The following is a 72089-nucleotide window of genomic DNA, read 5'->3' on the forward strand; positions in this document are numbered from 1 at the left end:
CACTTTCCAGCTCTTTTTTATTTGGCAATGTAGACATACCCTTAGAATCCTTCCACTGTCTGTGGAAATGGACAAGTACACACAGAAGCCAATTCAAACTGGGAAAGTTGACTTGTCTTCTTTTGGGGATGCTTGTGTCCCTCCATTGGGTATAGCAGGAGCCGAGGCGATTTGATGACTAAATCCCCTTGTAAATCTAGCCATTTACAAAAGAAAAAAAAAAACAAACTGAGATTCCTGTGGGATTTTTAAAATTCTTTTTTTTTTTTCCACAAATATTTGAAGGGCCATCACATATTTATGAAGACGTTAAAAAGCTGATGACATTTCAAGCACTTTAGAACAGGTTAGCTTATCTGAAATTTTAACCAGAAACACGTTATTGATTTTCATTATTATCTGCCTCTAAGTGTTTCTAAAAAGAAACTTTTTGTATGATGTTGATGACCGAACACATATTGTGAGTAGTCAAAATGAACAGGTTTTCAACAGTCTATAAGCAGAAATGTCTTTATGAAAACAGCTTCAATAGTACTTATGAACACAGCTGACCAAAAAGAGGACTTTCTGCCTAGTGAGAAAACTGGATGTGTCCAAATCTCTTCACACTTCCAAATAGAGGAAGAAGCATGAAAACTGTGCTTTAGGGAAGTTACAGTTCAGGCAACCATCTAGGCTATCAGGTCAGATCGTACCCACATGCTGTGTGACAGCCACAGATATCTGTGATGCATCTCATAGAGAAGACAAATTGTAGTATGTCATGAGCCTTGAATGGCAACTGGAAAGCCCTGCCCTTTGAAAACAATGGGGCTCTTGGACTTAAAAAAAATAATCCATTTAGCATTTCAGAGGACATGGATTAACATTAATACCAAATTGTATTATTTTTTTTTTAATTTGGGTTCTGTCATGCAACTTACCAAGCATCCTGGGTCCTCCCAACTTGAGGCAATAAATGTTATGTGTTGATGGAAACATTTCAGAAAAAAAAATTAAACCATTTTCCTGTGGTAAATTTTGATTTTTATGAGAACCACATTTTCCATTTTTAAGATAGAATTTCCAAGCAACTCTCAACTATGGCTAAGAAACATATCCATAATCATCAGGAATCGTTGGTTAGCAAATGGAAAGAAATCTCAGGTTCAAAACAAACAATGTCAGTTTGTAACCTTTTGTGGCTTCATCATAGGTATCATGATAACTAGCCTTTTTCCCCCTAACACCCAACGGCATGAATTCATTCACTGTCTCAAAATCTTCCGAACAAAATGAAAATGTGAGCCCTGAATGCTCAACCACCAGCAAGCAAATAAAAACAACACAAAACACATTCTTTATATGTTTCTCAGTTTTGACTGGTTGGGGTCCTGACTCATGAGTGTCGAAAGTCTGGGTTTGCCAAAACTGCTTTTGTTTGTCACTAATAATCACCCATCCCAAGGAACATGTGGTTTACTGTCTCATGCCAGGCCTCTGATGCTAGGGGCTGAGGTTCCTTGGTGAGACAGCCTCTCCCAGCTCCAAGACATGTTCTTCCGCATTATCGGAATACTTTATTTTTTTTTAAGCATCAATTGTGAAATAAATAGGTCTTTCCCTTGATAGACATTATGATTTTTATTTTTTTTTTAAGATGAACTTTGTTAGCCACAGAAGTTTTGCAATGTTTCGAGACCACTGATAACTGAGCAGGATGGAAAAGAACACAAGCACATCCACTCTGCTGTTTGTTTGGTTTTAATTACTTTCTCTGCTATGGCTAGAGACTTCTGGAATTGTCCTCTTGGTGGAAATAAAGTTAAGCAGTTGGGCTTTTCTATCAAAATACTTAGCTGAGTCATAAGGGTTGGGGAAAATGTAATGCAGGATGATCTGACAGTTGTATTGAGTTGTTTGGTAACCAACGGTACATTCTTCAGGAGTGCCCAGATAAGTTGCATTTTCTAACATGATTTCATTCCCTACCCCCTCCCTGCTAGAATAGTCCCAAGACTAGTCACTTGGTTTTCTATATTGCCTCTTCCAAGCAGATTCAGGCTGTCTATAATACGACCTACCCCAGAGAAGGCAATGCAGAGTCCTTCTATGGCAGCCATTCCAGGAAGAAGCTCCCACAAGAAAAAAACTCCAGTCCGTTTTCTGCTTGACAATATCTCTGCACTAACAAGCAAGTCCACTTCAAGCACTGACCACAACTGATGTCCATTCCCTCCTCCCAATTTCTTCCAGGAATATGGTCATCTTGGAACTGGCCCCTGAAATAGTCCTACAAGTAGGTCATATAGACAGAAATTTAGTGCAAGTATCTTATGGGACTGAGCAGTTGAGCCAAAGGGCTACATGCCCAGAGCAGGATTCATCTCTACTATCATCAAACAACTACTGTAAAATCATTTTTACAGTGAGTAGTCATTCACTGGAACAACCTCCAGGGATGTGGTAGAGTTCCCATCACTGGAGGTTCTCAAGATGCAGCTGGACAGGGTGCTACCTCATTGAGGCTCCCTTTCCCACAAAAGGTTGGACCAGATGTTCTTTCAAGGTCCCTTCCAACCTGGCTATTCCATGATTCATATCAACACATTAGCTAGTAATCCAGACTCCTTTATGGTTAAAAGAAATAGAGCCTGGTCCAATTGACCTGTTTTCAAATGTCTACATGAAAATGAGATGAATCATACCCTAGAAGGAGACTTTTCTGTTTGTTTTTGTTTTCACTGACTACTACAGGGAACTTATTGCAACTGATTCCAACATATGCTGCAGTCCTCCAGCAAAGTGAATCACCCCGTATGTGCCTACATTTCTCACGAACATTTCAGCTCTGATAGGACTTTGCTTTTAAAGTAGGAGTCTTTTATTACATTGTGGAAGGTTTTGAGGTCAGGGTCTCAGCTATACCACGATCTCTTCTGCAGTTCCAAACTGGAGAGGGAAGGGCTCCAAAACCCTACTAAATTCTCTAGGGAAGCCAGATCCAGTCTGCTCAAGCGATGCCTAAAGGACCTGGACTCAGAGAGATCTTTTCAGAAGATGAGATGCCCCTTGCTTTTCATATACTTCCTTCTTGGTAGAAACATTGTTCCCAAAAAGGATATGTCTAGTACTAGGCCTGTCTCATCCGAGGGGGTTGAAACTCCCATGGTCTTTCACTCCGAAAGGTGGTTCTCACTGCTAGACTCTATAGCAAAATTTGACTTTACAGTGTTAACCAAGCCTCATCTACTTGCTGTAAAATATCCTGTGGATATCATGGAATGAGCAATAGAAGTAAGAAGAGCCATCTGACTGTAACCGCATAAACTGGCATCTTCCCTAAAGACAGGGAATGTCTTGGCCTCTCCTCTAGGCCTGCTTATGCAATTTTACACTTTCCGTTTAAGCTGCTTTGAAGAAAATGCATAAACAGTTGTAATAGGCCTGCCAAAAGGCAGTCTCTGGCCCACTTCTGAAAATAAGACTTAGATGCTTTGGAAAATGTCTTTCCCTGTCCCTCTTAGCAAAAAGATCTTGGCCTAATGATTCACCTGGCTGGAACTTTACTGTTGTCAGCCATACCAAAATGAACAAAGAGGAGGCGTTATAAGAAAATAAAAATATCCAGCAGCAGAACAGGTGTTTCAGCCTCTCAGCACTTCAGAAGTTCACTGCAGGAGCTTTCAGAGGGGATGCCTGTCTGAACAAAACTCATAGCGATACTCAGCCTGTCCATCAGTGGTCTCAAGCTGCCTTCATATGAGAGGGCAAATGAATTGACAGAAGCAGTCAGTCGTGTGCTGGGATATGTCTGCTTTCCTCTAATGGGCTGATCATGCCATCTTCAGCATGAAGCAGTGTGGGCTACTGCATTGTCAAATGCTGACATTTATACACAGGCTAAGGCCATTGTCCTGCATGTTTCTAGAAAGTAAAAGTGAAGTCCTGTAAAATTAGCCTCTAGTAGAAGAAACAGATTCTGTCTACATAAACACCCTGCTTTTAAATTCTGCAAGTAATTTTCGAGTCCCATAAAATAAATCTAATGACATCTCTGTACATTTATTTCTGACTCTGAACCTCAAAAAAGCCAATAACCCAGTAAGGAGTCCTAGCTATTTATTTTCCTCTGGATTCTTACCCATTAGTGTACCAAAGTAGCTATTTTCCAAACAGGCATTCATTTTGACAAATGCATTTTACTGACCCCTTTTACAGAGGCCAGACATTGGAGGATATGTAGAAATTTCTGTAGAAAATTACATTGCTGTTAAGTAGTAAGGACACTGGATGTCTCTGTCTCAGCCACCCGTAAGTCATCTTCATTTGTCAGACGTACTGGCTTTTAAAAAAAACTCAAGATAAGAATAGGCACCGAATAACAAGCCTTGTCAGCTTCATTCTGATATGTGCTTAGCAACAACCAATAACAAAGGTATCATCTTCCTGTAGATAACACCACCAGTCTTAAAAGATTTTCCAATAACTAAGAATGATTCATAGTTTAAATAATTGCTAATTGGAAATCAGTACCAAAATTTTCAGCATCTTATTTTGGCTTTGAAATACATAGGCTGTGACCATGTGTGATGACTATACAAAGAATGATTCATAGTTTAAATAATTGCTAATTGGAAATCAGTACCAAAATTTTCAGCATCTTATTTTGGCTTTGAAATACATAGGCTGTGACCATGTGTGATGACTATACAAATGCAGCTCTCCAAGTAACCCAAAAGCTCTGTGAAACTGTGAACTTGAGAACTATGTTTATCTTCCTTCTCTCTCTGTCTAAAAAATCCTGCCAAAAACTGGAACTGGTGACACTGCATACATTCTCTAAAGAGCTAAACACTGTAGACTGCCAAACTTCCAGCTGTAGAGTCTTATCCCTAGAGTTAGGTATGCAGAATTACGTTTATACCATGCACATATCTTAAGCTGGGCTTAAACCTGGGTATTTGCACATTCATAGCAACTCAGGTGTTCAACTAAACATGAGCTTATGCTCACAGCCAATTTGAAGAAGAAGCAGACAGGCATAAGGGAGACAATGCCAAATTTGATGACACAAATAAGCATGTTCATCTTTTGAAAATCTGTTGCCACTATTGGGCTTTACTAGGCCTGTAGTTTTAACTTAAAACTCTATCTGGACTTTTATTTCTAGTTCCTCAAACAGTGACATTTTCTTCTCTAGTTGTACACTGGCTGGAGGTGCGCATGTGCAAGCTAAAAGATCCATACCTTTCTCTGAAGATTCATTATCGAGCACCTTACAGTAAAGGTGTCCGTTTTGGTGGGTTTGTTTTTTTTTTTTCATTACAACTCTGACATGTTATATTGCCTATTTTTTGCTGTTGCTCAGATTTCCCCGGCTCCAACACCTCTTTGTTGTTCCAGTAATCTCCGCCTTTTCACTGACCCGTATCGCCGCAATTTGGCAATTGAGCCATATTGGGTGCACCACTGGTGCTTGTGGGTAACCTCATCCACCTCTTGGCTGACTGCTTTTCTCACTCCCTTGCAACACTAATGAAATGGGAAAATCCCCTTCGCAGAAACGCACTTCTGTCATCTTCACAGCTGGGTAAATGTGCATTTTCCTTTAAATCTAGCACTGAAATAACAACCTTAATCATAACACTTGTAACAATTTCCTACGATCTGGAATTGCTACTCTTAATGCAGCAAGGAGAAAGGTGTTAGGGTTTTAAAACAAAGCAAGGATTTAAAAAGTAAACTCTGTTGTGAGCCAGGTTTTACTGTCACTTCTAGAGCAAAGTGATTAAAAGGAGGTGCAGAAGGATGTAAAGAACTAAAAATGGGTCAATATTTAGAGGATATATGGTCCTGGAATATTGCTCATGGGGTGTTGCTGATGCTGAGCCTCTCTGATATTGTTTCAGTACAAAATATTTTCTTCAAGGTCAAGTGGAATGCTTCTAATACAGGGTGGGAGGCAGGTGGAAGATGTGGAGGATCACTTAAGACTACTGAAAATAAATATGCATCTATCTCACAGAGTTCATGTGTAAGGATTAGACAGGAAAGGTTTGCTTCTTAAGATGTCAAAAAGCCCACTTTACCTTAGACTTCTAAGGTTGTATGTTCACCCTTAATGTAATACATACATTTGAAACTTACTACCTACTAAGAGATTATAACTCAAAAGAAAAAAATCAGAGTATAGACAATCTTTCTATAGCATTTTAAAGTCTTAATTGTATGTCAATCTTCTCCTTAAAAGACAGTTGGAATTGTCAGTGATTAGTGCGAAGATTAAAGCTGAAGCAGAAGAACTGGTATAAAACCATGTACAAGCTAGAGACATACAGAAAAATGGAGTAATATAAAACAACAATAAAAACTGGACCGGATGTACTCACTCATCACTAGACATGTTACATGATTAATCACTTGTCCTCATTGTAACAACGAAGCCAGGAAATCCACAAAACCTCAGTATGTATGTAATAGTGCATTTCTAGCTAACAAATTACAGCTATCAAGCTACAGAAAGAAGCATGCACTACATTTACTATAATTTAACATACTGGCCTTCCCTGAAAACCTGGCAAAGTTTGCTACCATGCAAGCCCATAGCATCAAAACTATATATTTCAGTGAGGGTAAAAATTCTAGTGTTTAGCATTTACGTGAGATTCAGCCAGAAAGACCAAGACGGCTCAGGGCAACTTGTATAAAGTAGTTCATCGTGAAGGTGCTTTTGATGGTCCAGCTAGGCCAACGCATCCATCACTAACCATAAAAACAGAGCAAATGTTATAAACAGGTTGTGGTGGCGTTACCTGGAGCCAAAGCACAAGCCTGGCTGCATTTCATGTCAAACCACTGACCAGCCCTGCTGCCGTTTGGAAAGTATGGCTGACATCCGATTGTGGGCCGCCCCGTGAGGTTCACCAAACCACCAGCAGTAGAGTGGTTATGCTGCTTTCTTCAAAACATTTTTGTGGTTTTGTTGAGAACACAGTATTTGTCAGGTGAGTAGCACAGCCAGGATGGGTTTATCTTCTTGTTGCCATTAGCCGTGCTTCAGTGCCGTTCCAAAGGCCCCCCTTCTGCTCAGCCGTGTATACAGTGTATGAAGAACCATTCTCTGGATGGGCTGCAGGCATCAGAACAAATTTTAAGGCTAACAAGGAGCATTTTTCCATCTGAATTCTCATGCACTAAGCAGGAAATAGCACCCAGTTATTTGTGTAACTCTACTTACAGTATTTTTTTATTTCTTTCAAACATACATAACACTTCTACGTTTTAAGCTACAATTCTGTGGCAATCCATGACCAATACTTTCTCAACAGGAGAGGACTGCAGTCCTGAAACTATTACCTTCAGGTCTTCTCAAGAGGCGGTTAATTAGCTGTTGAATTAGCTACGTGCACCTCAGTTAATCCATGACCAGCTCCTAACGTGCCTGTTAACATCCATCTGCCGCACACCACCCTCTGCCCCTGACCCATTTCCCTAGAGCCTCATCAATCAAATTCACCTTTGCAGGAGACGACTCCTTCACACGGAGAAGAAAGGGAGACCATTCCCACCAGCTCCCCGCGCAAAGGGCAGGAAGTGTCAGTCAGCTTCACAAAATGAGAAACGAAGAAGCGCAAGACAGGAAACTTACCCAAAAGACCTTCCAGGAGCCCACGTCAGAGCTGCGTAGGGAATTCCCTTATTCCAGCCAAGTACAGTGCTATAGACACCATGCACCTTCTCAGTCTTTACTGCTCTGGCTTTTATGCCAACCTAACACCCTTAGGAAAATGATACAAAGAGGGATAACATCATATGGAATTTCAGATCACTGCATTTCTCGTGTTATCTTTGGGAGGTCCTAGGCTTTCTAGCCACCTAGCCATGGGTTTGCTACCGCCTTGAAGGTAAGTCGTCATCTTGGACAGTGAGAGAGACATTTCATCCTTACAACTCACCACAGAAAGGTTTCCAAAACAGAGTCAGGCACTTGCCTTACCATGTGATCAGCTTCCAAATTATGAGGGCTTTTCCACATGCAACCAGTTTGGGACAGTCTCTGAATGATTTCTGGATTTGCCTGAAAAGGCACACAATTTTCAAGCTTTATTAATAAAGGAAAGAATCTGAAATTGTAAAATATTTGTTTGATTATATTTGGGAGCGTAAGAAGAATGCTAACTACTGTGGTATTTGGCACATACAAGGAGTGTTCCTCATTTTGAAAGTCCAAAACTCTTCAGAAGAGCCCAGGATCGTTGTTCCACTTTACAGACGGGGACATAAAAGATCCCTTGAAGGGCACAGTTTGCCTCAGGTCAAAACAAGGTATCAGCAGAGGTAGGTACCAAACCCACATTCACAGACAAACTGAAAATAAAGCCCTTCAAGCCTCCTGTATCTTGTCTGTCTCTCCTCTGACACAGTAAGCCAGACTGATTTTTATCAAACATGTGATTAAGCCTTGTTTGGTGGCAGTTCACTGTGCACATTTCAACAGGAAGGGAGAGCCTAGAGCAGCGGAGGGCTGGCTGTTTGCCCTCTCCTGGCTGCTACGCTCCTGTCCAGACTGACTCTTTCCAAAGGAGACTTCACCTTCTTTCAGAGTATCAGACCATCTTCAGGGTTGGAGAAGCTTCTGGAGTATAGGACGTGAGGTTGGGAGACCCTTTAGAAGAAGCAGAGGGCAGCATTGAAACCAAGTCAGAAAAGCAAAATGCAGAGAAATTGCAGGTCCCAGAGTACCAGGTGGGGCCAGTGCAATCTACAACCCCTGCCGAAAGGCACGTTGGACTCGGAAAATGGACTGGAGAAAGAGTCCCACCCAGCAAGGACACCACAACCAAGAAGAAAATCTTTGCAACCTTTACTCTTCTCAACATCCCAAGGCTGTAGAATCTGCAAATATAAAAACAGATGTTGAATTCGTGACATGTGTCTTTGAACGTTGGACTCGCAAACAGAAGACAGTTGGTCGGAAATTAATTTATGTTCAAATTAAGTAAGCTGTCAGGGTCAAGACTGTGTTAGGACCATAGTTCATTCTTTCTTTTTCTTCTTGTTAATTAGATACAATTACATGAGCTTTAGCTTTAGTGCATTTCCAGTCTAATTATCGAAAAAAGGTTCACATTTTGAGAAAGAAAATGAAAAATCAACGATGGTAAAACCCAACCTTCTCAGATTCAGATTAATGGCTGTTTCCCTCATTAATCTAAACCACTCATCCAGTGTAATTTGGATGACTGCAGCAAGGATGACTACTTTATGTACTTAAATTTTCTCTTAACAGTTCTGGCAAGCTAATATATGGAAAAAAAAAAAAGTCAAATTTTAAACACATAAACTACAAGCTGGGTATGTATGTCCTGGATTGAGCTGGGATAGAGTTAATTTTCTTCCTAGCAGCTGGTACAGTGCTGTGCTTTGGATTTAGGATGAGAATAATGTTAATAACACACTCATGTTTTAGTTGCTGCTGAGCAGTGCTTGCACTAAATCAAGGACTTCTCAGCTTCTCACGCTCTGCGGACTGAGAAGGCTGGAGATGCACAAGAAGGTGGGAGGGGGCGCAGCCAGGACAGCTGACCCCAGCCGGCCAAAGGGACATTCCATACCGTATGACAGCATGCTCAGTACCTAAACTAGGGGAAAGCTGGCCGGGGGGGCTGCTGCTCAGGGACAGGCTGGGCATCAATCAGTGGGTGGTGAGCACTGCATCATGCATGACTTGCTTTGTGTATTCTTTTTTATGTTATTATTACTACTATTATTTTATTAAACTGTCTATCGCAACCCATGAGTTTTCTCACTTTTACCCTTTCGACTCTCCCCCATCCCACTGTGGGGAGCGAGCAAGCGGCTGGGTGGTGCTCAGTCACCGGCTGGGGTTAAACCACAATATACCATAAACAGTAACATTCCAACACTTTAAGGAGAAGAAGAAAAAAAATCTCACAAAATAATTTTACACAGAAATTACCATTGCTCCTTCTCTGAAACCATGTCTCTAGGAGCCTCTCAAAAGCGCTTTGATCATACTGATGAGGGCCCTCCAGACTCCGTGGGGAATTTCCAACACCCACCTCTTTATTTTCTCAGGCAGTCACAGGAAAAGAGGTTTTGTTGAAGATGCCAGCATGCACTAGGCTCGTCAAGATGGCTCAGGCTTAACCCTTTCATGACTCTGACCACCCTGAAGGTACTGTCTTTACGTTGTAGTTTACAGCATTAAATTAGGACATAAGGCAAGTCCTGAACTTCCTAGGTGAACAGCATGAAAAATGCGTAGCATCTGTTGCTGCAGAAATATTAGCTAAACATCTCAATCCTGCAACAGTTAGCTTGGAACCTCTCTTATGCCCAGTGCTTTTTAACTCCAGTAGATTTAACTGTGAACCCTAACACTTCTCTGATACATACTGCATAACACGCTGTGGAGAGTTCTGTTGAATAGGACAGCCCAGTATTGTAATTTCTCTTGACTAATTCCTCTAAACAACTACATTCTGATGACCTTCTTTCACAGCTTGCTTACCATAGTCATATTCTGGTTTCCTAAAGAAACATTACGCAACTCCTCTAAAAATACGACTTAAGAGCGTGAGACTATGATTATTTGTTGTATCTCCATCCATACTGCATTTGCACTTTTGCAGCAGCATGAATAATATGTCTGATTTTGTGCTGTTAATCAATCCAGCTGCAACATCTGCTCAGAGCACAATATTATGGGGCAATAATTAGGAAAGCACGTTCTTCTCGGAAACAGAGACACTGGGAATTGTGTCCAGTGATTGTTATTAAAGGTTACTCTCTATCTAAACTGAGACCTGAGGTAAGTGGGTGAGACAACTGGGATTTTGCCAGCTTTCAAAAGGAATGAGTTTTGCCCTGTCTGTGTCCCGAAGCAGCTGTGATGCAGCACACTGAATGTATACCCGCATGAATAACGTAGCGTGTTAGAGTTACATTATACTTCAGTATCAGCTTAAAAGTTACTTTCCGATCAGCATAAAAACTAAGGGTTTTGCAAGCAATAAGCTGTGTTCCAAACCAAAGCAACCACAGATTACTTTCCTACAGGAGTGAAAAACTCAGCCAAAAGCAAGTTTAGCTCTTCTTCACTGCTTGATGATTTCTGGTAGGCAAGCCTTATTCCATAGCCTCTCAGCTAAGAAGACTCCCCTTGCTGGTTTTTAACCACTTCCACCGGCCAAGAACGAGGCCAGAAGTCACATCAGGACAACACAGTAGGGTCAAGAAAGGAGGAGATGACAGCCATACTCGAAGACGGGACAAGGGTCAGAAAAAAAGTAGAAAGCAGCAACAGCCACAAGGAAAGTGTAGGAGGGGACTTGGAAGTTATACGAGGTGGAGACTGTACAAATTAAGAGACGGGCAGTAAGTGGGCTAGAGAGGCAGATAGCAGAAACACACACACACACATATTATCACACCGTTTCTTCTGTTGAAATTCATCTTATTCCTGGCCGAAGCACTGGAACTTCAGGAAACCAAGTCAAGTGACTTGCACAAGTGTTCTCTTTTGCCCATTCTTAATTAAGAAAAAAAAACAACCAAAAAACCACACACATACACTGAGCTCCTTCACAGCCCTAGACGCAGCAGCAACGTTTGGAGGAATGAAGGCAAGACAGACTATAGGTTTTGACTATGTGGAGGCCCCGATTTCAGTTTGCACAATTCCTGTGGAAAGGTGCTGTGCGGTCATGGCCTACATAGCCAGTACCTTGACCACAGACATGGTCTCATGCTTGTCATGGTTAGTTCCCTTGCCCCAAGCAGTCACACGCTTTGTGGTTTGCCTTAACAGCAGGGGAAGAGACAGCATTTGATTAATATGGTGCTCAATAACCAGTAAGGTTAGTGCTCCGGGTACATTTCTTCGGCCTTGGCATGACTCACTTTCCGTAGCCACCTTCCAACCAGAGGCTCGGAGCAGTAACCAGCATGGAATTCAGTCACACCAGCAGCTCAGCCGAGGGATCAAGAGGAAGGTCCGAGCAGTGGCAGCAGGAGATGGAATAGCACACATGTTGGGCGAAGACTACGGAATAGCTGGAGACTTAACTCTCAATTTAACACACCAAGGTTAAACAAAGTGCATGGATACTGTTCTGTGGTTGAATGAAGCCAGCCAGAACCAGACTGCTGAAAGAAAGAAAAATAAAGTTCAGGCAGGAAGAAAAAAGCTCAGACTAATCTTGCACATGAATACCCTCTTCTTTCTCTTCGCAAAAATCTGGGGTTTTTTTGTTTCCAAACTCGCTACCCGTCTTTTCTCGGCTTTACAACATTTTAAGAATAAGTTAAATGCTTACTCACTTCAGTTAACATATATTTTCTACATGATTGAATGTGAGGCGTTACCCAAACAAACAAAAAATATCTTCAAAATAGATACGGTAATGAAACAAAAAAATTCTCCTTTTGGAAATAATCCCATAAATAATATTGAAACCTCCTTTAAACAACCATTGGAAAAATAAAAGAATCAAGGAGAGTTGCACATACGTACCGGTTTAGAAGTAACTTCAGCAAAAACTTCCTAATTCTTGAAATGAAACCCTGCTGAGATTATTAGATCCACAACATATAAATCAAAAAACATTAAGACAGCTATTGGCAATGGCAGCACTTTTAAATCTTAGAAACTGTATCTGTGCACAACACCTCTGCGCAGCATTACTATTTTGGGGTACTTGACAATATGCTGTTTGGTAGATTTCACAAGATACCAAAACACTCGAGGATTTTGCATAGGCTTATGAAACTTCACATTTCATACAACATTTTCATTAGCAGTGTGTTCTTGCATTTGTCCAGAAGACTCTAAAGCTGGCTTTTACACCGATTCCCCAAATACCGTACAATGTGCCAAAGACCAGCCTCAGTCCACACGGAAATACCAAGCCAACCTCCCTAACCTAGCTTCCAGGCAAGACAAGATTGAGGTAGACTGGTTGTTACATCCTATTTCTGTTGAGATACTAAGAGTAGATTTCTTGCCCAGTCTCTCCTCAAAGAACCCATGTGACGCTTTACTTCATGTAACCGGAACTATGCGTTTACCTTCCAACCCGAAGACAGTAAAACAGTGTTCTCTCACTCCTCTGGCCACCAATTTAATTCTGTAAGAAGTATGCCATCTACTGATGCACTATATACTATACATTTTTCAAGCGCCTTCACGCAACCACTGACCAAGACCAACCTTAGCTGTGTTAGCTGAAAAGAAAAATAATATTCCATGAATTTACAAGAAATGACAGCGCTCTCAAAGACAGTGAAATGTGTTTTATTTTAAGCCACTGCTAAAACAAGGACAAATTTAGTGCAACCTGGAGTTCATAATCTGAAAACTGGATATAGTTAAATTACTAAAATGGCAAAACTCGTCACCATTATACAGTACAAGACCTTCATATTCATTGCGTACAGCTACATAAACATTTATAATTATTCAAACTGCTTTTGGTATATAATTGCTTCACTAACTGGGCTGTGAATTACTGTAACACTGCACGAATAAGCAGCAGTTCCAGCAAATTATAACAAATTTTAGTATTAAATACTATTCAGATATTACAACAGAACAAAGGCCCTCTAAAACTACGACTCCAGCTATACAATAGGAATGTACAAAGATGGTACAAAATAAAGTGACTACAGTGGCTGGGCTCTGTACTTGCTTCTTCAGAGCTCAAGTACAGTAAATGCTTGACAGTAGTGGCTCTTGCTGAAAAGCCAAAATTCTTACACTAAAATAATTCCCGAATCTTGTCTTCTTTTTTGCAAATCAACTGTGTAAAACTAGGGGGGTTTGGGCTGGTGACAGTGTTTTCTGCTTACTGTGTTCCCATCTCCAACAATGTGTGGCTCTTTGTAAAAAAGGTCCCAGACAAAGTTACATTAGAAAAAGTAACGTTTAAAATCTGATACCATTTTTGAGAGACCTAATTAGTCTCGGAATGTGGGTTGCTGGGTTTTTGGTTTTTGTTTGTTTTTTAAAATGCTTACACAATCTTTTAAAACTCAAGAACAAAGATACTAAACAAACTGCATTCAAGTACATCGTCTTAGCTACTTTTTCACATCCTTATTTTGAGACAGCAAATTCTCTTTAATTTCAGCATATGGGTTTAAGATTTGTTTGGTTTTAAGGCTTCATGCATACTTCTGTGTCTGAATGTTTAAACTTGTTTCAAATACAGCCACTTTTAATTGTTAATTTATAAAGAGACTATTTTCAAAGTGCTTTTTCTAAAGGATCTTACAACACATCCGAACGCTTCCATTTTTCAGAACACCGAAAGTATTTTTGAACTGTTTGAGAAGGGTGTCTTCTGGAACAATAACACCATTGTGTATATTTTCCAACTAAAAAATTAAATTACCAACTCAGGTTTCCCATACAGAAAAAAAATGCAAGATGAAACAAACTCCACCTTATTATATTTGTTTATAAAGCAGAGTTGTCTGGTTTAAATGGACCAAAATGTGGCTTTTTATGGTTTTACAGTTTTCATTTACACTTCTGTAGTTGTGGTCAGGAGGTTTGAATAAACTCAGTAATAGCGTAATGTAAGACTCGCATTAGCAAAGAACAGCTTTCTCACTAATATGGCAGACAGCACCAATTAGATACAGTCAGCGTAAGGTTTCCCAAAGATTATTATAATTATTAAATTATAATAATTTGCCATCTTAGTTTAATGCTTTCCCAATTTTGATACCCAAGGATAAAAGTCAAGTCATCCAGAACAAATTTAAAATAATCGGTTTAGAAAATTGGTTTTTTGTTTAAGTAAAAACAAAGTATTTTATAAGATATTTTTCTCACGTAAATTTGGAAACTATGCTACTTTCCTCAGAGGCTAATAAATCAATTTCTTCCTTAATATAACCCCAGCCAATAGTTAAATAATGCATTTGGTCAGTCTGAAAACAAGACTCCATTTATAAAAATAATTTTTAGTGCAACTATTCTCTACCTAACTTCTTGAATAGTTGTAAGCTTTGGGAATCGCACAATCTTCTGCCTGTCTCCAGAAAAGTAGTTAAAAAGAAAAACCACTTCACCAACTTTATAAAATCCACCATACTGGATAAATCATTTAAAACCTGGCTGTTCCTGTGTTGTTGTTTTCAAATGTATAAAGCTGTACATTTACAATGCCTTCAATATCTTTCTCAATTTGGTTTTGGACATGTACAGAGACACTGTACAAGCACTACTGTATCCTCATGTCCTGAATTTCCGCTTGGTAAGAACGTAAGAGTCCAAAACCCAGAGTAAAATTTATTCCTGAGGCACAGGTTTTAGTATTTTATTTTCTTGATATTTCAATTTTATGGGTAAATTTGTACAAGTACATTATGCTGCGTTAAGGGAAGATGTTACAGCCACAGAATGGTTTCAAATATTTGCCTGAAACAACGTCAAAAATCAGCCTAAAAAAAAAACAAAACAAAACAAAAAACACCACAGAAGAAAGGAGTATGGGAGAAAAAAAAAAAATCCAGACAACTTTTGTACAACTCTTCAAAAGTATTTGTTACTAGCCCCATTGTCCAAATACTGGCATTAAGATAACTTTCCCCCCACTTTGGGCTCTGGAGAAAAATGATTCCTGATGCTTGGCATTGTATTACCTATAACATGACAAAAGACCATGTAATGGTTTTTGGGTTTTTTGTCACATGGCATACATAGATCTTTCATTCAGTGAAATGATACAGAGAGTGAAGCAATAAAATTCTGTTATGCTCATAGTTTAAGTTAGTGGTAAAAGTTTACATTGTAAGTTCATATTGGTGAGATCTCATACACATATAGATACATATACATACATATCTATGTGTGCATGCACATGTGTAAACACACGTGTGCGTATATGCAAATGTTGAAAAATCTTTAACTCTGTGAGAAAGGTGAACTTTGGGAGATCCAAGGCAGAAATCCAGATGACAAATGAGGACTAAAAGAAACGAGGCTTCTGTGAAAAGACCAGTGGAATGCTTTCCTAAAACATAAAGACATTGCACGGAGCGTGCTCTTCAGTTTACCAGTGTAATTTAGTAGGTAGGGAAAATCAGAATTGTACATATTCCAGTAAAATTAACGAATAACTTTAGAGTCTTTATCTCTCCTTGTTTGGGATCAGAAACTTCCAAACCATACTAACATATATTTTTCTATGAAAAGGCTATTTGTTCATCCAACATAAGTAAGACTCCATGATTCTCTTGCAAGTGATATGAGTTCTGAGGTGGCCACCTTGTCATTACCAGCACATGCCTTTTTTCTCTGAAAGGATGTATAAATGAACAAAACCCAAAAAGCATTTTCAAACCACCAAATTTCCCTTCAGGCAGAAAGGCAAGTCAGCAGCAACGGTGAGAAACCCGATTAGACTGCTTAAAACACTTGATTAAAAGTGCCTTTAGAAAAAATTCAGTGAAGGTAGTTAAGAAGAAGGAAAAATCAATTTGCAAGAAATTTCTCCTTTATGTTTTAATTATCTGTCTTTGCTAAATGCTTAAGTGCTAACCAAGTAACAAAATTCTCTTTATTACCAAAAAGCAAATTCATATATGGAGGCTAAGAAATAAAGACTTAGACCAGTCAAAAAGACGGCCAAGATCCTCAGAGGAAGAAGTTTCTATCTGCTACTTCTTAACACATCTATGTGAGAGACTAATATACAAATTCTTCAACACAGAATTGATGTCATGGAAGTAACTGCATAAAAAAGCTTCAGTAAGAAATTTAGCAATTTAAACCAGATTGGCAAGCTTCAGGAAACCTTGCTGAAGAAGTATGTATGAAATTATGCTCAGCTACCCAGCCTGCCCTTCTACCAGGAGTTACCAGCTCTACAGTAGTCAACAAAAGGGAACACGTATTTTGCACCTCAACAGTTTCAGAGCAGACTCTCATATCTTCACATAAAGTTAAACTTGATAAAGGCGGCTATGAAGCCAGACTGAATTAAGGGGCTGCTTGGGTGGGTCACAATTTTCTTCTTGCAATGGTGCCCTTGGGCAGCTAACACCTGGCCAATGTCAGTAATTTTTCCCACTGTCTGCAGCAAGGTTTTCCAGAACAGATTTTTGCAGAACATCAGTGCTCCTAGTCCCACTGTGAAAATATCATACGTACAAGTGGGAAAAAGAGCTATCCTGGCACAGCGGGGATCCTGAATATCATGCCTGAGACTGTCTCCTCTGAACTACTATCATAGACAAGGGATTTTTTTTCATAAATATTTCATGGTCTGAACACAGCAGTAAATACAAGTTATGCACGGGTGGACAATACCGATTATGGACTGAATAAACATACCATATGCACAGTATCACAAAGCACAGCACAGCTATTTTGACTTTCACCTCGAAGTGTTTTAAATGCTGACAATTACTTGAGCATTCATTAGTTGAATTTTACATATCTGTGTTCTTCCTATCTCCTTTCAAAAGAGGAATGAAGTGAAGAGTGTTGTATCTTTGGATTTTTCAGACATTTTCCAGAAGCCAGCCAGCCAAAGACTTATTTAGAGCTTGCTCTCCATCAGACGCCTTCTCTATCATTTCACAATATTTCAGCACTGCTTGCAAGAGATCTCCAACTTTCCAATCTCTTTCTCGCAGTCTTCTGGAAAGCTAAAGGGGAGACAGGGGAACACAAAAAAATGTTTTGACCGGCGTATCCTGATTAACAGTTACAGAAGTTATTCTTGAAATGTTAGCTCATAAGAAATCGGTTGTAATGAGTTAATCGTTATTCCCACATCTATAAAAACAAAAACTTCCGCAAGAATCAGGCACTTTTCTTTAGGGCAGTTTTCACAAAATTTTCTTCTGGAGGGAGCGACATTTTCAAATGATGTGGTACCACAGGTATGAGGGCTGTGGTTCATCAAGACTGCAGAAAACAGGAAATTCTGAACACAAGATTAAGGCATTCGCCACCCCTCCCATGCCAATAATGCACATATAAAAAGAGAAAACTCAGTCTTAATAAAAGGATGTGGATTTTCCTTTCACAACATATAGTGTGGTTTGGGTGGCACAGATGCTACCGTCAACGAAAACAGTGTCTTCAGAGTTGGGAAATTTAACATCTGAGGGAAGAGGAAAAGGTGAGGGTTAAGTTAAACTACCACTTGGAAGCGGAGATCAGTGTGGCTGAAAACATTTTTTTTCACTCAGGAGTCTAAGCAAAAGTCTCCCTTTGCTTATGTGTCAAGTTCAGCTATATACGGAAGAAAGCCTGCCAAAAGACAAGGATGAATTTGCTAGTTTGCCCAGGAGTAAAAAAATCTTTTAGTTAAAAAACCAGAACAAAAACAAAAACAAACAAACAAGAAGAACCCAACACGCCAAAAACTAAAACCAAACCACAACACTCGCACAAACAAACTTTATTCTCTGTAGCTTTCTGGACAACTGTCAATGCTGCATTTAATAAAGACAATTTAGACACTTACCCTACTTATTCTTTGGAACTGGAAAATTTTATTGCCTTTTATAGTTCTTACCATGATATTCTATAAATTAAATTTTTTTAAAAGTCATAAACAGTGTTCACTGAAATAGCTTCCACAGCTACAAAACTAAAAATTCATGTTTCTTCTGCAAGACCTATCAGATTGAAATACAAAATTCTATTAAAAAAAAAAAGTAAGACAATTTCTCTCTGCTGCTTCACCTAGATGATGTTCCAACGGCAAGGCAGGTGACGGAACTGACAGAAACAGCATGGGCATAAAAATATCTACAGAACAAGTAACTTCTTGAGAAAACAATTAACGTGAACAAGTGAAAAAGATCCCCTCTAATCTTGAGTAAGATATATACTGAACACTGAAACTTTTTTCAGTGAAAAAAAGAAAAAATACATAATTTCTACATAAAAGGAGACCAAAATCTGTAGTTAGTTCTGTCAATTATTTGTGTATTTTAAAATAGAGCAGGGGAAGCAGGAGTTTTATAATCTACAACAGGCAATTTTGTAAATGGTGTTTGTTGCTTTATAAAAGAATGGTCATTTTTCTTACGCCTGAGGAAAGCCTGGCTAATATCCAAAGACCTACTTAAACTTTACACTGTATTTGCTTCTCTCCAAAGGAAAAGATACCACCATGGTAAGATGACAGATTTGTCAGCTGGCTTTGCTAATCTTTCTAATTTAATTTAAAGTTCAAAGTTCAGTCCCACTATTTCTTTAGCTGACTGATCTGTTTCTTACTGTCAGACAAGTAAAATACTGGACTTTACTCAAAATAGACACCAGGAACCCTAGAACAGCTAGGTACATTCTGATTAAAAATTGAACTTTTTTTTTTCTTAATCCAGGCACTTGCATATCTACATTGTCAGGCTTCTCAAAGAAGTTAAGAACTATCTATTCTAATTTACTGGCTTCTTGTTCTAGCTCCTAAGAAATGTATTTTGTTTCATACATAGGTATTCAACTCCTTTCTGCCTTGCTGAGCCAAACGTGTATCCTTAAGTGAGAGTTCATACCCAGCTGCAGCAAGTAATACCTTGCCTGATATATGCTAGGAGTATTTTTCTCTTTTATACAGCCGTACCACATCAGTGGCTCATAACCTTGCTGTGATTAGCCAACACAAGCCCTTCCTCCCTTCCAGAACCCACCAACTGCTTATAGTGAAAATGACTGTTTTCAGTGTGACCTAAAGCCCATGTTCATTCCCAGCATAACTGAGATAACTTTCCAAAGTCCCTATGAGATGAACAAAACTGGCGAGAGATCGGTATATAGAGGTCAGTTTAGTTTTCTGCTGGGCTGTAGTGCCCTCTGGAGGTGCTTGTCTAACTTTACTAGTGACAGACGTGAGAATGACTATTGCTAATTTAAAACCCACAGTTTGGTTCAGAGACCAGCAGGATCAGGCTGGGACTAATAGCAAGACTTCTTATTTTGTACTACTAAATATCTTATTTTTATTAATACAATCCTGAAAGAAGTTTATTTTCAAAATGACCTTAGTACACTTATAAGCATTCTTTCAGAAAGTCTTCATTCTCTGAATTTATAATCTTGAAAATTTTTGAAATATATTTTAACTTCAGAAACTAATCAAGCGTTACCTATCTTTCCTATACAAGATTATTCAGGCAGACACTGCGCTTTGAAAATTCTGTACCTTCTTTTGAACTCTAAGAAATTTTGAGAGATGCCGAGTCAGACTGGGGTTTGGCAATTCAGTTTAGATACAAACAGTACAAAACAGACACAGGCACAAGTCTGTAGAGTGACAGCGTTATACATTCCAATTGGGAAATGGGATGGAATAAAAACCAGGTAATCCTTCCCTGCCTCCAGGGTGGGAAACTGGATTTCAATTCATTTTAACATAACTGCATCTGGAGAACTAGAAATTAATCTATGAATCTAAGTGAATCAATTAACTATTTAACATTTTCAGGACCGCATGACTACTGCCTGCCTGAGGGTCTTATGCTTTATCTTTAGGTGTCAACTCAGTATCAATTTATGACTGAAGTGTCAAGTAGAAAAACATTACAATTTTTAGGAGGGCATACATAATAGACACTGCTATTGTCCAGAGTGCTCTTCTCAGCATGTTCTTTTATTAGATTAGCTAGAGTAGTGTTCAGATACACAGCCAGCTAATAATATCTTTCCTGTGCGTCTTCAGGCATTGACTCAAATAGTAGCATCACAACTTTAGAATCTACTCAGTCGGAACTGGCAGAAAAATGAGACTTGAGGAAAAACTAAAAGAAGAGGCACCTGCCATCTATTTTTTGTCTTACATGTTACATTGCAGTGTAAGATACAGGACTTTATCTCACATGCACACACAATGGAGACTGCTAACACTTGTGTGTCCTACCACTATTCTGCCTGAGTATTTGCAACCTTGCAATCCACATATGACAAGCATGAAATAGACAGATTTTCAAAAGATAGCAAAAATGACTCACAAGGTCAGAATGACTGTAGTCACTAAACTCAACTCACATCAAAAGAACTTCAGAGAATGCTGGAGCAGGCATGTGAGAACAGAAAAAGTGAAGTACTTTCTTCTTCATGTTAAGAGACTTATAAACCATAACAGGGAAGGAACGTATGAATACAAGGATTAAACCCAACAGTTTCAAATAAAAACAGAAATGGAGAAAAGTCTTCTCAAACTGCCTTCTAGTTTATGAAAGCATGAAGTCCACTTTAAGTGTCTGAACTAATGTACAGGAAAACATATTTCTGAAATAAGTCTAAATCAAACATGCCAACCTCCAGAAAAGTAGCAGAGAGGATATATTTCAACTTGCCCAAAAGACATTTCCCAATTTTCTGGTTTGTTTTAAGAATGCAAGACTTCCAACTCTTGAGATTGAATACAGGTACTACACAGTTACACAGGCAAAAGGAAAACAAAACTAGCATTTTTATTCTGGGCTTGAAAGCGAGAGGCCACTCTTAGGAAAATTCAGCCCAGGTACGATCAGGACTGACCTCTCTAGGTACCTTTCACGCTCTAAGCACCACAGGTGCACATATGCATCTAAGTTTGGGAGTCAATTTAGTCATACTGACTTCTACTTCCTGGTCACTCCCCTTTTCTCTCAAAATCATGATCTGAGCTTTGGAAAGCACCAAGTTGAAGACTCAATACTAAATTCTGGAACCGAGAGCAAGCTTTTCCTTCCTTAATATACTAATATGCATGTTAAGTTGTTTTTAACAGATCTTAATTATTAAAAACATACTAATAGCATCATGTTAATGCTTTTTCATATGTTATCAGGTCACAAAATAAAAATTTTTGGTAATTTATTGTTCCTATCAACCTCATCATTAGAGACAATGCCTATATATCTGTTAAATCAGCCTTTCAGTAGCCAGGTGATGTTAAAATAATTCCTTGGTAGAAGATTAAAAAAAATAGGTCAAATGTAATGAATGACAGATTATCATGTGCAGTTTGGTGTGTAGCTCACAGGAAAAATATTTTTGTATAAAATCATAGATACAAGTTTCTCTTACATGTTTGTGATGGAAATACTCTGGTCGGTACACATACCAAAATTTTGACCCTTCCCTAAGAGACATTAATTAGAATCACAGAATCATTTAGGTTGGAAAAGACCTTTAAAATCATCAAGTCCAACTGTTGAACTAACCCTGCCAAGTCCACCACTAAACCATGGCCCTAAGTGCCACATCTAAACATCTCCTACGTACCTCCGGGGATGGAGGCTCAATCACTTCCCTGGGTAGCCTGTTCCAATGCTTGATAACCCTTCTGGTGAAAAAAATTTTCCTAATATCCAATCTAAACCTCTCCTGATGCAACTTGAGGCCATTTACTCTTGCCTTATCTTTAGTGACTTGGGAGAAAAGATGGACACTCACCTTGCTACAACCTCCTTTCAGGTAGTTGTAGAGAGCAATAAGGTCTCCCCTCAGCCTCCTCTTCTCCAGGCTAAACAACCCCAGCTCCCTCAACTGCTCCTCTTAAGACTTGTACTCTAGACCCTTCACCAGCTTCATTGCCCTTCTCTGGATACGCTCCAGCACCTCAATGTCCTTCTTGTAGTGAGGGGCCCAAAACTGAACACAGTACTCAAGGTACGGCCTCACCAGTGCCGAGTACAGGGGCACGATCTCTTCCCTAGTCCTGCTGGCCACACTACTCCTGATACAAGCCAGGATGCTGTTGGCCTTCTTGGTCACCTGGGCACACTGCTGGCTCATGTTCAGGCAGCTGTCAACCAACACCCCCAGGTCCTTCTCTGCCGGGCAGCTTTCCAGCCACCCTTCCCCAAGCCTGTATGTAGCGTTGCATGGGGTGTTGCGACCCAGGTGCAGGACCTGACACTTGGCCTTGTTAAACCTCATAAAATTGGCCTCAGCCCATCGATCCAGCCTGTCCAGATCCCCCTCTAGAGCCTTCCTATCCTCAAGCAGATCGACCCTCCCACCCACTCTGGTGTTGCCTGCAAACTTACTGAGGGTGCACTCAATTCTCCTCATCCAGATCATTGATAAAGACGTTAAACAGAACTGACCCCAACACTGAGCCCTGGGGAACATGGCTTGCGACTGGCTGCCAACTGGATTTAACTCCATTCACCACCACTCTTTGGGCCTGGCCATCCAGACAGTTTTTTACCCAGCGAAGAGTACGCCCATCCAAGTCACGAGCAGCCAGCTTCTCCAGAAGAATGCTGTGGGAAATGGTGTGAAAGGCTTTACTAAAGAGTAGGTAGACAACATCCACCACAGCCTTTCCCCATCCACTAACTGGATCACCTTGTCACAGAAGGACACCAGGTTAGTCAAGCAGGACCCACCTTTCATAAATCCACGCTGTCTGGGCCTGATCCCCTGGTTGTCCTGTACATGCTGGGTGATGGCACTCAAGGTGAGCTGCTCCATAACCCTCCCCAGCACCAAGGTGAGACTGACAGGCCTATAGTTCCCCAGATCCTCCTTCCGGCCCTTCTTGTAGATGGGCGTCACATTTGCTCACCTCCAGTCACAACTGGGACCTCCCCAGTTAGCCAGAACTGCCGATAAAATGACAGAGACTGGCTTGGTGAGCACTTCTTCCAGCTCCCTCAGCACCCTTGGGTGGATCCTAAAGCTTAGTTCTTTAAACTTCTAATTTCTCTTTGGCCACATATTAAATTTGATCTATAAAACCAAAAATAAGAACACCTAAAAATGAAACAGTTTTATTTCACTTTCTTTCTTAATAGTTTTGGTTGCAGTTGCATACAGAACAAAAACATATTTCATATTTAATTAAAACCTAAACTTCCTACTGATAGGAAAATGTGCATTTGCTAGCAAAAACAACCTGAGGCAGAACACCAAACACCAGAATATTAAGTTAGAAATTAATTTACATGAGGAAGTTCTCAGAAAGATTCAATTTATAGACAATTAAGTACTAAGTAAAAAATGTTTGAAAAAAAATATTTTTCACCAAACAAAAATCCTGCAATTGTATCCTCTTTAGAATAAAACTAGGAAAACAACTTGTGGAACAAGTTAACTCAGCTTTGGTTAATACTATTTTATTTATGGTACATGCCCAGACCAGACAGGCTCTCTTTGACCTCTCAGGATTTAAATAATGATTTTCCTCAACAGCAAATCCTCATTATTATTGAGTGGCAAATAAAGTAGTAGCAGCTGGTGTATCGCAGCAAACAGAAATCAAGCAAATCCTTCCCCTTCCCCACCACCCACCAAATCCAAGTACTTACGAAGACAAAATCTCTTGTAGCAGTGTCATGAAAGTGAAGATCAGACACCTCTGTTTCAGAAGCTGCCAGCCACTGGAGTGCTGCTCTGAGCTGGGGGTCCACTAGATTAGGTTCCAGATCAATGTTTGCTATTGCTACAGTCTTTCGTATTTGCGCCAAACCTAGCATTAAAATAAAATCATCAAATCTATAGCTTCAAATTGTTTCAAAAAAAGTCTCTGTAGTTCATTGTTTAGACTATATTAATTTTAAAACCTCAATTTAGACCACACAGATAATATGAAAGGAAAAAGTCATGCTAGTCTGAAGTGTTTCTGCACTTCCACATAAGGAAGTACTGTTTATCCCATTTACAACTGTATGCAAACATAGCTGAGTATTAAAAGATGTCTAAGCTTTAATGGCAAGGAATTTAACACAGCCTTTCATAAACCGAACAGCAATGGCTCTCACATTGTCCATCAGTCGTCTGTTTCCAACTGCTGGTTTTTTGCTATGCCTTAATCTATTAAATTTTTAAAAAGTGTGTATTTCAGAATATTCCTTCCTGTACAGGCAGACTGATCAGACTGCCCCTGAGTTTTTCCAAAATATAGTGCTGTTTTTACTGAGGCCTTTCCAGTTTTTCAACACTTCCTTTACAGCATGGGTTCCAAAAAATTAATACAGTATTGAAAGAACAGTTGCATTAATAACACAAACTGCAGTATTGTCATCCTCTGTTCCCACTCTGAATTTCTGTATCCAGCTATCACTGTAATTCTTTGCCATACCCTCAGAACCAACTAAGCATATGTGTAGTGCTCTCCATGTTGTTCTTGAAGTCTCTGCTCCCAGACTACTGGACGTAACACTCTAGAAACAAGGAATATATTGGCAGTGAAAACATATATTCATCTGCAGTTGACCTCAATCTCACTACTCTTCCAATCAAGCTTATGAAAACTGAGGTACGCAAAGTATTCATTCCTAACTGGCAAAGTTAAGCAAGATGGGATAGATTCCTTCAGGAGGTAAAAGACACAGAAAATTAACTAGCAGTACTGTCAACATAAGTGTACTTTTGATGGATAACGGAATATTTGTCCAGAAGCCCCAAAACGTAACATCTTTATAAGAGAAAGAACCAATTGTAAAAAAATTTATGACACTTAGTGGACGGAAAGCACTGTGGTAATGTATCACTGGGAAATTTTTATATATTTTTTTAGTTTTAGAAAATAGATGTACATTTTGTAATAACAAGGCTTTGTTTCAAATTCTTTGGTGAACAAGGTGCAGCCAGCTTAGAAAAGCCAAACATTTCTAGGGACGACCTGAAGAGGACTTCCAAGTGTGCAAGACCAGGTACACAGGTTTTCTACCTAGAATGCTATTTAAATGGTCCTACAGTGAAAGTAACAGAGAGCGCCTTTTCAAAACAATAGTGAGATGGTGAAGAAATTAAACCGGAAAAATTTATCTAGGAAATCCTTAATACCGTATAAAGCAGTATGTTGCACTCCAGCAGACACCTAAACTGTGTAAAGAAATAAAATCAAGCACTATTTTAGTGGAGCAATTTGAACATTTGAGATGCTACAACTTTTTTAAAGTCAAGACCAAAAGAAATCAATGCTGTATTGACAACTTATATGAAAGCTATATTGCAGAAAATACTTTCATTATAATTATTTTCTGAGGAAAAATACTAAATAATTTAGTTTAGTTTTATTTCCTTATTACGTTAGAGTCAGATCTGATTAAAAAAGAAATAAAATTAAGAGATGTAGTTAATGTCCATATATTTTTCCAGGAGTTAAAAACAAGGAAAAAAAAAAATACCACCACACATCTTTCTGCTTACAAGACTATTTGAAGATGTGCAGCATGGCTGAATATCCTCTGTAAGTGGGTAGCAGAGGTTTCTTGAAATGCTTATTCCATCTTCAGAATATACCCACCAGAAAGAAAAGCTCTGTGTAAACTTGCTCTAACATCAGCTCGTCTTTAAATCAGGCTCATACACTGTGTATTGAGGCTGTTCTCATTTGAGAACAGTGTTCTCTGGCACTTCGATCAGACTAGAAGCAGTGCAGAGATCTTCTACAAACCTGAAAGCTGTAGCAAGATTCTGGATAGACCCTATTTTAAATTTCACTACAAAGTGATTATAGCAAATGTATCGAGACCAAGTTTTTTCACTGTTTCTCATGACTCCTCTTCCAAGGTTAATATGTCCAGTTTGAGTAACTTCTTTGGTATCTCGAGTATCACCATGCAGATATATTGCCATAGCTCCTTATCAAATGTTTTACAAAGAATTAATTCTACACATACAAATTTACACTTCCAACAAGCTGATCAGAGTTCGCTACCTTCTGTTATTAAGTACATGTGTGAGCATCAGAGACTAGCATTTCCCAAAGGCTGTAAATTTCAGTGCATTAAGAGGTGTACTAGGGTATTAATCTAAGAATATATTCTGACACTTGACTGACATGCATTATGATGAACAGGGATAACAGGGTTGTCACCTTGTTTTGCAGACAACAGAAGTAAAGAATTGACAAAAATAATTAATGTAGAGCACACAGGTCAAGAACAGTAGTATATGCTGGAACTGACATTACCTTCTACAGCATCCTTGGAGTCCTCATCCTTATCTTCTGTTCCATCACTGTATTTTAAAATTCAAATCAAAATATTAATACAATCCAATATATGCACAATAAATGTAGCCAATCCTAAGACTGTAATGAAGGTTAAAGGACAAGAAGATCATGAAAGAATTAAGAAGCGATCATGAAAAGAAGCTTTGCTTCTCACACCATTTCATGTTGGAAACATGTATCATGAACTTCACAAGATTTGCTCTTAGGAAAAGAAGGAAGAAGGGAGAAACAAGAGAATGGTGTTAAAAAGAAAGATTGTAATATGAAGATATTTTAAAATAAGAAGAAAACCTATTTATTTTAATAAAAGGAGGGCAGTTTAGTTTTGCTTCATTATGTGAAAAGGTTGAGCCATCTTATGTCACAGGTATGAACAGCTATAGGTTATTCAAAGGTGTAAGTCATAAGTGTTCTACAAAAATCAATTACCAAAGAATTTTGAGTTTCTACAAGCTAAAGAAAAAAAACCAAACAAAACAAACCAGCAACCCTGCAGGAAGCAAGCTCTAGTCTGCACGAAAAAGTAAATCTAAAGACTTGTAAAACTGCAAGCAAGAACATGCAAAAAAGGGACCTTTGATTTTGCAAGCAGAACACATTCATCAGTTCAGCACAACAAAATTTAACCATTCAGTATGGATTAATTAATGAAAAAAATCATATTGTGATTAAGTGAGAAGAGTGTGAATAAGGTATCAGTATAAAAAAAGGCACCGTATTTTTATTTTCCAAAATGATGATTTCATGCATTAATTATGAGGAACCCATCTGGTTTATATTTCTCAACTCAACCAACCTGTCTGATGTTGGAAAGGATAAATTCTCCTCATACATATCCCCTTCTAAACCAAGACTGCTCCAGCTACTGCTGTTACCATTACTGCCAGGAGAAGAAGAGAACACAGCTGAACTAGAAAAGAACAATAGCTCAAACTAGAACCTTCATTTTCCTTAGAGCTGTTTTGTCAAGACATTTAATGCAAGACCACTGAAACTTCCTAAACAGGCTTGCTGGAACAAACATGATTGTCAGTGCTATTCAGAGCAGCAGTGTGCAGAATAATGCAAAACTGGTAAGTTTCAGTACACAGGTGAAAGTATTAATTTGTACTCATTAATTCTTCAGATCAGTGCTAACAGTAATTCTGTCCTCAGGACTAAGCACATTGCTCATAGCTTATACGAGCTCAACTATTTCAATATGATGACTCATAGCAATATGGATTACAACTATAATATTTGCTTAAGGACTAGCCAAGAGTTCATAAAATTATACATTGTGAAGACAACTGCACAAATAAAATTCTTCCATCTCATTCCATAAGTCCAGTAATGATCTCCAATAGCCGGATGAGCACTAATTCTAAGAGCAAATACATTTTTTTAAATTCTGAATATTGTTCTACAAGCTTATCTTTTATAAATAGGGGATTTTATAGATCAGTGAAAACAATACCAAAAAGGTTACTTCACTCACAGTTCATAAACATACTTAATTTATTCCATTACTACATTCAAGCCAATGTGAATAACCGAAAAAATTGAGATGTCCTTACACTGGTACACTTTAGGCATTGTAATTAGCAAAGTTTGTTAAGCCTGTGCTTATGTACAAGACTAAGCTATTCATGTGGTTAAATCTCTGTTCCCCACCTTCATACCTCCCCAGAGCACATCTGGAAGCCTTCCAAGGACAGGATTTCAAGATAACCAGCCTTCTTTGAGAAAGCCAGACTGTCTACTACAGATGGTATGACAAGCCGTGAAGCAACTCCAGAGACCAACTGCTGCAAGAAGATGCTTTCTTCACCTAAGTTTTGTGTGACTGTTAGAGCTCTTCTTTTCCACTCCTCCCACTCAAGGCAAATAGTAAAATTTAAAACCACAACTGGTGGAAAGAAACATCTCGAGAGATAGACATTCATCTCTTTCAAGAGTCTGCCAGTAACAGCATCACCTATCAGTGTCCTTTGCTTTCTAGTATGCCTGCTTGGATCCTAATTTCAAAACCATAAGAGCAGGTTAGCAAGCCTGCAATATGAACACACCCTAGCAGGGGTGGATATTAAAAAGCAGCAGATGCTTCATTCAGCACATAGTTGCTTATTTAGACTACATGTGCAAAGAACAATCAAGCAATTCTCTCATTATGCAAAAAAAGAAGAAAATTAAAGAGCAGAAGCTTCCAAAGAAACCAACTTGATTTGCACAGAAAATGCAAACCTGGTCTTCAGAACATTTCTGAAGCTACTGTGTGAGACTATCACAGTATATATTAAGTATTAAATTTGGTTTGAATTACATTATAGAGAAGATTTAAACACAGCCTATTGATGGTAACATTTTGCACTCAAACAGCCCCTTCCACTGAGAGTTATAGATGCATAACTCTGCCCCAGTTCTCAGACTAAAGGAAAAGTATTTGCAACCTAACAGAATGACCTCATGCACACTAACATTCTGATTAGGTAAGAGATTAATATATTTTACAGAGGTCTAACTTAGGCTGAAAAAAGATCTATTTAGCCACATGATTACAACGCATAGCAAGGTATAAGACTTTTTTTTGTAATGTGACCTTTATTTTGTTGTAAGATGCCAAATTAACAGCCTTATAATTAAAGTCCTGCCACCGCAGAACAAGCAAAACGGGCAAAAGCATTATAATGCCTCATGAGTCAGCAGAAGAATTAAAACAAAAGCTTTTGACTTTTTTATATATATATATATATATATATATACACACACACAGAGAGTATATATTGGAACAATAACTCAGATCACCTGCTTTGAGATTCTGCATTATGTACATACAGTCAAAAGCAAGATGTTTCTGCTCTGAATTATAACCCAACCTGGATGCTCTGATTCATCCCCTGGAAGAGCCTATGTCTACGTCTATGCCCACACCTATACATTAACTATAGAGAAAGCTTAACACTCTTATTTCTAAATATAAGCTGCTACTGTTAGGCACGCAAAGCAGATGATACAAGCGCTCCCCTGCATAACTAACTTTACCAAGTCTGCTAAAGAACTTTTATTCCTATTTCCATTCAAATGGAACTGCAGGGATCACGCTTTGACAATTCTTTCCAGGTTGTCTTGCTTCCTTGTTTACAGATAGTTTAATCCTCCGTGAAGTACTGAAGTACAATTTTTATATTGATCTGAGACATAAAGGGCATGTACTGTTTCAACAGAGCTACTATAAAAAAATGTCTTTTTTTTTCCTGAGGTAAAGCAAAACAAGGTAAATTGAACTAGACCACTGTAGCTTGTATTGTTGTGTTGTGACTGTGGTCCTGTGTTCCAAAAAAATTTCAACTACTGTTAATGATATCTCTAGGTTTATTATTATGAGGATAATTTCCAAAATGCCAGGTAAAGGAGTCTGAAGTACCAGTATCCATCAAATACTGCAAACAGCCTGGAAAATACTGGAGGAAGGTAGTGGTCCTCCTCCACTAAGTAAAACTTGCTTAATGTTCACTACATCAATTATATTGTACCAGCACTACAAACAAATTGGTCTAATGATACCTAGTACCTCAAAGATGGTACAAGCAAGGCTGCTGGCAGCTTCTGAGACACAAGAAAGCCACTTGCATTAAGAAATAGCTGCCAGGGGAGCAATGATACCTGATAGTACATTTAAACGTTTCAAACTGACATGGTTTACATATAATCAGGACAATATTTTAAAACAGATGGCCCTAAGGAAAAAAAACCCACGACCAAAAAGAGGACAAAACCCCCCAATCTTTCAACTGTTTTAACTGCATAATGAATGTCCCCTCTATGACTGAATGGCATTTTCCTGTTTAATAAAACAGGTTATGTTAAAAGGAGGACATAAAAGCAACACGTCTTCATCACTGCCATGCAATTTTTTCTTCCCTTAGACACTAACACTGTTCCACAAACCGTGTTATTACTGAATCTTGTTCTGCTACAGAAGGTCTCCCCAACCCCAGATCCTGTCACCTCCACCTGCAAAACCTCAGCAACACAAATGAACCCATGCACTGTTACCAATCCACAGTTCGTTTTGTAAAACTAGCTGATCAGTTTGTACATGCCAGTTTCTTCTGCCAACACCTTGCTATCCAAATTATGCCTCTCCTTCCCTGAGTTAAGTGCTAATTTGGGTCATTCCTCCTTTAATGAGCCGAAGATTTTCTTGCAAGTTATAGAAATTACTTTCTTTATCATCCCCAAAACAGATTTAAATAAAAAAAAACACAAACCACCAAACAACAAATACAACATGAGCACTACAGGTCCAGTGATTTTTTTTTTCCCCAGCGTCAACTAATCTATATTTGTTCACTATTTGTAACTGCCAATATGCTGAATATTCTTCCTTATACTCTGAATTTCATCACGTAAGTCCAGCTCATTTTAACTCATTCAACAGGTGATATTTTACTAAAATAATTTTCAGGCAATGTATTCTCTTACAAAATTATTCAGTTGTATGTGTGATAAATTACAGTAGTGGTTTGATTAAAATAGTTAGGCAAAACATGAAAAATACTGTAGACATTTAAGCGAGCAGTTTCATTTTGGTACCAAGTAACCTATCTGTACATTACACAAGGAAGCATATCTCCCATATTTTCTTTAATCTCAGTGATGCTGGAAGTACTAACTAAAAAGTAACCTCTCTCCCCCATTTCTGCTCTTCTTCAATAGAAATGCTGAACTTTCTACAGTAACATAAGTGGTATATCAATTATAAAAAACTAAGTTTGCTCATTCCTCATATATTCCTTATATAGAAGCTGGGGCCACAACTCTCAATATAGTTTTCCTGGCAACAGGCAGAGACACTGCAGATTTTTAAAATTCCCACTCCAATCTTTGTTAGTTATTAATCAGCAATGGGAATTGTAGTGAGAAGCTCTGTGGAAAACATTACTACCCTGAGCAGGTAAGTTCCAACGTTACACACCTGTAAGCTCACTGTTAGTAAATACGCCACTAGTATCAGTTAGAACAGCTTATAAATTCAAGTCTCCAAAAACCAAAACACAGCTGTTAAAGCTCCTCATGCAAATTAAGCTTGTATTACTTCCTTTCAAGAATAGATGAATTTACATAAAACACATTCTCAATTATTAAGTTTTAATATTTCAAAGCACAACTTATAAATGGTACTTTCTAGCTGTATTTTATACATTGTGGTTGTTTTTAACGCACTTGCATCTTTTGCTAATACTTAAATTATATATGTACACTTTTACTCGATGTGACTCCCTGACATCAATGACAATACATACTCCATATATTTTTCGTAGTGTATAGAGTGAACATTTGTGGGCAACAACATTTTGTAAGAAAACACAATCATTTTTAATAAAAAAAGGTATTGTGTATTGAAGACAAAATAACCTCTTCTCCCCCAACCCCCAGGAGAAAATGACTTGATGCCAAGTTAGCCAACATCAAGAAAACTGTTTAGCTATACTAACATGTTTATAGTTACCTGTCACTGAGGTGAAGAAAACTGCTGTTCTCATCAGGATGTTCATCTTCAAAACTTAGATTGGACCAACTCCCAGTGCTATCATCACCAATACTAAGACTCATCTGCTGGCTAACAACAGATTCAACAGAGTGAAAGCCTTCTCTTCCAACAGAGCTAAACAAAAATTTAAGACAAAAACATCACTGCATTTCATGTCGATCTGTGTTAGTCCATTCACAGTAATTTAACACCATTTCAAAGACACTAAATTCCAAGAAAAGGGGGGGGGGAATCCTTCTCACCACAAGAAATGGAGCAACCAAATTAATTTTATATTTCAACAGGTTTAGGTCAGGAATTGCTATCTGGAATTCTTTCACTGCAAGACAACGGGAACGGCACAAATAATTCTCTCATTTGGAAGATTATTTACTATAAAGCATAGAAGGCATTGTAGCCTTACAGACTGTATATCAAGGTACTCTTTTCAAGAAGACTTACCATTTTGGAACTCGTTCACCATAGGACAAGTTGGCTATCATCCCCTGCCTGCTTTCTGTACAACCAGCTAGGTGGTCTGCTATTGTAGGCAAAGTGCTTAAGTACACACTGGTGTTTAAAATACAAGGATTCTGTTTTTTTAAAAAGGTCTTTCTGAAAGACTTGGCTTCCTGCTTCAAGAAAGTGTAGCAATGCATGACTTGTACATAATTTTTCCCTCAGGAAATAAATTCAAATTTTTAAAAAAAAAAGAAATCAAGCAGGCATGCTCAATAAAACAAAGTCTTCGGAAGACACATAAAAAGATCCAGTTTGCTAACTTTGAAGAAGTCTGAACTCCTTATAAAAAAGTTACAATATGAGAACATGCAGTTAGGAACTACGTTTCAGGAGCAAACTGTGATTATCTACATACAGATGAAATGTTAGACAGTTCAAGAAAAACGGTCACCCTACCACCAGCGTAGCAAACAGCCACAGTAACATTCACCATGTAAAAAGCCAACCTTAACCACATCACTGGCAACACTTTGCTCCAGTGAGCAAATTTGTGCAGACAAATACGTAGCTTGAATTGGAACCCATCTGGGTAATACAATTCCGATTTCTTCCCCCATTTTTCTTTAGTTATAAACAGCACTAGCAGCAGTTCTTTTCACCACACAAGGCAGCTTCTCAAGAAACACATGCATTACATACCATACATTAGGTGACAACATAAGAAACATTTACAAATTTTGTCATAGTAAAACCCTAATATCACCTCCCTGTCACAGATATAATAATAAACAGTATCTCTTTGAACCCTGCATTTTATTGCTGTCATATTCTAACTAGAATTTTTTAATAATATTTTTAAGAAGTGATGCAGAAACAGCTTCATCTTTGATACTGCAGGTATAGAAAAACATCACCACATTGCTACTTTTTTTTTTTTTTTTTTGCCACACAGTAAGGGGCTCAGCCCTGTTGTGCAGAGCCACAATAAACATCTTACAAGCACTTCTATGCTGCTAGTATGTATGTTTCATATCAAACCCCGAAAAATTTAGTTCAGTCCCACTGTGGTCTTTAGCCACTGAACATATAAAAACCAATTTTATTATTCATGCCTGAATCATGATCACGCATGACATGAACCATATTGTGCATGATGTTGCCCGTCTAGAAACCAGGAAAAGAAACCTGTAGCTAGTGTGAGGAATTCACACACACACACAAAAAGTAGGAAAATAAATATTACTATAAATTGGGGAAAACAACATGGTAAAGATTGCTCTTGTGTCTGAAGAAGAGATTTCAAGTCACTCTGGTAACTGCACAGTCTGCTTTAAGGAACAGTTGCTGTTTGCCGCAAAGTTACTGTGGCACATATTTCCTATTTATAGACCTATTAAAGCCTTTCCTAAACACACAAAAATTTGAATGTCGGTTCCTTGTCTATTGTATTACTATTTTATAATCACAGAATAAACTGAAGTGTGTTTTAGGTTTTTTCTTTCAGCAAGGGGTTGTGGGTTTTTTTCCCCCCAATAATAATGACACTATCACAAGATAGCCGTAATCAAAATAAAGCCTTCATACTATAAAGCAATGGCTAGTTTGGCCAGTACCAGATGTTGGTCCTACTGACAAAAGCAAAAATAAGTTACTTTCATTTATTTAGCACAGAAGAGGAAATACAGGTTGGGAACAAACCTGGATTCTGTCATGGTTCACAGATCAACAAAGCCTGTGAGGTCTACTATTTTCTACTGTAGATAAAAATAACATTTCAAGTTGAAATAATGAGTTCTACTTATTAGTCACCTACTGGAACATATGCATGCTGATACACATAGAAACCTTGGTTTCAAGCTCACACAGGTGGAAAAAAGGCTTTTTTTTTTTCCTAGTTCTGCATCACTTAAATACCACCAGAAGAATACAAAGAAAACATGCAGAACATAAAGCATGTAACTCTTAAAACAACAACAACAAAAATTCCTTCTGAGCACATATTTGTATTAACAATCCTTTTTCTGGTACAGAAGGCTAAAAATAAGAGAAAATTAATATTACCTTATGTTAACTGCCTGACCAATATTAGTCATAGCTGATGTCATTATTTCAGTAGTAAGGCTTTCAGCAAAACTCACTCCATCTTGTCCAATACCACTGTCAGCTGTCAGACTTGTGTAACTCAGCTCTCCTTCTGCTTTCTCTACAGCTGCAGTAGCCCCTTTGTCAGAAAACACTGTCTTCTGTTCTACATCAACATGAATTTTAGGAATATCAAGCTGAAACACTCGTGATTTCTGACAGGCACCACCTAATCCAGAATGAAGAAAATGCCTCCCTGGAACGGAGGATTCTTGTGCAGGTGGACGGTGAGGCGTACTTTCTGTACAGTACCGATGCTCCTTCATACTGCAGCATCTACAGACAGTTCCAGAAAAAGGAGACAGTTTCTCAGTATATGAGAGCCTATCCCCATTTTTTCTGTTCTCAGCCACATGGAGAACAGCAGACTCTAAACTCATTTCTAGAGTATCATCTGCTACTTTCCTAGCATATTGTTCTATAGCTTGAATTATGCCTTCGCTGTAGCCATTTTCATTTAAACTGCCTGTACTATGATACAGTTTATGATCTGGGGAGAAAGGAAGAAATGTCCTAGAAAAGCTTGTTTTAATAAGATCCCCTGTGACTTCATCAAATTCAGTCTTTTTATATAGACAGGAATCTGTTAAAGACTTTGGCAAACATGCTCCCGACATTTTCAATTTCTTCCTGACATCACAAGTGATACTGCGAGCAAGGGATTCTGAAAAATGTAACAACTCCGTGCATTCTATTCTCTGCGTGCTAATACTCCTTTCATACGCTTGGTCTTCACAGCGATGAATGCTGCTTTTCGCTTGCTGTACTGTATCTTTATTGACTGCTTTGATCAGTTCCACCTTACCATTTACCTGTGCATTTTGCCCAGGAAATGTCTTTCTGTTGTATCTCAATTTGTTTTTTCTAGCAGCTTGCTGTAAGCCTGATTTGATAGACCTGTAAGCAAGTCTGCTAGCATACTGATCCATTAACAGTTCAGCATTACCACCTTCTCTTTTCAGAACTCGAATGATATGATCTGCGTATTCGTCAGTCACACTTTCACAGCTTGGGTATTTGGAGGTCAAACCTGTCGTGCCTGAACCTTGTGGTAAAGGAAGTACAGATGAATCTCTCTCCGCCGGCCACTGCTCCCGCACTGGACCGCACTGTTCTTTTGAACTATAATCTTTATTCCCTTTTCTCAGATAAAGGCAATCCACCTGACAGTTAACCCTCTTCAACCTCAACAGTTTACAATGCCTTGATTTCACTATTTTCTTGGCCTCATTGATGACTTTTCCCGCCATATAACCTGCATAATTCCATAAAGAATTGCATGTCTCTTCTGGGATATTTGTAAATGCAGGATATCCACATTTTTTGGTTTGCATACCTAATGGAACGTGTCTATCAGCTTCCCTTTCGTCTGTTTTACCATCTAAATGGGAAGCAGCCATTTCAGTCGCTATGGAAATTATATGGCTAGCTAAGCAATCTGCATACTGAATTGTTTTTTCTGAACGCTCCTCTTTCTCAGCAGGCATTTCAGAATGATCTTCATCTTCACTACTTTCCACTTCTTCAGAAAGTGACCGCATGAGTTTCAGCATAAATTCCTCCTTTTCCAAAGAGTCATGTTCAGTTTCAGGCAAACCAGTAATGGATGGATTATATGGTGTAGAAGGTGGTGTTGCTGGTGCAAATTCCTTTGCTAATTCTCCCTTGAGTTTCTTAGATAGTTTTCTTAGGTTTCTTTCAGAACTGCTTTGACAGGGTACTAAAGGAGTTGGGGGGGGTGTATCAGGCATTACACAGGTATTTCCATCTTTGAGACTTGATTTATCTTCCATCTGCAAAGCGTCTTCACTGCCAAGCATCACTGAAGACAAGCTATTTGCATGCAGAAAACAATCAGCCTGCCTGTAAGTCAAAGGCCCTGATGATGGTTTCTGAGTATCATGGTTTTTTGAGGGCTTATTTAAGTATGTTATTGAGCAGCTTCCTGCGTCAGTGAAGTCCTCTAGAACATGCCTAGCAAAAGTCACAGTGGAACAAGGCGGTGGTGATTTTGAAGAAAACCTGTGTCCTTTTTGTTCCTGCCAACAATCTTTAGATTCTGAAAAACACTGAGCAGAATGAGTTGGGGTAAGAAATTTACATGGATTATTCAAAGCCATCTGTTGCTGTTCCACAATTATAGAAACATTACTTTGTTTCTCAGCCTCTTGCTTCATTACACATTGTTCTTTTCTACCAATACCTGCGTAAGTCTGTGAGCTCACATTACATGCGAAATTCTCACTAGTGTTGCACAACACAGTTTTACTTTCAGCCACAGACTGTTTTATGACACACTTGGCCAAGTGATCTGCAAACACATTCTTGGGAAAATCTTCACCAATACATTGCACATACGGTTTTTTATCTACTACTTTTCTTGTTAAAAAATCTGTATACTCTTCTACTGCTTTTGTTGCTCTAGATGAGGTTATGGCTTCATAAGCTTCATTTACTATCATATCTACCATAGTTCCAGAGAAAGTATTAATGCCTTTTGACCCACTTGTTAATTCTGAATCACTGTTCATTCCAGATCTGTTATTTGTTTGTTTGGTGTCATTTTGGTTATGTAAAAATGATGGAGTATTTTCAGTATTTTGACTGTGATCTGAAGTTAGGTATATACTTCTGAAAGAAGCGACTTCCTCCTCTCTGTTTCTGCTTGTGAAAAACGGATGAGCAGAGTCTTTGTATATTTTTTTATTGTCATCAGAATTTGGAGCAGTGGATACTTTTGCTTTATAAGCATCAGAGGAAACCTGATGTTGACAAAGAACTCTTCCAGCTAAGGGCACAGGTATTGAACTTACAACACCAGAGGTGCAAAACAGAGCTTGCTGTACTGTACATTCCTTCTTGGAATCTTGGATTGGCTTCAGTGCTACCCTATCGTTAAAATTAGGAGAAACTGTGGAAGTCTGTGTTGACTCTAACATACTTTCTGCGCTCACGTATTTAATGTTGTCCATGGAAACACTAATGGCTGCTTGTGTTGTGAAGGTCACATCAACCTGAGATAGTTCAATAAAAGCCTCCTGAATGACAGATTCAGACAAATCCCTGGCATAGGATCTTACCACTTTGTCTTCATAATCGAATGATGAAGGCTGTGCAGCTGTAGGTGTCGATGGATATGAAAACTGGCATACTTCCATGATTCCTTCAAACACAAGTTCTTCAGCAAGGTCTGCCGCAAACCGTGCAACAGTGTTGGTAAATATTTGTTTCTTTACGTGCCGCAGTTCTTTCAACGCACCAGTTATAGCTTCACTCACCAAAAAGCTTGCTATCCCATTAATGGCACGCTCCTTCAGGGAGATTGCTCTACGTCTTCCAATCTCATAAAAAGCCATCTGAAAGACTGAAGAAGTTAACCTAGCAGCCAAATGACAAAGTGCATTGGTGCAAGAAGAAACGCCTTTTTGCAGGTCTTTAAATGCACTGCCGAAACTTTTTTCAACTAATTCAGCTGCAAATTTTTGAATGCTAGCTCTAATCATTAATGATTTATGTTTAGATTTTGCTTGTTTATCTGGCTCCTTACCAGTTTTCATTTTGAGATCTGCAGCTTGACCTTTTCTGTCTTTCAAAGAAAACCCTTTGCGTTTCAAATCATTTCCTGCACATACGTGTTCTGATGAGGACTCAGGCTGAAAAACAGAACCCAGTATTTCAAATGAAACACTATCAGCATATGCTGAATAACTATTATAAACTGCATCATGGTGATTTTGACCTGTCCCATCTCCACCAAGATTAATTCGACATAAACATTCAGAAGAACCACAGCTCCCTAGTGGGCTGAAAGCCGATGATCTAATAGGGCTGAACAACCCTCCATTCTCTTCCCCTGATGTTTTAACTGGGCGAGGGGAATCTGGAACATCAAAGATGCTGCTATATGGCGATTCTGGTTTACGAGGAGTGGGCTTCTTTACATTGGCTGGGAGAGTGGGACGATCAAACTTGAATTTCTGAGGATTCATTGTAATTCTTGCAGAAGACAACTGTTCATGTGCAGTCCTCCTTTTCTGGGAGGGATTCCCTTGGATGGGATCCCTAATAACTTTTTCCAAGGCTTGTTCCAGCTCATCAAATTGATCAAAACTATCAAAAAATTCACTTACTTCTGAGTCTGAATCCTCTATACCATCTTTCACTACAGGAATTTTTGGCAGCTGAAGTTTTGCCTTCAGGCTTTTTTGATACCCTTCTTCATCTAAGAAGATGATGGGACTTGGGCTGGAGCAATCTGACTCGGAGGATTCAGCTGGAGAAGAGGAAAACAATGTTTTACATAAAAAATTAACACCTTGATCAGGATTATATGGCTTATAGAAACTCCTTTGTATCCAAGGATCAGAAATTGAGGTTGTAACTGAATTTTTTACTGAGGACAGTTCCTTAAGTCCCAGAATATCAATCAAAGTAGAAGATCTGGCAGAAGACTTTCGACGTGCAGAACCCACACGGATCTTTGAGTCAACAGCTTCTAAACATTGAACAGGGATGGTCTGTGAAGCAGCATCTCGATGGTTTCGAGAAGTAAAGCTGCATGCACCTGAAAAAAAACCCCCAATATTTCTTCAAAACCAAGAATTTTCACATAACTACAGAAAATTTGGGACAGATTTTAGTGGCAGTTGCTGGGCTTTTTACTGTTGCAAAATGCTGCCCGATCTTTCAGGATTAAAGCAATCTTGTATTTTTTTCCAAATCCTATTATACTAATCTAATCGCTGAAAAATTGATGTATTTTTAACACACAAAGCAGAACAAGATTCTATTTGATCTGCATCTGACACTAAGATTAGAATCTTTGGTTTATGACTTGATAAACTGTTGTGGAAAGAACAGGGGAAAAAATTTTCAATTGCATAATACCCGTTAACAAAACATCATTAAGGTAAAAAACTTACTCTTTATTTACATTTACTTTCTTGTGAAATCCCAACAGCCTAAACTTCAAATAAGAATTTCTACAAGTCAACAGCATGCAAGAACTTACCAGCACTTTGTATCTTTGAAGGCTCATCTTCATCTAAGTGTTCGAAAGCAGTGACAAAATCATCCTCAATTGAAGAAACTGACTGATTAGTGTCATCATCTTCTCCATGGGATGTCTCTGTTTGATGTTTTTGCGATGAGTTTATTTCCACTGCGTATCTTATGCCTGTGGAATACTTGCTCAGCAAGGTAAATATATAATCAAATTTGATCCTTGGGAATGAAGGAGACAGTCTCATCACACAAAACACATCAGGAAGCTGATTCTTGAAGAAGAGAGCAACAAGAAAACAAACATAACAACCTTGGAATGATTTCAACTGTCAGGAGTAGCAAGGGATTCCTTCAATGCATTTTTGTGAACAGTAAACAATTTACAAATATTTTAGAGATAAGAAAATGAATGGAACAGTTTGTGTAGAGTGATAGGAAAACAAGTGATTTTAACTAACTTCTGCATTCTGAATAAATTGTTGCAAGAAAACAAACAAAAGGTTGTGTAATACAACCCTGATAATATGTACTCAAGAATCTATTAATTAAAGAATGTGTGTTAAAAATCTGTAGAGGAAGACAGTATTTCAAAGCATGTTTATGCTGAATAGTACTGCAGTATATAGGATATTTGCTTCTTCAAGGTATTTTTTACCTTATATGCAATATAATTACACTTAACATGCATGATTAGTCAATATGGCCTTAAGAAGTTTGCTTTAACAACATTTAAAATTGGAAATAATATAATGAAAAAATAATAATAATAATAATGGAAATAATATTGGAAATAAAAATAATGGAAATTATATTACTAACATTTATAATTGTAAATACTTTTTTAATAAGGGAAGAGCCCACTGTGTTTTATGAACACCTGACATTCTCATAATTTTTGGCACCTCTGTTTCAAGAAGAAAAGTCTGCAAAGGATGGAAGCTGTGTCTGAGCAGAGCAGAGAGAGGTAACTTGACAAGTTTCATCTTCTTTCCAAATTGGCGGTGAAAGGGACTATAGTCTAGCAGAAGCATGGGATCAGCACCGTAATTAAGTAGGTATTAAATATTTTCTGTTAATAACACAGCACCTGAAAGCACCAAGTTTATTCCGAGGTTTTCTAACATTCATTTTAAAGAAACCGCACAAATATAACATCATCAATACTACTATGGCTAAGTAGGTCCAAAAACACAAGACGACAAGGTGTGGTACGACTAAACTCTTTATGCGGCCAAATAAAATGCTTCTGTAATTAAGACATGCAAGAAGATACAGAACGTTTACCTGATGTTTCATGACATAAGGTTTTGCCAAAGTTTTCTTTACATCTTTTAGAAATACAACCTCATTTTCTTTTATTTTGCACAACTGAAGAGATTTCAGAACATCTGGGAGCTCTGCAGAAACAGCTGCCAACTCCTGATTTAAACATACAAACACATTGAGAATACAAAGGGAAAAAAATAACATGTAAATGATAATGGATTTGATTTCATATCCCCCCTAAACAGTAACAGGTGCTAAGTTTGGTAAAGCTCCTCCTTCCTCTATTTCTTGCCCTATCCCCCACATATTCTCTCAAACTGTGGTATAAAGCTCGTGTAAATAAGCTTCAATTTAGTCCACACTCATCTCCAGCTCACTGTTCTAACAAAAGAAGAAATTCCACTGTTACTGAGGGGCCAGAAGAGGCTTAAAAGTCACAAAGGAGAATCTTGTAAGCACTGAAAAACAGCTGCACATCCTACAAGGTACGCAACTACAAAGAGAAGACTGAACTCAGCTACTAATGGTTTTCAATGGATCTCTACATGCTCTTATTGTGCTTTATTGGAACAGTGTTTTAGCCCACTATGACAAAAACAGGGACAAGGCACTTCTTTAAGCATCATCTTGGATAGCTTTTAGATTTACCTCATATAGAAAAGGACTATGAAAGATTTATGATCGATTGTTTTTAAACAATCTAAATACTATACTGATCCACATGGCACAAAGCAAGTCTCCATAAACCTACTCAGCCAGTTTTCTCTAAATTCCATCTAACTCTAGACAATCAAATATTTCTTACCCATACTTTAAAGAATGTCTACACTATTACCATTTGATTAATTAGCAACATTGATACAACTTTGAACACAAATGGATTGCGAGTTTCTGTTTTTCATTTTTAAACATCAGAAAACTATTACAGCAATCTCCATCTGCCAAGATCTAGGCAGAGTAGAAGTGTGGAGTTGCACTGTAAACATCTATGTTGTGGGTTATACTGATGCGTAAATTGCATGGGAAGATTAAATTCTTAACTTCTTAAAATGGCATGGCCCAGGCCCACTAGTTTGCTACGCTTCCCCTTTTAAAATAAGGTTTCATCATCTAACTCTCCAGAATAATATCTTAAGGCATAAACGTAATACTGACTCCTGGTCCCCCACCAGCAATTCACAGCTAACAGTCAATTCAGTAAAGTTTCACCTTTGCAGATGACACTCACACCATATTAATAAGCACAACTCTACTAAGGAGAAGATTATAAACCTGAATACTGATACACACAGGCTTTTAACAAAAAAGCCCAAAACAAAACACCCACTCACCCCAACCTCCCTCCCCAAATCCCCCCCAATTTAAGCAAGCTATTTCAAACCATTCCAATACAAAGACTGGCCCAGGTAATACTTTAAATACATATGTAACATTGATGATCATATTAAAATGATTTTTCAACCTTTCAATGATATTTAAAACTTAGGTTTTAAGTGCTCAAGGCATACATATTTCATTTCTCGAGCACCAAAACTCCTCCATCTAAAAAAAGTATGTACTACCTAGAAGAGATCACCTGTACTGAAGAACTTTATTTTCCAATATAGATAGATTTATACTTTACCTGCAAATAAGCAGTACCCGTCTCTTCGGCAAAACTTATAAATGTAATCTGTAAAAGAAATACATTAACGTATTGAAGTACAGAAAAGAACTTTTTCGTCATCTGCAGATACTTAGAGAGTTAAAAATTCATCAAGTTGTACCGTAAAGCTTCATGCTACTGCCATGAAAACCATACCTTAAGGTAGCATAGCTTGCTCAAGCAGTAGCACATAGTCTTACATAAAGATTAGTACTGCTACATTATTTGACTTGTGAAAGGTCAGATCAAACGAAAGAGCATATACAACATTTAAAACCCACTACACAGAAATTTTTCTAGTGGCCTATTGGCTGGTACACATTGAGCAATGTGTGTAAGTCTCATTACATCGACTGAAATAAATACAATTTTGCAAAGATCAGTGCTCATCTGACCTTGCTTCAAGCTGGACACATATAAAACAGTTCCAGTCTAAAATCTGTCCACGCTAACTAACTGTGATGTATTCAGATATACTGAAGAGGGCATAATCACAGGTTGGAAGGGACCTCAGGGATCATCTAGTGTCAACACATTATACAGTTTACCATGTAAATTCATTAGCCTAAGGCCAAAACACAACAGATTACTTAAACCACATGTTTGCATGCAATATCCAGTAGATTAATTCTTTTACTTCAGGCGTTTAACTATTCAACCTAAAAAATAATTTAAAAAAGAGTCTTGTCAGGGACAGGAACCTGGAATATGTCAGAAATGTCAGCTTTACCTCAGATTTTTTTGCTTGTGCACAGGGGAGATATTTTATCACATATTCTCCCTTGCTTCTGTCTACATCTACAGGTGTCTTGTACCATTCAACATGAACAGAGCAGGGAGTCAGTATTTTGTCTTACCTTCATTCTTCAGTGTCAGATCATGATATATATTACATCCGCTACTGTTTCAAACATCAGATCTCCTCAGTTCTCAACTAGTATTTCCCTAACAATAAATCAATAGTGTATCTGCATGCTCAAAGTAAAAAAAATAATCCCACGGCATTTATTTTCAAAACAAGGTTGTAAGAAAATAAATTTTGCTTTCATTTTGTAGATATGGAATAAAGCACAAAGATTAAATACTTCCACTGATGTTTGGGCTGAAGTTTGATATGGCTTGGATTCAATTGTTTCAGAGCACTGTGCATAGACTCCATTTCATGTATCGAAGTCACAGCTCACACTAAATTTCTAGCAGCTACTCCCTGTTACTGTAAGGTTGTCAGGTGGTTCTCAAGTTTGAAAACAGTAAAGAACATCACTATGTTTATAATCACTTAATAGTAACTGATTACGCTACTTGCTTGCACATACACAGAATCTACGAAACAGACAAATCTAGAAAACAAAATGGCTGAAAAACAATTCTGTTTTGAACTGTATTTGAGTTTTGAATATGTTCTTTCAATGTATGACAAAAAAACAAACAACCCCACCTTTCTTTTAAACTGAAATCATACTAATATATTAAAAAATGCTGACTTGTTTATTTCAGGGGATCTCATGCTGGGAAGCTACTGTGTCCCCAGAAAAGATCTTCCTTTTTACATTGACTTACCCTTATTTCAGTTATGACAAAATTATAAATGAAACAATACTTCACAGTAGCATTCCAAATAGCTCCAGACAAATTACAGGTCTCCAGCACCATATTCACCATGTTAACTATGAAACAATCCTGTTTGAGCAACGTACCCTTTAACGCCTATATCTTTTTATCAATTCCTAAATCTTTCATCTGCACAATATCTGCAACATAACTTTCAACTTTTACATCTTTTCATCTCTACAGCACCCACAATATGAGCTGAACTCCACAGAAGAGGCAAAATAGCAAACAATTTAAAGGACTTGGAAAAAAAGTTCTCTGAAGAACATTCTGGGAAGCTTTAGGGCTTGTCACTGTTGGGGTTTTTTTGATTGATTGTTTTTTTTTTTAATGGATGTCTTCTTACATGCTCTTTACTCTTCCTCAGGAAGGTTCCAACTCTTTCCTCCTCCCATGGGATAACTCATTGTGCAAGATAGGGCAGTATGCAGGAGTCATACCTTCAACAAATGAAGGCCAATGAGTCCATGTATACACCAATGGGCCAGCAGATTGCTGACAGAGACCACTGCCGAGTCTGCCTATTTTTACCTCAGTGAGAACACCGATTTGTATCTCTTTATTGTTCCCAAACTCCAGTTTTCACAGAAAAATAATAACCTTTTAAGACCTTGAATGTGTCTGGAATTAGTACACCCGTTGAAAAGTTGTTGGGGAGTAGGCCAGGGAGATACAAAGGCCAACAGCTGGTAACACAAGCCTTTTCTTTGAACTAAAAATAGTGTATGAGACACTGTATTTTAAGGTTATCATAACCCACGGGTACAGAGGAAAATAATTTAAGTGGTACAGGAAACCTAAATTCTGGTTTTGCTAAGTCTAAGTAATTATCTTTGCAGTCCTAATAATGTTCTTTTAACGTTATTCTGCATATAGGTGTCTTTCACTATACTTTTGTAAGAAAAAAATACCTGTTCTGTAGCAGGATATTGACCCTCTTGCATTTCAACCAGAGGGTTCCTAATTGCTTGAGCTAATGAAGTAACTAAATATAGTCAGCTATCTTTCTCCATAGGGACCACCATTACAGGCATATAAAACATGTTGCCAGTATTTGCTACAAGAATGGGGAAAAAAAAAAAAGGGTGGGGTTCAGGGGGAGGCAATGTTTGAGGGGTTTCATAGATTCTAGAGCATGGTCTGTCCGAACAGACATAGACAAGCTTTTGCTCAGTCCTCTACTGTTTAACTCTTCTCTCTTACCTCTAATCTGCAACAGCTCGTCATCTTTCACAAATTCAGCTTCTTGTCTGCTCCCCAAACGTCTCATACAGTCACAATCTCACCATCCAGCCAGTCCCAAAAACCCTGGTGTTATGCAGGCAATCCTAACTCATCTCTGCTGGTTGCACAATGTGCCTCTTCCCTTCCTCCTGCTACTCCTTATCCAATTACCAGTCTTCTCTACCACTTCCTGAGTCTTTCTTGCTTCATTTCCCCCTGCCTCAGCTCCTCTGCCTGGGCAGTTCATGTCATCCTCTCCTTCTCTAAGCTCCTTGTCAGGTCTGTCAACTACTACTTAGTGGTCTTCTAAAACAATAAATATGAGATACATGGTACACATTGCTGCTTACTTTTTTCTTTTCCCTTTAGAGAAGCTGCTGTTAGTCTTGTAACTCAAACAGCTCTAGTCATTCTTCCTCACAGCTTGAGATTTACCTAGACAGTCCTGCATTCTGTCCAGGTCTATCTCTCCTCTCTCCATGCCTTGTCCAGCTTTGGGCCCATCTGTATTAACGTAAACGTAGTCCAGATCTGCAATGTTGAGGCTTGAGCTTTTAGTGCTGAGCACAGGGCAAACAAGAGCGATCACTTAAACTCTTATCTTCAGACCTGGATCAAAATGTTCTGCTACCTTCTTAGAACCCCATCCATACAACCTGCATCACAGGAGCGCTCAGAAATCCCGTACACCCAGTCATACTATTCTTACATCATCTATCTACAGGTTTTCGCTTTTTTTAGTTTCACAAATCCTACAACGTAGAGAAATGTCATCTTGAAATGTCACAGCTCTTTTCATGACTCCAGTGACTGAACTGAAGAATGACAGTAGGTGGTACAGATTTTTACGGGCAGTAGCTTGGAGCATTGTTCACATTTACCATCCTGCAACTTCCCATACTGCTACAAGCTAAATCGTTTTCTATCATAGCCACAAAACATCTATAAATGGTAAGGTTATGCCAAACCTCAATGAAATTATCTTGTTCTTCCTGATTTAGACATTCATCTGCTGATACATTGCATAACTCTTTTCTGCTGTGTAGCAGTGACTTCATAGAGTGCAGTACACCTTCACCAAAACTCTGAAAAACAATGAAAAAAATATGAGACAAAGAAAATGTATTTTCAGTTTTGGATACAGGGCCCCTCCATCTATCCCCTGCCCCACCCAGAGGTTTCCCTACTCTAAGTACTGTTTCAAATTACTTTGTATATAATCCACCAGGTTTCCATCTTAAATTTACTTCAGGACATGGAATTGAAATGGATTAGCTGCCTCCTTCAAGCAAACCTTTTATTCCAAAAGAAGTTGACTGTTCTGTATTAAAAAAAAAAAAAAGGTGAGAACATGCAAACTTTGAAAAAACCCCATGCATCCAAGAAGAAAACCAAGCCCCACCTATTTCTTGCATCAGAGCCTTTATATGGAACTTTTTCTTCAGCTTTTCCTTAAAAAGGATGAAAAGCAAATTTAGCCAAGAAAAGTAATGGGGGTGGCTTCAAAAGTGAGAGGGGAAGAAAACAAACAAAAAACATGAAAAATCCACACATGTTTTCCTTCCCAGTTCCTTGAAGAACTGTAACTGAAACCCATATAATTATGTCTTGTAATGTTTCTTTTATTTATACTTATGCTGACATGCAAGCAATCACAGATGGCTAAAAAAGGCATAAGAATTTAATAATTTCTCCCAGTGTAACAAAGTGCAGCAGAACAAAAGAATTATCTTCACTGGTATCTGAAGTCAAATAAAACAAGACGACAGAACAACAAAAACTGGTTCACTCAGCTTGTACAAAAGAAAACATCCTCTCATTTTTATTTTTTTTTTTTAGGAAGTTAACAACATTTTTTTATTTTAAAAGCGTCAGCTTCTCTAGCAAGTGGTAAGGTTAATAAGAAAAATAAGATAATGATAAGATAGTGATATTAATGCAGTCAAAACAGTAGTTTCTGTGGAAAAGTAATAGCTGAACTATTTTAAAATGCATTTAGGGCAGTTATTGGACATACAAAATAAATTAATGAAGTATTCGTCTAATTTCCACCTTTCCATCTTCCATCTTCCAGATTTACAGGTGGCTGCAATACCAATATTGCTCAAAGACTCTCCCCCAGGAGTTCTGCCGTTCATCTCACACAAAAATCATTTGTGAAGTCATGCAAGCATGTTGAAATGCCTAATTTTCAGCTTCTACAATAACTTAATCAGTCACAGCACTCAAAATAGTAATTAAAAAAAAGCCATACAATGTGACCTGCTAATTTTCTGCAGACCAACAGTGATCCAGTTTGAGAAAGGCTTATCATTATTCTCTAACAGTCAGGTTTTCTAAGGCTACAAACTACCACATACACCTTATTGACAAGTAAGTATTCTTCCCTAGCTTAACAGCGTGAAAGAAAAGGCAGGATGGATAACTCGAACAGGAATATGGTCTTAGGAGCTACAATAGTTGAGGCAAAGGAAAATTCAAGATTTTTGAGAATACGAAGTTGAAGTGGGAGAAGAAGAAAGACATAACAATTGGAAAAATCTCCAGGTCTGGAAGAACCAAATACAAAACTATCTGTAGGTCTGCTAGCACGCTGATGGTGGCACTGCATAACTGAAGAGATAAAATAACCATATTTTAAAAAGGAGGAGGAAGGAAGCAATGCATGTGTTTAAGATCATGTTAATGTACGAAGGAGTTCAGAACATGGAAAGAATGAAAACACGGAAACCAACAGGCACAATATAGACAGAGAAAAGACCTCATCTATCTGGACTTCCACAAACTATTTACACTGCAATATATGAAGAGTTAACAAAACCACAAAAAGACAGAGTTTACTATAAGAACTGTTTCTGGAAAAGAAGAATTCGCCTGAATGGAGCTATCAAAGGGGTTGTTCAGATGATATAGTAGATGGAGGTCAGTAACCCAGTAACCAATTTATTCAAAATTTATCTTGAGACTGAAGGAAATGTATCTTGAGAGTGTGGGGGGGGTGTAAATATGTAGATGAAATCTGATGATAATTCAAAGTAAGCAGATGTCATCAGTCGAGAGGAAGAACAGCACATCATACAAGAAGAACTTGCTCAACGTGAGAATATGTCCTTAAAAAAGAAACTTATGTCCTTAAAAAACAAACGCGAGCTTTAAAAATAGAATTGCAAATTCACAAGGTGGGAAATAAAAGACCTGAGCTGATTTCTCAATTGTGGTGTAGCAATGAATGCTCAATATGATACAGCACTGAAAATAGCAAATATGACCCTAGTGTGCATCCTTTAGCGAAAGAACTGACATCATCAGTCACTGAGAAGGACATCTGTGTATATATAGAGTATCATCCACATGTAAAAAGAAGATTAACTCACAACAAGCACAGAAAGTAGGACTATGAAGGATAATCGCTGGCATGCAGAGGCTTTCATACAAAAGTAGACTAAAACCTTAGTTTATACAGTTTCCAAAAACCAAGGCTAACAGAGGACAGATCACCAACTGTAAAAGCATCACAAGGATGACTATCAGTGGAAGAAAAAAAAAAATATTTAACCTGAAGAATAATGACATCCATGAACAAACAGGTATGCAGTTGATGTGAATAGCTTCATCCTGGAATTCATAAGATTCTTAGCTATTACAACAGGTTTTGGTTTTCTTTAATCTCCTCTTATTAATTGTGAGACTATATTTAATAACTTTTCCATATTCTTATCAAAATTGTCCTAGTGACAGAAGAGGACTGCACTCAATTTCGGAGAAATCCTCCTATCCAACAGTCAATGAAAGCAAGCTCTCTCACAACCACGGTCTAAGAGACACACAACTACATTAAAAGCTGAAAAACAGCAAGTTCCCAAGAGGATCAGCTCAGTTTAGGTAACGACAAGAAGTTATCCTCGACAAAAGGATGTAATTTGTTTTTATAAATAATACAACTACTTTCCATATACATCAACACATGGGCAGAAAACCCCAAGCTACCTATAAAGCACCACTTGCTAGGCCTGCGTACTCCTTCCTCACAGAAATTTGCGAGTCACAAGTCTGGCAAGAAACACTATTTCAACAGTGAGCACAGATTTCAAACGTACTAAGTCGTACTAGGGGAAAAACACAGATATCCTCAAATGTGTGCAGAGCAAGACAGACCTGAACCTCATCATGCCTCTGGCTCAAATGAGCAATTCAAAGTTTTGTGTTGTCCCCTCTGCGGTCAGCAAATCAAGAAGTCATTATCTATGGATCCTTCGCAGTACACTGGAGGAAATTCTAAATCAGTCTCATGAACTGTTTTAAAGAACTGCTCTCTAATATGTTAAACAATGCACAAACATGTAAGATGCCACAACCTACAGAGAAATCAAGTCCAGTGCTAGAGAGTCACGCTTACTCTGCTCTTAAGTACCAAAACAGCTCCTCCTGATTTTGTGTGCTGTAAGATTTAAATAGACCGAATATTTTGAAGTCATTTTGTAAAAATGGAAAATTAGGCTTTCAATGTGCATACCACAACCGTGCACTGACTTTTAAGAGCTACTACTGTAATACTTCACAGGAATTGTTGCAAAGTATTACAAAAAGGACGTGAATCAGACCGCGAGCTGTGAATCAACAGAAGATAAAACATAGCATGATTCTGACCACCCTACTGCCTGGCTCTGTGAGAAAGAATGAAAGTTCCGCACTATAATCTAAGTAGCCACCCCACAGGGAAACATCAAGAGGAGGCAGCCACAGATCAAAACACTGGAGTCTGGCTGTATGAAAATGCAGAATTCTGCAAGACACCCAAGAAGGGTCGAAGTCATGTTCCTTCCTAGAACCACACAGTCCTGAACGCTCAATGGCAATTGATAGAGCTAATATTTTAGGCAACCATTAGAATCAGTGAGGAATCACTGGTCACTGTCATTATCAGAAAGATGTTTCTCCACCCAAAGTCTAAAAACCTAGGAGGGGATAGTTGGTTTGGTTTGTGGATTTTTTGGTTTGTGGTTTGTTTTTTTTTTTTTAATTGAAGAGAAAAAAACAAATAAAGGGCAGACTAAAAAAGTCCCCTAAAACCCAGTTCATGTTCAGGTTAAGAATGCAAAATGATTTGACTGTAGTTAAAGAACTCTACTTGAGCTGAAGATTTCTCGTAAACCAGTAAAATTAAAGTTTTTATACCATCTGTCTTAAAGAATATCACCCATAATTACAAACTGCTTAATGTAGGATGGTTAACATTCCATGTCAGGACCTGGAACTGATTACCTGCCTGGCAGTCCCATAATGCTTACCTTTGCCTCCAAGCAATTTCTACAGGACCTACAGCACTGACACTGTTTCCTTAAAACAACAAAATCTACTTGTGGAATAAAATAATGCAATTTTCACGTGACAAGATACTTCCTTGCTCAGTTTCTCCTCTTATGCGTTGCACACACTTGCAAGTAAAGAATTTATTAGTAATGAGGAAAAAACTAAAAAAATACTAATCTGTATTCAACTACTTTGGGAAATATGATTGGATAAATAAATTTGTTCCTTCAGGATAAACTGCAACTTTCATTTGAGTAAACGCTTATAGAAGTTGCAAGAAAATTTGAGGAACAGTATTTATGTTCTCCAAGCTAAAGTGACAAAATTTAAAAGAATAAATAAATACTGTTGGGGGAAAAAAAACACCGTAGTATCTTTCATAAGTGCTAGACATATCTTCTTTTTCACCAAAGCACTTCCTAGAAGTTCATGTAAACACAAGGGTAAGCCAGTCAAGAAACCAAGATCTAAAGATAAAGATATTACAGTAAGCCCAACACAGACTTCACAGAACAGTCTTTAATGAACACTACATATTTATATTTTAATTTATTACATATGAACTTGAAAAATCTGTGCTTAAAGAAAGTTACGCTCCAATAAACAACATAAATTTCAGCAAAGAAAATACATTGTGATTTCGTATCACCTTAAAACAAAGGCAAAAGCATGCACCCCTTCCCTAAATTATTCTGTCTCCCAGTTCAACTATGCTAAATATGCCAAAGCATAAAGCAAAGGAAGATTCTTTGCCTCCCTGAAATGTCAGACAACCAAAATTAAAACACACAAAGGGGGAAAAAAAAATACTAGCCAAAAACACCAACCAAACCTACCAGTTCACTTGGTTCATTACTACACTGTCACAATAAAGATCAAAAAGCTCTGAAATAATTTTCTTTTTAAAAATACAGATAATTACCTTTTTCACAGATATTCTTGGTTTCATTCGAGTGCCCTGCACCATGGTGTACATATCCATTTTACCAATCCTAGTATTCAGTGAAAGAAGTCACCTCAAAAAGACCTAGGAAAAACATTTATACTGGATTATTTTATGTTTCCCCATGTAGTTCGTATACATTTTGAAAATGCAAGTAGACAAAATGAGAACCAATAAAAACAATTAAAAAGCATTTTAAAACTGAGGAAGAAAAAGCACACCATCCATACTGACTGTTGCCTTTGAAAAAGCACTGCCTTAACGTTTTTTTAAAAGGATGATCAAAATGTAACACACACACCTTACAGTTAGTTCCAACATTTTTTTCAGGAGGTTTCAAGGCTGCAATGTGGGAGGGGGGGGAAGGGAGGGAAGCGGAGCAGAGAGGAACATGATGTTAAATATTGTTTCACTATCACTGATACTCCAGTGAAGTTTATCAGCAAACTCCTGTACCATACAATGCACTGGAACTACCCTTCAACAGTCTCGAGAAGAAAACGTACCACTCACCCACTCCACCAAATGGCCTGTTTGTTTTTGTCAACTCTAAGTACTAAAAACAAACACACGTGACTCCTGTTCAGGCTAACAAGTATCAACAATCTTGTTCTGTGACACTGCTTCGGGCAGTCCTGTCTCTGCTGGCAAAACACAAGGGACCAAAAATGCATCTACCAGCACTCTGATTTCACCAAAGCAGGTCAGAAGAGTTTCTGCTCAAGTCAGCTACCCTTACTGATCTTAAGTCTAATTCTACCAACAAGAACAAAACCCGATATAACAATGAAATCAACACAAGTTTTTGAAGTTTCCCCATTTAATCAGCAGCAATGAAAAGAAACAGAATTATCTAGTTTGTTTAATTCATCTCCACATCCCCCCAAACAGGTGGGTATTAATAATGACAGAAAGCACGTGCTGGGCTTTAAAGTTCTATGGAAGTTCTAATACTTCATCTTTTCCCATGGTCACACAATTTAGCCAGGAAAAAGAACCCCTAGACTATCCAAAATAAACCAGGTAAAGAGCAAATGCATGTAAAAAATGACTGCAAAATCAAAAAATAAACACCAGGACATCAGACTATAGGTCTCCTTTGCACAAATGACCGGCTCAGTTTTCTCAATCTCATCTCATGCAAATATTTAACCTTCATATGGGAAAGAAATCTTTATATGGGTTTGTTCCTGAGTATATTTCAGTATGAAGACAAGGAGTGGTGTCAAGTAGTCTTCATCTTCCCTCTCCCTAGCACCTATAAAAGTAAAACCTCCTCAAAAATACAATAACAAGAGATTGTTAGGTACATCTATTCACATTCCACCTCAATTTCTGGTTTCCTTCATAAAGATGAACTTGCTGGAATCTTAGGAAAAAAGCTACTTATGTAAAAAGCTGCAACACTTTAATCTCTGGAGCATGGCATCTCTCTTAACTGGATGTCTGAAGTTTGGAAAATTTCGATGACATGAAGCAGCTAGGTACACATCAGACAGATTACCGATATTACATATAAATATAGTAAACACAAATACAAAACTCAAATCATAGCAAACTTCTACAGATGGGAGATTGAAGAACATAACAATGCTTCTGTTGAGACCCATGTGTGAAAAAAAATAAAAAGCCATGAAACAATATGAAGAAAGAAAAAGAAACCCATCTCACTTGTCCCTACTGCTCTACCTTAAATAGCTAAAGCACTCTGTTAATTTAATCATACCAGGGAAATACCCTTAGGCACATCTTTGTCCTAAGAAGAGCCATCTATGGGAAAAGTTGGCTCGCCACACAGGGTCAAGTAAGTAATTGAGTTCTACACTTTTGGACCAATGGTTCCTTCCAGCAAAAGTCTGGCACAGCAGAATCAAGGAGATGACACTACAACCATGCTGGGTCCCGCAGTATTTACTCAGGTACAGTAGTCTACAGTTACACCGCCTTCAGGCAGTAGGTTAAGCATTTTCCTGTGGCATCAGAGAGTAAGCTCTGGGGACCCGAGCACCAACACAGAACCACCTGCGGTGTCACCTACCTCAGGAAACCAACGGTCTTGTAAATCACCGTACAAAGATTCTGAAAGATGCTGGGTAGAAACTGTCCTGGTTTATCAACCCACCACCATAACCATTTTGCCTTGCCTGCACCCCGCCCTTCAGTACTTGAATCACACAGGTTCTCCCCACCACCTCCAGCGTCTCAGCTCCCCGCCACCCATTTCAGAGAAATCTGAAGGGTCCCACTTGCCCAACAATGCAACAAAACCTGAAAGTTTTCTTTTTAATACCTAAAATTATAATCCATTTTCAAAAGAACAATGGTCCAAACATCTAAGAAGTACCAAAACTTGAAAACGAACTGGAAAGGAAGTGAAAGCACAGACAAACAAAACAGCCTGGAAACAGCTTGTTTCTTGTATAAATAAAACCTTACCGTTCAAAATTATTTTTACTTCTGCACATTGTATTTAGATATTAAATTTAATTTCCTCCTACTGTAAACGCAATAAAGGGAGGGATAAATGGCAGAAGTATCAGAGTATCAGATGTAAGAGGAACTTTCCTGTTACCGAATAACTACCAGCAGACACCCAAAAAAAAAAAAAAAGAAAAAAAAAATGATCATGTGAATAACTGAAATACCCACACTAAGTTCCATTCACCTCTACCTTTCCAGCAAGTTGGATCACCTTAAATCCATTTTTCCGGTGATTTGCTGAGGAACAACCTTCTCATTAGACCATGTAGTAAGCATTTAGCTTTTCCAAACTTGTTTTAATATATATAAGGAACAAAATTAAATAATCAGTTTAGGGGAATCCAACAGGAATTTTGCCATGGATTTAATCTCTTTGCATAAATGTACCCTATGACTAAATTTATTAAAAGTCAGCGTACACTGACAATCGCTAGCTGACAGAAAGGAACAAGATTTATCTTTTGTCTGTAAAGTGCAAATGTGCTGAGTAAACCTCTTAAATAGCTATATGGGCATATGTATACATGCACGCGCCTATGTTAAAGGCATACAAGGACATGAGGAATTTGAACCATATAGGCAATAAATATGAACTATATGTAATGTGTTCTTCATAATTAAATTTCCAATAAAAGATTCTAGATTATGACAACAGTATATCTATGATTATGTTTCAAAAAAGCATTTTTGCTGTAGTACTGTTAAAAAAAGACATCTTTTAAAGAAAAAATACTTTTTTTTCAACACAATGACCTGAAGCAGCGAAAAGAACTTTGCTGATGATTTGCAAAAGCCAGGTTTAATCAAATACTGAGCTTTGAATGATTCACTCCAAATATGAAATTTACAAATACCTTAAAAATAACAATACACACTCTTTTATAACCTTAGCAAAACAATCAATTATGTGAAATGCTAAGTGTGGAGGCAAAGAAGAAAGACTGGGTAGTATTCCAAGCACTGCTGCTAAAAGATGAACAAAATAAATTACACAAACCAGACTTGGTTTTAGTGAAATATACCCAAGCGCTGGTTGTGGATGTCACCGGACGATATGAAGGCAAACCAACACCTTTGGCCGATGCAGCAATGGAAAAAGTGAGGAAGTATCAATATCTACAACAGCAAGTGCAGGAGCTGACAAATTCTAGTACTATTAAATTCACAGGATTTCCACTTGGAGCATGTGAAATATGGTATCCAGACAATTATGAATTATTAAAAGGACTTGTGCTCTGTAACTCATGACAAGAGAAGCTAGCTCGGCAGTTACCAAATTGGGCTTTATTTTCTTCTGTACACGTTGTACATATGTTAGTAAACTAAGAACTGTTGTAAAATTGTAATGCTTGAATATAACTATATAATTCATAAATAAACTGATCTCCCCATTTTGCTATTGAAAACCAAATTAAACAAGCCTACACTGACAAGCAGGCAGAATGGTCGATCAGATCCTTCTCTATTTCTCATTTCTAACGATTTATCACTTTCACTAACTGGGTTGGCAGTCTTGAAAAAGTCCATTTATGAAATGGCAAGTTGTCTTGACCACAGCCACATCCACACTAAGTGAAGTGGGGAAGGGAGGGTAGGGGCGCGTGGGGAATACATCATTATTGGTCAGCATTAATGACAGTTATGGAAGGTTGGAGCTGCTTCTTCTTGTTTGATTCTACTTGTTTTACATTGTATTTTTGCCACACAGAAGCATGACATGAATACCAAGCTTCCCCAGTTTCAAAAGAATCCTGCATTTTCTCTGCCTAGGTCATCACTAAACATCATCACCCCCACCTTCACCCCAGTCCTGGGTCGGGATTCTCAAATACATCCTGGGAAAAAAAATATTACTCAATATACCAGAAATATCTATTAGTCTGGATTTTGTGGTTTGTTCAATTAAGTTCCTGTACATAACATAAGTCACCAATTAAGTTGGGAGGGTATTATTGTCTAAGCAGTAGCATTTTCTCAAGTGATCTTACTTCCCCTTAGAGAAAACTTCAACAAAGAATACCTTGTTTAGGAGGTACTTTTGGGGCAGTTGGTTGGTTTGTTTGGTTTTTTTTTAGATTATATCATACCAAACAGAAAGAGTGAATACTCTATTTTATTATTTTTCCACACTCAGTAAGACTTTCCACCACTGTATTTCTTCAACTGCCAACAGATTTTAAAGAATCCCAGAAGGATATGAAATTAAGAGGCATCAACCAAGACGGCATAATTCAATTACCATGCCTCAAAAAACAAAAAAAAAATCACCTTGCCTGCAGACTGAGAAATTCCCCTGGACAAACAGGACTAACGTTATTTAAAAACACTTAATATCTCAAAAATTAATTAAATATTGGCAGTATCTATTAGTGAAGGCTAACTGCACAATTCTGGAATAATCTTGCAAGCACAAAGCAACGTAAGACTCTTCCCGAGAGAGGATAAATTAAGTGTATTGTGTTACTATTGATTTTAGTACCACTGATCTTTCCCAGATACAACGGAACTTCTTTTTTTCTCTCCCTGTCTCACTCTGGTAATGCCTCAGGGCTTCAGTACGAAGGCTGTAATACCGGATCTACAGTTTGTAGCTTCTCCCCCTCCCCGCCCTTCGGATATTGGGGGAAAACAGAGAAAGGTACTTCAACCGTAATAAAGAAAGCCCCCCAACAGAGCCAACAAAGTAAAGGAGTATTACTCGTTGTTCCTTCTCCCTTCAGGGAGGAAAGGAATCGGGAGGAGGAGGTGGGGAGGGAGGGAAGGATGGGGAGGAGACACTTTTAAAAAGCAAAATGTTGAGAACGGGGCGAACTTATTTAACCCGTATGCATCAACCAGAAGCCAACCAACGCCGGAGGTAACGCGAACTTACTGAGCATCCGCGCATCAACCGCGACCAGAGGACGAGCCAGCCTCCAGCCCCGACTGCGGGCAACCCCGGCCGGGGGGGCACCGGACTTCCCACCGAGGCGCCCCCCGCCAGGCCTCGGGCGCAGGCCGCTCCGGGAAGGGGGGCGGGGGGGGGGATGCTGGAGCACTGCCCCTCCCCGGGTCTCGGGGCTGAAGCGCCGCGTTACCCGCCTCGCCCCGGCCCCGCTGCGGTACAAGGGCGGCCCCCAGCCCCCACCACCGCCCTCCCCTCAGGTGTGTGCCGGTGCGTGGCGACGGCCCCGCAGGCCCCGCGAGGAGGTGCGCTGCCCCCGGGCCGGGCGAAGCCCCGCGGGGACGGGCGGCGGAGGTGCCCTGACCCCTCCCCTCCCCGGCCCCCACCGGGAATAGGCCACCTGCGGGAGCCCAGCCCGCCCCCGGCGCTGCCCCCCGCCCCGCGCGGGCCGGGAGCGGCGGGCCCCTCGCACCCCCCGGCGGGGAGGGGACGGGCACACCGGGCGCCCCGTACCTGACACTGCCTCCTCAGCGCCCGGCACCCGCTGCCATGTCACCGCCACGGCCAGCGCAGGGAGGGAGGGAGGGAGGGAGGGAGGCAGCGACCCCACTGCCCCGCCGTCCCCGTCACCGCCGCGGCGCAGCGCAGCGCCCCGCAGACCGCCCGGCCCCGCCCCCTTCGCCGCGCCGCCCCGCCCACCGGCGCGCGCCTCCGCTCTCGCGACGCTTCCCACCGCCGCGCTCCCATTAGCGGGAATTGGAGGCCGCCCCGGAAGGGCGGGGGAGCGGGGGGTGGTTGCGCGCGGGCCCTGTTTCAATTCGCGACTGCCGCGGGGGTCGCGCGCGCTGTCCGCGGCGGTTACGCGGTCTCCCCTCACGGGAGCAAAGCCCGACTCGTTCCTGCCTGGCCGTGAGGGAAGGGGGGGACACCCCGCCCGACACGCCAGGTCCGCCCCGGCGCCCCCCACAGAGCGGGGCGCGGTCCGGGGGGCGCTGCGACCCGCTCCGGCTGCAGCACCCCTACCGAAGAGCACCCGCAGCCGGGGCCAGGAGCTGCCCCGCGGCACGGGTGCGGTGTTCACAGAGCTCGGCCCTCCTCGCCGTGCCTGGCACCGTAGTCGGAGCCTTTGCAAAGCCCCCGGGAGGTAGCGTGCCTGCGAGGTGGGCCGTTCCTGCCTAGGCAGGCTGGGCTGGGGGCCTGCGTTCTGGTTGCTCGTGAAAGCTGCTCCTGCCAGGCTGGCTTTCCAGCTGGCGGGCTGGCTCAGCAGGGTAGACGGGTTAGAGGCTAGAGTCTGGTTTTAGGCAGACAAGGCACAGACAGAAGACAGTCAAGCCCTGTCTGAAACACTTGCGCCGTTCCTCCCTTCCCACTCCTTTGTAAACTGAATGCTGCCAGATTATCAGGTGTGCTGTTTACCCCAGCAAATGCGCAACTGATCTTCAAATCCTCGCAAGTTACAATGGAGGTATGAGTTTATGTCCTGTTGAGGCCTGAGATTTCTTTCTGTTTGTGTGGAAACGGTAGTCTCATGTAGCTTCCCAACGTTGCTCCGTTCCAGCAGCAGCTCCTTCAGGCAGCAACCAGACAACAGTGAGGGCGCAAATGAGGAAGCATGTTGAATGATACGCAATGGATAGTCTAACACTGTTGGCTAACAGCTCTGCTCCTAAAAGAGAGACTTCCAGAATCTGGACAGGTCTTTCTGACACTCAGTGTATGAGAGCAAACCTCAGGAGGAGGAACAACAGAACCAGAGTTCTGCTGTGGCTACAGACGTAGACAAGGCAGCATGTGGTTGCAACAGCTTCTGGAAGACGGAAAAGAAAGCCCCCAAAGCTGAATTCAGCAAGAATTCAAAATTAGTATACTGGGGGAGGGGGTAGGGAAGGAAAAAAGAAATAAAAATCATAAAAAGATGGTAGCCTTGTAGCTTTTTCAGCACTGGGGATTTCAAAGTCTAACATGCCCACTTTACAGAGACAGACAAACAGTGAGAGAATACCCTGACTTCCTTATAAGTTGCATTTTTTTCTGGGTGCCACCTGAGCCCTATAAAAAGTGTATGAGAATTTTTGCTACTGGATCTCCATTACTTTTCTGGATAATTCCTGCTTCTGCCTAGCTTCTGTTTTCACTTAAGCTGTGGCTTTTATTTCTGTTTAGCTCTTGATCATAGGCTGTTTCTGGGTTGTGTAATCATTTTAGACACTTCAGAAGTCAGGATGTGCGTTCACTTACTCATTTTGCCAACAGGTAGATAAACTACAATAGCTGTACAACAAAGCCCACAAACCGTGCACAGACTAGGAAGAGAAAAGGAATGAAGGATTCAGTGAAGTTTTCAGGAGAGATCTGGACAAACTGGAGAGCTGGGCAATAAGCAACCACATGAAGTTTTACAAGGGCAAGTGCTGGATTTTACACCTGGGGCACGGCAACCCTGGATGTACGTACAGGCTGGGGAACGAGAGGCTGGAGAGCAGCTCTGCAGAGAGGGACCTGGGGGTTCCCAGGTTCCTGTTCATGTTCAAGTTGAACATGAGCCAACAGTTTGCCCTGGCAGCCAAGAGGGCCAACCGTGTCCTGGGGTGCATCAAGCCCTGCATTGCAGCCAGTCGAGGGAGGGGATTGTCCCGCTCTGCTCTGTGCTGGTGCAGCCTCACCCCGAGTGCTGTGTGCAGTTTTGGGCACCACAGTATATTAAGGATATAAAGCTACTAGAGATTGTCCATAGAAGGGTACAAAGTTGGTGAAAGGTTTAGAGGGGAAACCATATGAAGAGCGGCTGAAGTCTTGGTTTGTTCAGCCTGAAGAAGAGGAGACTGAGGGGAGACCTCATCGTGGTCTGCAGCTTCCTCTCAAGGGGAGGAGGAGGGGCAGCGCTGATCTCTTCTCCCTGGTGACCAGTGACAGGACCCGAGGGAGTGGCATGAAGATGTGCCAGGGGAGGTTTAGGTTGGATATTAGGAAAAGGTTCTTCACCCAGAGGGTGGTAGAGCACTGGAACAGGCTCCCCAGGGAGGCAGTCACGGCGCCAAGCCTGGCGATATTCAAGAAGCACTTGGACAATGCTCTCAGAGACATGGTGTGCATTTGGGGTTGTCCTGTGCAGGGACAGGAGTTGGACTTGACGATCCTCCTGGGTCCCTTCCAGCTCAGGATATTCTATAATTCCTGGTTCTGAAGTATGTCACAGTGTTAGCTAAGTGGGACAAATAAAAGGTTTCTCATATTCCTGGGGGCTGCAGGTCCCTATGGGATGGGGAGAAAGTAAATGAATAATGGAATCAAATGCCACTCAAGTTAGTCATCATTTCAGTCCCCACTGAGACCAGCCGGGCTTGGAAATCTTGATAATGAAAAATTCTGTAAAAGGGTTTTGTTGTTTTTCATGTATCAAGACTTATAGTAGGCAAAAAATTTCCAAAACAAAATAGATCTGGAAGCAACGTAAACATGAGAAAGCATGCTTTAAAAATAAATTCAAGCCTTTTATTCCCTTTGTTTCATAATTCCCCTTAGACTATTCAGAATAATGAGTTCTTATGGCTCCCTGCCAAAACCTTGGAAAAAATCAAGGTTTACCCTCATCAGGAAACTATGAAACACAACCCACAGCACGCCATTGTTTGTCAGCAAAAATATGTTTTTATACAATAATGAAAACGGGGATAGCTTTGAAATAGTGATTTATGAGTGGGTTTTTTTTTTTACAACTGATTTAAACACTGCCTAGGTAAAAACACAGGAAACTTGGCTGGTCAACCAACACTTCTTAAAATGTATATTAATTATGAAGAAATAGAATATCAGTTTCTGGGCTCTGGTATTTTGCATCCTGTTCAGTTTTATATTTTTCAGGGCAGGGCCTGGCCCATCAGAGGCTGTCCTGCTACACCACACCAGGGGACAGGGCAGGCAGGGGATGGCCCCTACCCAGGCCATCGGGCACCTCCATGGGGACAGGGACAGGCCAAGGCCTTGCTGGGACAAGAGTCTGCCTTTGGGGGCCAGGATCAGGCCCAGTGAGAGGAGCCAGCATCAGGTGAAGCTGCCTGGCTGGGGTTGTGCACCTGTACTGGTTTCTGCCTGCTCTTTCAGTATCAAAAATAGGCATCTTTAGAATCTTTTTGTCAGAAATAGAGCCATGTCCCTGGAACTATCCTGAGTCACTGTCTGCACCTGTCTTTTAAGCTTGATATTTTCAGGATCACTGGCTTGGAGCAACTTATTGAAAGATTATCTCAGACTGACTTGTACGTCATCCCCCTAAGGTACTGAATGCCAGTTCTATAAAAGGAGATGAAGAACTAGTCGGTGACTTTATGGCCATTCTCCATCCATTTCCTTACTCGCCCCTTAGATTTTTTTTCCTCTGTCCATGAAAACTACACTGTTGTGTGATTGTGTTGGTGGGTTCTTTTTTTACAATACTACCACTGAAAAATGTCCCTCTATAACTAAAGCTGTATTAAGTTCAGGCAAGACTTTAAATTACATCCAGTAAACCACACTGATATATAATATGGATTGCCTTCTCAAAGGCAGATAGGTAATTTATAGTCTTTGTATTCCTGCCTTTAACAGGAGGCGTAGCACACAGCTCTTGTCTCAAAACCTGGGTAAGCCTTTCCATCGATCCCCTTGCAGCAAGCTGGGAAGGACCTGCCATGCCTGATACTATTCCCTCCTCAAAAAAAAAAAAATCTAAAGCTTGTAATGTAATAAATAATTTCATGAATGACTTTTAGTGGTTTATCTATTTACAACACACCCTTCTGCTCCCCAGCCCAGCTACCTGCTTCTGCATCGGCACTGCTTCTAGGCTGTGCCAGCATGAACATTTGTGAAATCAAACAGTAAATGAGGTTGAACTGAGAAGTCTAGAAAACAACGTGCTTTCCTTCCTTTTTGCTGATCCAGTTCACCAACATAATAAATGTGTCAGCGTGGTGCTGGGGATAGCACAGAGACAACCGAGAATGGAAACAGCTTAAATGGGCTCGTTCTGCCGCCGAGTGCATACCCACGTGTTGACTTGCTTTGCCATTTAGACCCTGCTCAGCGGCTCCTTGAAAACACTCCTGACACACCTATCAACTGCAAAACTGGAACTCTTCGCCTGAGTGAGCAGTTTCATTAGTCATCCTGTCGTGGATCTTTGGCCTGGGTTGGACCACGGCGTTTGTCTCTGACGAGGGTTGGTTTTATGGCACTATGGTTTAACGCGATGACATTTTCTGGTTTCTTTTCACCGAATGTTTCATGAATCGTGTTTCCAGTGACGTGTTTGAGAAGTCATTTTTATTTGCACGTTCTTGGATAATTCAACTCCATTTTTCAACAGTGAAAAGCTAATTATCTATGTAACTATGTTGTGGCTGTTACCGGTTTTTCTTTCCCTGGAGATTGATCTGTAACTTACACGCGTCATCTTCCAAAACAATATGCATAAAGGGCAGAGTCCACAGACTACACACTGAATTCATCCCTCTGCTGGCCAGTTATGTCCTGCTGACAAATGAGTTCTCAGAGCCAACTTAATAGGCCTTTTAATGCAAAATGGGAAGCGTCACAAACTAACCTTATCAAAAGATGCTTTGTACTGCATAAAGATGGTTTCAGATGCTACGAGATTCTTATCCAAAGGCTTGGAAGGCTCTCTGGATTCACATCCTTTCTGCACATTGTGTTTACTTAGAGGATGTGATAACGCCGTCACTATGTTACACAAGAGCGTACAATAATAACTGGAGCTGGCTGGGAAGCAAAATTTTTATTCTACAGGAAATTCCAGCTTGTCAATATTTTGTTTCATCGAGTGCAGGAACAAAACGCGTTGGCTCTGCAGCCTTTCTGGCAAAAATGGAACAATCCTTCTTTGCCAGCTGACAAGCCCAGGGAGCCAAGAAACCAACTGAGCAGTCGGCATATTGCCAGGGAGCCAGATAGCCAGTCAGCTGAGCTACAGTCAGCAGCCAGCTTGGCTGGGTTTCTGGCCAGCAGCCACAGCCAGATCACGGCTTAAGCTTCTGTAGAAAGTTTTGATGGAACCGGGATGATCCAGTACTTCCAGTCCCAATCTGTTCCAGTTAGAAACTGTTCAAACAACCCCGCTCAATAACTGACTGCTGTCAGAAAAGAATGTAACTGTACTGCACTTTGGATTCCTTAAGGATTTCTTCAGCTTTTCTCTTGTGATTTCTGCACACATTTATTGCTAGAATGAGGTGATTAAATCAAGGAATTTTTCTGTAAGCTTCAATGATGCTACCCAAGCCTGTGAGGGGGTTTTCAGGGTGTCCATCATTGCTAGTTTTGTGATTATTGTTATTCAAATAACATTGCATGCTGGCATTACCTACTAGTATCTGCTTGTGTATGCCTGCTTACCAGAAGGTACAGTTACTGTGGGCAATACACTATTAGATTGAAAAACCTCTTACAGAAGTCCGCTATCAGATAACACACTGTCTCATTGTCTTCAGTCCGTGTTTGTGGATGATTTTAAGCCAGGATGAACTTGCCAGAAATGCAATAATGAGGCAAATGCATCTTCTGAACTAGGTAAAACATACCGATCTTTACTGATACTACATTGGTAATGTTGAGATCAGCACCGATACAGAGATCCCCCTTCACTGTCAGAACTAGCCGTGCTCAGGTGCTAAGTTTGCTGAATGTAACCTTAAAGATTATTGCAGAATTCCGGCAGTGTTCCGGTTATCTTTCGGTGTTTTTTTTTTGGAAAAGGTAACAGTCAGGTTTTGTAAAAAAATGACAAAAATGGCAAAAATCTTTGCCTTCCTGCAGTGTACAATTATGGCATCAATGTAAAAGGTATCAGCTGCTTTTTTCAAATGTTTAGAGAATGTCTGTCGCAGGATAAATCTCACAATTTCTTACATCTGCACATGCTGTACACTCTGTACACTTCTGATTTTGTTTCCAACCAGTCGCTGCGCGTACTTCCTCTGTAAAGCCCAGAGATGTCATATACCATCGTTACTTCAACTGTGGTAGCTCCAGGGAACAATGAATTCCCTTGTAAACGTTTAGTGGTAATTAAATTTTCTGCAACGTCATCTATTTGAGTAGTCTGTAATACTCCTGCTGTGAAATCAGGAACAACAGATGCTCTGCTGAGCTACACTGCAAATCTTGTTCCTTCCACATGTAAATAAACCCAACTCTTATTTTCTCTCTCAAATTCAACTACTGCAGAGATGCTACGGCAGTCTTGGTGAATCCCATCCTCTTACCATCTGGATTCCAAATGGATTTTATGGCCGTTGCTTTGCCTTTCATTGACCGTTATATTTTCTGTGCACGGCCCAGTTTATTGCTGTTTTTACAGTGTTTATTCTTGAACTGGAAATCATTTGCATTGTGAGTCTTTTCCCACACTGAAAACAGTTTAATGTGCTGTTCGTGGTGCGCTTTCTTCTCCATTCCTGGTGGATTTGATACACAGTTTGCTGTGTGCTGCTGCAACATATCTTAAAGTGTGCTCTTCATCTCAGATGCAATAATTTGAGCATATGTTTAAGGTTTAAGCCAGTCTCAAGCATTATGTCCATTTGGATTGCTCAGTTTTATATTCCACACACAAACAACTGCTGTCGTGTGTCACTTAAGTCTCCCTGATTCTTAATTTCCTCAGTGTTGTCACATACTCAGAGGTTATTTCATTTCTTCCCTGATTCAGTATATAAAAGATATGGTCTTTAAACATGAGTGCATTTTAATGAAAGTGTTATTGTCTTTTCCATCAAAATATTGAAGGGAAACTAACAAATCCTTACACTGCTTGGTGACACCTTTTTCTGTAATAATAGGAGTATTCATAGCTTCTCCCAAACTTCATTTTCAGTTCTCTCAAAAAAATAAAAGGAAGCTAATAGTGCAAGGAGTCAATTGCCTGAGATGAACTAGGAGTGCTTCACTCCTCCATCCATGTGGCTATATAAAAGCTCACTGTACTTCAAAGAATCCCGAAACGCCTTATGTCGGAGAGAGGGAATTGTTACCCCAGGGGGCTGCCGTTGTGAAAAATGGCCACTGTAATGCTCCTTTCCAAGGACCTCTTTGCAAATCACTCTTGAAGATGGAAGATCTTGGCCAGAATGAGACAAAGAATAGAAATGCCTGAAAGAAATACCGTGCATTCTTCCCTACCGCTGTAAGGTTTCTGAGTAGCTGTTTCTGAGCTACCTTTGCTGAAGGCTGTTTCATTTTCCCAATGAAATTTTGCCAGGAAGAGTTTTGATTTCAGAAATGTTACATTTACACAGCCTATTGAGAATCAAATAAGTTAAATTTTTCAACTGTAACTGAAGCCAATCAGAGCACAAATGCAGAATGCAAGCAATGTCTGAAGTGTATTTCCAGCATACATCTAGTTTAGCTGAAGTGCTGGGAGTGACGATTACCTCCCGTACTCCTGATGTGTGGTGTACCGCGTCTGGAGTCTGCTGGGTCAGTAACCGAACGGGCAGGGTAACGATAAACTATACCTGAGTCTAAATAGGAGTGATTTTAAAAACTTCTGCATCTAAAGATATGTGGGTAATGATTATCGTAATGTCTATAATATTCTGACATTAAGTCAAGGTGCAGCTTGAAAAATAACATGCCTGGCACTTTCTGGAAGAAGCAGCTCCACAGTTTTGCTTTGGCTGGTAAGACAGTGCATGAATGGAACAGGTCCTAGCTCCTAAGAACAAGTCTTCATATTTCTTTGCTGCAAAAATGTGACATGCAGAAAATGTCTGTTGCAGAGCAACAAAAATGTTCCTGGAGAAGGGAAGACTGAGGGGGGATCTCATCAATACCTACAAGTATCTAAAGGGTGGGTGTCAGGATGGTGGGACCAGACTCTTTTCAGTGGTGCCCAATGACAGGACAAGGGGCAATGGGCACAAGCTGGAACACAGGAAGTTCCACCTCAATATGAGGAAAAAATTCTTTCCTGTGAGGGTGCCAGAGCAGTGGCACAGGCTGCCCAGGGAGGCTGTGGAGTCTCCTTCCCCGGAGACAATCAAAACCCGCCTGGACGTGTCCCTGTGCCCCCTGCTCTGGGTGTCCCTGCTCAAGCAGGGGGGTTGGACAAGATGATCTCCAGGGGTCCCTTCCAACCCCTGCCATTCTGTGATTCTGTGATTCTGTATTATCAAGTTACAGCTCACTTGGTTGTGACAGTGAATCGAAGGTTTCAAGGGTCAAACGTGACTTCGAATTATACATCTTGGTAAGACCATGCATCATTGGGTTCTTTAGACCATGTACCAATGATGTATTAATTTTTCTTTTAATTAAGAAAAATAATTTTTAAGTTTATTGAAAGTAAAGTATCTTCTCTGTGGTCACTGATGCTTTGAAGCTATGGATATATATACATTAAAAACCCCAAAACATTTTCCATAAAAAGGGGAATAATCCATTGTCTGCTTGCTCAATTGCAAGAAATCGCATTTAAGAATATTTGAAACCATAAAAAGAAATATATTAAAATTAAATTGTTTGAACTTTAACAATGTGTCATCATTTACAACTGATAAGATGCTATTCTAGCTATAAATGAATGGAAAAGTAATATTTGCTTTCAGATGATTGCCGAGGACACATGCTGCATAATAAAGCACATGTGCTATAGACAAGTCAGAATTTGATCCTGAAAGCTGTGTTGTAAAAGTAGTCAATTATTTTTTTTCCCTTATCTGCCAAAAAGTTTCCAGAATTACCAGCAGCTTTTTTTGTTTCATTGGCTCTGAATACACAGAAATGTTGAGGCCTGTCCCCGCGAGATGGTTATGGAGAGATTGCAGGCAAAAGGTTTCCTAACCATGATTTTCTGTTCCTTAGGGGCAGTGAAGATGGGGTACAGGGAAGAAAGTAGCAGCTGAAGCCTCTATAATACTCATATTTCTTTACTTTACACTAAAAAGTCTACGATAGTCCTAAGCGTAGAACCATCTGATCCTTTATGAACTGAAGTTAATGGTATAATAAAGTCACTGAAGGGTAAGTTACGATAACGTACTGATGATGGATTCTTTAGTAATAGAGCCTCTAAAACACATTGTACCAAGGGAGAAAAATGGAAATGGGTTTCATTTCCCCTACAAGCCTAATTTTACCGTTTTTGTATCAGAAAACCAAGTTACATTTATCTAATTTAGCTTATTCATCGGCAAAATGATGTTGATTTTTCAGGGCATCAAAAGCATTTTTATGGCTGTAAGCTGCTTGCTGCGAACGGTTGCGTGGGGAAGAACGTCAGGGTTTCAGAAGAATCGCTGAGGAGTTCGCACGCGCCTTTTGTTAGGAAACAGTCTAACGTTTTGTGTTCCCATCCTAGTTCTGTCAGGCTCCGGCAAGGCAGGTTTGCCTGTAGGCACGCTTCTCCTCCTGCCTCGGTCAACCAGGGAGGGGGAACCCTTTGGAGCTTTGCAGCTTTGAATGCTTGATTTTCCTTATCACAAAAAATAGAGGGTTTTTAGTGAGGCAAAGCGTTAGAACACACAAGTCCACTCCTGATCGCTGGTATGTGATGGGGGAAGAGCCTACACCTGAGAAGTGCGAAGTGTGGCAGGATCCAGAGTACAGATTATAGCCTGCTTTTTTTTGTTTCTTTGTTTTTTAAGTCAAGGCATTTATTTTCTCTCCTTCTATCTCAGGTGTGCCAGGGGAGGATAATTTTCTGTGTAAACGTACTTGAAGAGTCTGCAGAAACCTGATCTATATTGATGATGTTAAGGTTGAGTTTCTAAGTGAACTTAATGTCAGTTTTATAGATGATGAGTTTTAAGACATGATCTTAAAATTTGAAATTAATATTCATAATTAATGTAAATAATAGATTGCAGTTCAGCATGGCTATATGGTAACCTTGAGGGCAGTATATATGTGTATGTGCAAGAAAAATACACACTGTGCTAGAGAAGATACCTTATATTCATTAAAATAAATGTTCCACTGAGGCCTTTAATTTTTAATGTGGGTGTTTTCCAGTTCTGTTCAGAAAAGATAATGATGCACGCTGCAGGTGAAGGAGGCTTGTCAGAGCTAGGAGCGCTGCTCGCATTGTGGACTGAGGCAGAGAGTACCGTGTAGACAGACTGTTACAGCCCGTCAGTCTTCAGAGGCGTATGGGAGAAGGCAGAAAGTGAAATTTAAACTGCCGTGCACTGCACCCTCCTCCCTCTGTGCTCCAAAGCACTTCGTAAGTTCTCCCCACACAGTGATCTCTAGAGCAATTCTGAGGTGGTGTTGTACAGCTCTTTGTGAACTACATCTTGATTCGTTAGAAAGAAAAACATAATTTAAAAATACTAATGGACTGTGTGTACATAAAGGACTGCTGAGTTTTGGACTACATTAATTATATATAAAAAAACCCCCAAACCTCTCTGACATTCACCTGAAGTGTGATCATACACACCTCTCTTCTCATGCAACATCCTACCATGGATGACGCAGAACTAATGTGAGGTGATCCTAAGTCAAAAGTAATGTTCTGCCAACAGGACGGAGCACTGAGGAGCACGATTACAGATTTTTTTTTGGTCCATCTACGCATGTGCTATTTTTACCAGTGACAAAATATTCAGTCGGTGTGACATAACAGGTCTCCTCTGAAACACCTGACACGAAGCTGCACAAAGCACTCGTGCAGTAGCATATAGGAAGGTTTGCCACATTTCTCTTGAAGAATGCAAAGCTTGCTTTAATATTCAGAGTCTTTCTGTAATTTTCTGAAATTTATGACCGAAAGAAGCTTGTTTAGACCTCCTCTTCTATTAAATTTCCTACCACTGTAGAAATGTCAGCATTGCCATCCCAGATCCAACATTCCAGCCCATATTCCATCTCTGACAGTAGTTAACAAACGATGTGTTACATGAAGATGCCCATCATCCAGGGAAGACCAAACATAGAAAACATTTATTTTTAACTTCTGACATCTAATAATTTTCTCAAGTTTTTCAGTCTGAGACACAGGATTTCTACAAATGCTCTTGTTAGTGATACAGATTTGATCCTCTAGCTAGTGTTAAATTTCCCTTTTTTTTTTAATGAAAGTACAAGCTCTGCGCTTCTTTAAAAGCAAATTAGAATGAGATTTTTTACCTTTAACTGAAAGGCTAAACCCATGCAAGAAAGGAGAACGTTGTCAAATACATTGATGTCCATGCAGGGATGAATTTAGCTGTGCTGTACCATACACAGGGCTCAACAGCTCAGTGTTCACAGTTCTTACATAGGCACAAAATGCCCCAAACTCACCTCTCACTTGAGATCACCGAGAGATTTATCCAATGCAAAATTCGGACAGGACTGACCATCACCAGGATTGAGACACACTCTGAGAAGTGCCATAGGCTCACTAATGATGGAACATGGTTGGGTTTTCTACTTCTGCCTCACTGGGAGGAGGAAGGAAGTCTCCAGCAAAATTCTGGGATAAAATGTCTTCCCAGGACACTGGCTACATGTCCAATCAGGCAGCTACGGAATTAGTAACATCATACCGAGCTATGCTTTTCGGCGTTCTTGGGAGATGTCACATTCCGGTATGGAAGCTACTTAGCTCATGATTTTTTAATAGCGCTTGAAAAGGACTGGGGCTTTTCCTTTCCTCTAATAGCGCCTTGGTGTCAGTCTGGAAAAGTTGTCAGTGTTTCTACCTTAATTCTGTTCTTCTGTGGTGAAGCTGAGGATGCAGTTTCTGCTAGCTTGTGGGTGGTGAGAAGGGAAGATCACGGTCTCTTTCCCCTTTGTCATTCCTCTTTTCTCCCAGTACTGCCTCCTCCTTGGGCCGGTCCTGGTGCTAGGTCCTCGTGCTCGATTTAGTTCACTGAGCCAGCAAATCCCCACCACGTTAGGGTGTCACAGTGGTTGACAGAGAGGTCTGACAAAAACCAGTGCTGGAGCTAAGTAAGTAGCCGAGAGCAAGACAGGGAACAGGCATGTGGGATCACAACTTAAAAATTCTGTTCTTTTAAGTTGCACGGTAGCACAGTATGTCTTGAAAAGTAGGTGAGCAGCTCCATGGTTTAAAGGGAGTGCAAATGAGGGAGCAAACCAAGCTCTTTGCAGTGTTTCTTACTGTGATGAAGCTCTGCAAGCACTAGGTGGCCTGCTTTTAAAGGAAATGGGAAATCCCATCCATTTCAATCTGTGAGAGAGGATCAAAAGTACAATTTGCCCAAGTTACGCATCTGTTTTATAACTCATACTATTCTGTGGTGAATTTGGGGAATATCAGTTATTTATTGCGGTGCAGTGAAATTGCAGAATATTGTACTCACATCATAAATATTAGGGATGATTTATCAGACTGTTTAGGCACAGGAGCAAGTCAGAAAATGAAAACTACCCATGTGCAGGCTCTTGCTGTACCTTACTTTAAACTTCTTTTATAGCAATGTAGTTGAATTACTTCATACTTGCTGTGGCAGATGCAATTACCACAGCTTGGCTGACCTGGTATCCTATGACATGATCATGAGTATGCGCCATTGGAGAGAGTATATTCAATGCAACAGCAACGGCAGCCAGTAAAGATTAAATCTGTATACTGAAACAATATCAGCTGTGTTTTCAGAAATGCGTTTCACCATCCTCATACAACATCCAGTAAAAAAAGCTTTTAATACCTCTGTAAAGTGATACCCATGTGCTTGAAGGATGAGGCACCCCCAGCGCTGGTGTTGGAGGCCCTCGAAGACACTGAGGGCCAAAGGAGAATGGAAGGTAAGAGATGCAGCTGCCCTGCAAAGTATGGTGTTATCGACGGGCTTTTTGCTCCAGTTTTATTCTTCACTATCAAAAGGGGAGATATCTATTTAAAAACTAGCACTTTATCGAACCTTAACTGAGCTTAGTCAGCCCTTAGCTATGGTTCTTATTGACTGAGAAATAAATGGTGATTAGTTGTCCTGATGTAATTAATTGTTATTGTATTTTTCAGGAATTTAGGCTCATTTTCCCAGGCTACTCTTTCCACATGTTGAGATTTAATTAAAATTTCTATCAATATTTTAAATGGGCTCAAGATTCTGGGAATTACAGCGTAATTGCTTTTATGGATGAGTGGCTACAGGGAGATGAAATTATATTGAAAATTTTAATACTGAGGACATTTGATTTGTAAAGAACTATATACCTTCCTACTACAACTCTGGGAAGGTTTTACATTGAAACTAAAATTTATGCTGTTCATTTCTCGATGCGATGGTGGAGCAGGGCTGGCACACGTATTGTCTACTCCATCTCTGCTGGTTTAGCTAATTCCTTTATAAACTCTTTAAGGAACATATTTGATTTCTATTCATATATAACTATTCATATATAAACTAATTCCTATTTTTTTCTGATGTGACAAATAAGGTAGCAGATGACAGATGTGACTTTAACTGGCATCTGGAAAAATAATTTCAGATTTCAACTGGGTTTTACAAGGCAATCGATGCTGTCTGATGCTCTCCCACCTCGGGATCTCAAGCATCCCACGTGTACCAACACTTCCTTGGGTTTATGGTGTGAGGATTACCTGAGAGGAGGGGCTCAAATCCTGGTGGCGTGGAAGGTGGAGGCCCAGAAGAGAGGAAGCGAGAAAGACTGAATGACAGAGCAGAATCACTTAAAGCTCACCTCCTTAGAAAGTC

General features: G+C 39.6%; 1 protein-coding gene across 5 annotated transcripts; it reads right to left on the bottom strand.

Moving 5' to 3' along the window:
• Window positions 1-15316: 15316 nt before the first annotated feature.
• Window positions 15317-58102, bottom strand: AKAP11 (A-kinase anchoring protein 11). 5 transcript variants are annotated; one of them, XM_075087606.1, is made up of 13 exons: window positions 57931-58100; window positions 52032-52136; window positions 46768-46884; window positions 42944-42991; window positions 41338-41472; window positions 40061-40325; window positions 39180-39613; window positions 34969-38702; window positions 32425-32580; window positions 27730-27843; window positions 26892-26938; window positions 24280-24440; window positions 15317-17667 (listed from the first exon to the last, which is right to left on the bottom strand). In XM_075087606.1, exons 2-13 carry the CDS (start codon window positions 52089-52091, stop codon window positions 17521-17523), a joined length of 5418 nt encoding a protein of 1805 aa, XP_074943707.1. In that variant the 5' UTR covers window positions 52092-52136; window positions 57931-58100; the 3' UTR covers window positions 15317-17520. The 5 variants fall into 5 exon arrangements, with proteins under 5 accessions (XP_074943707.1, XP_074943677.1, XP_074943669.1 ...); XM_075087576.1 differs by having other exon boundaries at window positions 27730-27813; window positions 34969-39613; window positions 57931-58102; XM_075087568.1 differs by having other exon boundaries at window positions 34969-39613; window positions 57931-58102.
• Window positions 58103-72089: the final 13987 nt, after the last annotated feature.

The sequence above is a fragment of the Phalacrocorax aristotelis genome, chromosome 1 (assembly GCF_949628215.1).
Source record: "Phalacrocorax aristotelis chromosome 1, bGulAri2.1, whole genome shotgun sequence".
Taxonomy (NCBI): domain Eukaryota; kingdom Metazoa; phylum Chordata; class Aves; order Suliformes; family Phalacrocoracidae; genus Phalacrocorax; species Phalacrocorax aristotelis.

Coding starts and splice junctions, on each gene's coding strand:
- AKAP11 (XM_075087568.1), bottom strand. CDS start 52,091: ATGGATATGTACACCATGGTGCAGGGCACTCGAATGAAACCAAGAATA. Junction 27,844..32,424: donor TTTCTTCACCTCAGTGACAG/GTAACTATAAAC, acceptor GTTCTTTTCTAG/TTCAGCTGTGTTCTCTTCTT. Junction 26,939..27,729: donor TCCTTTCCAACATCAGACAG/GTTGGTTGAGTT, acceptor TTTAAAATACAG/TGATGGAACAGAAGATAAGG.